The 71,013-nt window shown below is 47.4% G+C and overlaps 1 protein-coding gene across 1 annotated transcript; it reads left to right on the forward strand.

Moving 5' to 3' along the window:
- The first annotated feature begins 20,201 nt into the window (after positions 1-20,201).
- QSOX2 (quiescin sulfhydryl oxidase 2) lies at positions 20,202-51,083 on the forward strand. The gene is made up of 12 exons (XM_063316218.1): positions 20,202-20,509; positions 28,035-28,135; positions 30,163-30,211; positions 30,648-30,756; positions 32,015-32,105; positions 33,261-33,406; positions 34,876-35,016; positions 36,284-36,413; positions 41,807-41,929; positions 44,230-44,380; positions 47,840-48,028; positions 50,072-51,083. Exons 1-12 carry the CDS (start codon positions 20,242-20,244, stop codon positions 50,602-50,604), a joined length of 2,031 nt encoding a protein of 676 aa, XP_063172288.1. The 5' UTR covers positions 20,202-20,241; the 3' UTR covers positions 50,605-51,083.
- The last annotated feature ends 19,930 nt before the right edge of the window (positions 51,084-71,013 follow it).

Genomic DNA, 71,013 nt, shown 5'->3' on the forward strand with positions numbered 1-71,013 from the left:
GCTTAACAATCATTCGTTTAGTGACAGTTTGGACTTAATGATGGTGCTGAAAAAACTGACTTACATCCAATCCTCACACTCATGACTGTTGCAGTGCCCCCAAGGTCATGTGATCACAATTTGGGCACTTGGCAGTCAGTTCGCATTTATGACCATTGCAGCATCCTGTGGTCATGTGATCAGCATTTTTGACCTTCCCGGCTGGCTTCTGGCCGGCAAAATCAATGGGAAACTGCATGATTCACTTAATGACCATGTGATTCGGTTAACGCCTGCAGTGATTCACTTAATGACCACTGCAAAAAAGGTCGTAAATCAGGCCAGATTTGCTTAATGGCCACTTTGTTTAGCAACCAAAATTCCAGTCCCAATTGTGGTTGTTAAGCAAGGACTACCTGTACTGCAAAGGATACCTGTATACCTGTGGTCGTTAAGCAAGGACTACCTGTACTACTTCAGCAAAGGATCATTACCTTGTCGTGGTGCTGGAGCTTGAGCACCTCAATGATGCCATGAGCTAAACTGTGAAGGGCCACCCAAGATGGGAAGGTCATGACAGAGAGGTCAGACTAAATGCGATCCCTGGGAAAGGTAATGGCAACCCACCCCAGTATTCTTGCCGTGAAAACTAAATGGATCAGTACAACCAGAGATATGTCGGTATACCATCGGAAGATGAGACCCCCAGGTCGGAAGATGGTCAAAATGCTACTGGGGAGGAACAGAGGAGGAGTTCAACTAGCCCCAGGCGTGATGACGCAGCTAGCTCAAAGCCGAAAGGACGGCTAGCGGCCGACGGTGCTGGTGGTGAACGGCGAATCCGATGTTCTAAGGATCAACACACCGTTGGAACCTGGAATGTAAGATCTATGAGCCAGGGCAAATTGGATGTGGTTATTGGTGAGATGTCAAGATTAAAGATAGACATTCTGGGAGTCAGTGAACTGAAATGGACTGGAATGGGCCACTTCACATCAAATGACCACCAGATCTACTACTGCGGACAAGAGGACCACAGAAGAAATGGAGTAGCCTTCATAATTAATAGTAAAGTGGCTAAAGCAGTGCTCGGATACAATCCAAAAAACGATAGAATGATCTCAATTCGAATTCAGGGCAAGCCATCTAACATCACAGTGATCCAAATATACGCCCCAACCACAAATGCTGAAGAAGCTGAAGTAGAGCAGTTCTATGAGGATCTGCAGCACCTACTGGACAACACGCCCAAAAGAGATGTTATTTTCATCACGGGAGACTGGAATGCTAAGGTGGACAGTCAGATGACACCTGGAATTACAGGTAAGCATGGCCTGGGAGAACAAAATGAAGCAGGACATAGGCTGATAGAATTTTGCCAAGACAATTCACTCTGCATAACAAACACTCTCTTCCAACAACCTAAGAGACGGCTTTATACATGGACTTCCCCAGATGGACAACACCGAAATCAGATTGACTACATCCTTTGCAGCCAAAGGTGGCGGACATCTGTACAGTCGGTAAAAACAAGACCTGGAGCTGACTGTAGTTCCGATCACGAACTTCTTACTGCACAATTTAGGATCAGACTAAAGAGATTAGGGAAGACCCACAGATCAGCTAGATATGAGCTCACTAATCTTCCTAAGGAATATGCAGTGGAGGTGAAGAATAGATTTAAGGGACTGGACTTAGTAGATAGGGTCCCGGAAGAACTATGGACAGAAGTTGGCAGCATTGTTCAGGAGGCGGCAACAAAATACACCCCAAAGAAAGAGAAAACCAAGAAGGCAAAATGGCTGTCTGCTGAGACACTAGAAGTAGCCCAAGAAAGAAGGAAAGCAAAAGGCAACAGCGATAGGGGGAGATATGCCCAATTAAATGCAACATTCCAGAGGTTAGCCAGAAGAGATAAGGAATTATTTTTAAACAAGCAATGCACGGAAGTGGAAGAAGACAATAGAATAGGAAGGACAAGAGACCTCTTCCAGAAAATTAGAACCATCGGAGGTAAATTCCAGGCCAAAATGGGTATGATCAAAAACAAAGATGGCAAGGACCTAACAGAAGAAGAAGAGATCAAGAAAAGGTGGCAAGAATATACGGAAGACCTGTATAGGAAGGATAACAATATCGGGGATAGCTTTGACGGTGTGGTCAGTGAGCTAGAGCCAGACATCCTGAAGAGTGAGGTTGAGTGGGCCTTAAGAAGCATTGTTAATAACAAGGCAGCAGGAGACGACGGCATCCCAGCTGAACCGTTCAAAATCTTGCAAGATGATGCTGTCAAGGTAATGCATGCTATATGCCAGCAAATTTGGAAAACACAAGAATGGCCATCAGACTGGAAAAAATCAGCTTATATCCCCATACCAAAAAAGGGAAACACTAAAGAATGTTCAAACTATCGAACAGTGGCACTCATTTCACATGCCAGTAAGGTAATGCTCAAGATCCTGCAAGGTAGACTTCAGCAATTCATGGAGTGGGAATTGCCAGATGTACAAGCTGGGTTTAGAAAAGGCAGAGGAACTAGGGACCAAATTGCCAATATCCGCTGGATAATGGAAAAAGCCAGGGAGTTTCAGAAAAACATCTATTTCTGTTTTATTGACTATCCTAAAGCCTTTGACTGTGTGGACCATAACAAATTGTGGCAAGTTCTTAGTGGTATGGGGATACCAAGTCATCTTGTATGCCTCCTGCAGAATCTGTATAACGACCAAGTAGCAACAGTAAGAACAGACCACGGAACAACAGACTGGTTTAAGATTGGGAAAGGAGTACGGCAGGGCTGTATACTCTCACCCTACCTATTCAACTTGTATGCAGAACACATCATGCGACAAGCTGGCCTTGAGGAATCCAAGGCTGGAGTTAAAATCTCTGGAAGAAACATTAACAATCTCAGATATGCAGATGATACCACTTTGATGGCTGAAAATAAAGAGGAACTGAGGAGCCTTATGATGAAGGTGAAAGAAGAAAGTGCAAAAGCTGGTTTGCAGCTAAACCTCAAAAAAACCAAGATTATGGCAACCAGCTTGATTGATAACTGGCAAATAGAGGGAGAAAATGTAGAAGCAGTGAAAGACTTTGTATTCCTAGGTGCAAAGATTACTGCAGATGCTGACTGCAGTCAGGAAATCAGAAGACGCTTAATCCTTGGAAGAAGAGCAATGACAAATCTCGATAAAATAGTTAAGAGCAGAGACATCACACTGACAACAAAGGCCCGCATAGTTAAAGCAATGGTGTTCCCTGTAGTAACATATGGCTGCGAGAGCTGGACCATAAGGAAGGCTGAGCGAAGGAAGATCGATGCTTTTGAACTGTGGTGTTGGAGGAAAATTCTGAGAGTGCCTTGGACTGCAAGAAGATCCAACCAGTCCATCCTCCAGGAAATAAAGCCAGACTGCTCACTTGAGGGAATGATATTAAAGGCAAAACTGAAATACTTTGGCCACATAATGAGAAGACAGGACAGCCTGGAGAAGATGCTGATGCTAGGGAGAGTGGAGGGCAAAAGGAAGAGGGGCCGACCAAGGGCAAGATGGATGGATGATATTCTAGAGGTGACGGACTCGTCCCTGGGGGAGCTGGGGGTGTTGACGACCGACAGGAAGCTCTGGCGTGGGCTGGTCCATGAAGTCACGAAGAGTCGGAAGCGACTAAACGAATAAACAACAACAACAGCAACAGTAAGAACAGACCACGGAACAACGGACTGGTTTAAGATTGGGAAAGGAGTACGGCAGGGCTGTATACTCTCACCCTACCTATTCAACTTGTATGCAGAACACATCATGCGACATGCTGGGCTTGAGGAATCCAAGGCTGGAGTTAAAATCGCTGGAAGAAACATTAACAATCTCAGATATGCAGATGATACCACTTTGATGGCTGAAAGCGAGGAGGAACTGAGGAGCCTTATGATGAAGGTGAAAGAAGAAAGTGCAAAAGCTGGCTTGCACCTAAACCTCAAAAAAACCAAGATTATGGCAACCAGCTTGATTGATAACTGGCAAATAGAGGGAGAAAATGTAGAAGCAGTGAAAGACTTTGTATTTCTAGGTGCAAAGATTACTGCAGATGCTGACTGCAGTCAGGAAATCAGAAGACGCTTAATCCTTGGGAGAAGAGCAATGACCAATCTTGATAAAATAGTTAAGAGCAGAGACATCACACTGGCAACAAAGGTCCGCATAGTTAAAGCAATGGTGTTCCCCGTAGTAACATATGGCTGCGAGAGCTGGACCATAAGGAAGGCTGAGAGAAGGAAGATCGATGCTTTTGAACTGTGGTGTTGGAGGAAAATTCTGAGAGTGCCTCGAACTGCAAGAAGATCCAACCAGTCCATCCTCCAGGAAATAAAGCCAGACTGCTCACTTGAGGGAACGATATTAAAGGCAAAACTGAAATACTTTGGCCACATAATGAGAAGACAGGACACCCTGGAGAAGATGCTGATGCTAGGGAGAGTGGAGGGCAAAAGGAAGAGGGGCCGACCAAGGGCAAGGTGGATGGATGACATTCTAGAGGTGACGGACTCGTCCCTGGGGGAGCTGGGGGTGTTGACGACCGACAGGAAGCTCTGGCGTGGGCTGGTCCATGAAGTCACGAAGAGTCGGAAGCGACTGAACAAATAAACAACAACACACCTGTACTGCATGCTTCTCAGTTATCAGTGATGAGATTCACATCTGACTTGATCGTAGGAAAACTAACCTGTTAGAAATAAAATCAGAAAGTTTTGTCCTATTTTACACAGGAATATATTGGTTCTAAATGGGAAATGGTACAGTTGCTGAAATTCTTGAAACTCTTTCTGTTGCCAGTTTCATATCAATCAATCTTGTTAAAGAGAACTCTGAAATTTGCGCTGAGGAAGAATTTTTGGCAGCCGCAAAGGGCCTGAACTGCTGGCTTTCAGCAAGCCAAGCCCTTTCCATCTTGATGCTCTCAGGATACACTGGATTATAACTCTCATCACCCTCCAGTCAATATGACTAATGCTGGCAGGAGGGAATGGGATTTGTAGTCAAACCCTTCCAAAAGCATGGCATTCAGGAAGGCTGCCTTCAACCCGGATGAGTAAACAACTGCAATTTCAGGATAGGAGCAGGAGATAAGAGTTGAGTTGAGTTGAGTTGAGTTGAGTTGAGTTGAGTTGAGTTGAGTTGAGTTCAGTTCAGTTCAGTTCAGTTGAACTCAACTCAACTCAACTCAACTCAACTCATTACAGTTGAGACCAGTATAAGAGAGAAGAATGAACATCTGGACTTTTCGATTGAATACCAAGGAATCCAATCTGATTTCCCAATTCAGCAGGAAGAGGTGGCCTCATGGTCTCTGTTCTCATGCTCCTTTGTAGGCAGAAATCAGACACCTGCAGAACATTGGCCGAGCTGCCCATCAGGAACGGAAACTCCTTCTCCAACAGCAAAAGGACCTCTTAGAGGTGCAGAAGACAACCACGCAGCTCTGGCTACAGCTGGCTGGGAAGCTGCCACACCAGGTTTGTGATGTCTACGCAAAAGGAGCTGTAGTTGCTTTCCTCTCCAGCTGCCTAATTCTGCGAAGGATCCTAAGATAGGAGCTCCAGAACACTTGGGACATGAGATGGAGTGGGATATCAAGCAGCACGTGCTATTTGTGGGTTTTTAATTGGATTCCGTGCTTCCAATATCAACCTACAATAACTCTTCCATTATTTATTTATTTATTTATTTATTTATATTTTGAATTTGTCACTGCCCATCTCACTCGAAGAGCTTTAATTTGGTCTTGAATTTGAAGCCTGGGATCCCTGTTCCTTGCAGATAAGTCCCTCCTTGTCCAAGTTCCCTCCATCAAAGAATCAACAATGTCTGTAGCATGTTGGAGCAGGGCCTTTTTGATGATAGCCCCAAGGTGAGAGATGGGACATTGATCCTGTACAGCATTTCTCAACCTAGACAATTTTAAGATGTGTGGACTTCAACTCCCAGAATTCCCCGACCAGCCATGCTGGCTGGGGAATTCTGGGAATTGAAGTCCATATATCTTAAAATTGCTTAGGTTGAGAAACACTGATCCTGTAACTCACATTTACCTTCTGGAAAGCAATGCCCATCTCTTCTGTTTGCAAAGGTTTTATTTAAAATTTGGGTATGAGGGGCCTTTTAAAATTCTCCACCAGCTTTGTAAGCAAAGAAGCTGAGTGGATGATTTCTCCCAAGATTTTCAAAGGAGAAATTCTCTGTTTTGCAAAGGCAGGACTGTCTCTTAGCAGTGATCAGGAGATAACAGCTGGGGGAACAAAAACTGGATGGAGTTCCCTCCTGGTAACATTTAAGATGGAGAAGCTAAGGATTCCTTGGGCACCTTGTTGCAAATGGCTGCATTTGCACACGTAAAACTTGGTTAGTTTTATCTTTGGCTGTTGTTTGTGCAAATAGCTAGTTTAGGATTCCATGAACTGCACAAATCCACAAAATGAGTTACTAATTCAATAACCCAATTAAACAGTCAGTGGGAAAACCCTGCCCTTTTCCCAGGAGGATGTCTCTGAAACCCCCTGAAAGAATTTCCAAAGCCAGATCTGTTGTCATCCAAAGATGAAAGAGGCTCGGAAAAACGTCCCCCTCCCCATTTTATTTTACATCGTTCTGATGACGATGGTTTCCATTCCATCTCCTGGAAGGCACAAAGCTTACATGAAGTTGAGATTCACCCTAAAGAAGTTTTAAGCAGATTTCTCTCCTTGCCAGGTTGCTGGGACTCCGAACCCTCAGGGACCTGCCATGATGCCCGAGAAAGAAAAGGTTGAAACATCTTTCAAACCTGCTCCTCTTATTGCAACCTGTTCCTGGGGATTTGAAGGCAGAAGCGGCCCTGGAGGGGACAAGAAGTGAGGAACCATTCCTTAATTTCATAAAAGTTTAATTAACAATGAAATTACCCTCCATTTTTACAGGAGATGGGTGTGCAACTGACAATTTTTTTTAAAAAAACGGTGTTATTTTTATCTTTTCTTCCTTTTTTTCTCTTCAGCTTTGTATGGTTTGGGGCATTCAGAGGTGGGGGGCAAGGGCTGCTGGGGACTGAACATCTACCAGGGAATTGCAAATGCTCGAATGCCGCTGAAATTCCCCATCTTTCCCAGCAGAGCTGAGAAATGAGGTCTGAGTGCAGGCAGAAGGTTAGGGTTTTGCAGGAAAAGGATTCTGCACAGCAGAACAGATAGTTGGGGTTTTAGGCGGCGGGATTTAGGCTTCCATGGCAGTGCATGACCCCCACGCCCAACCGTCCCCAATTTCCAAGGAAAGAGGTTCCGAAGAAATGCCTTGGGCTTCCAACGTTTTGCAAGAAACGGTGTGCGTGACTCAGAATGAGAATCGACGGGTTGCAGTGGGGAATCTCGGATCCAGTGCAGCTGCAGCCTGGTGCAGGGATCTACCGTAGAGCATCTCTGACAGATGGAAATCCAGTCTCCCTCTAAATCAGTGTTTCTCAAACCTGGCAACTTTAAGATGAGTGGACTTCAACTCCCAGAATTCCTTAATTATTGATTATTGAATGGACATCCTGTTCTCATAAACTATTTCACACTTTTGGCTGTGATAAAAAACTCATTGGTGCATTGGAATTTCCCTGACAAGTTATTTGTGTATCCTCATCCACTCATAGACTTGGGAGGGGTCCCAGAGGTCATCTAGGCCAAGCCCTGCTCAGTGCAAGAACGCCCCCTAATGCTCCTAACGCTATTTTCCTCCGAAATTCCTTTCCTTCCTATTAGAACAGTTTTAAGGGCTTATTGCAGTTTTTGTGCATAAAATGTGTTGCAAACTTGCAATTTCCATCTGTTCTGTAGTGCTCATTAATTACTGTACAGAAACAAAGGGGGGATAGTTTTCTATGGGCAGTAGGAAATTGACTAGAAGGGATTGAAATTGACTACAAAAATTAATTTTGGTTTATGAAATCCCTCTTTCTCTTTCTCTCTCTCTTTCTCTCCCTTTCTCTCTCTCTTTCTCTCTCTGTTTCCCTTTCTCTCTCTCTTTCTTTGGTTTCCCTTCCCCTTCCCCTTCCTTCTTCTTTAAAAAAAACAACAAATTGCGTTGTTCTACATAATTGAAAGACAGAAAACAAATTAATAAACATCAAATGCACAGGAATGAAAAAACAGTGCTTTAATCCTGTGCACATCTCCAGACAGAAAACTAGACCCCTCCAAAAAGAAAAATAATAATGATAGAACTAGAAGATCTCCTAAATCACCTGCTTTTAAGAGCCATTCACACCCCTGAATGTAGTATAAAGATATTGAACAAAAGGCTGTATTGCTGATGACGGCATTAGAGAATTTGAGGGTACCTTGGAGGTCATCTAGTCCAACCCCTTGCCCAGGGCAGATTTTGCTACATTTCTGACCAGTGACCACCCGGTCTCACTTAGAAGACTCCCCAGAAAAGAAGAGCTCACCACTCCTTTGCCACTGAGTAGCAATTGTGTTTCTGTGTTGTGTTATCTCAGTATGGCAATGAAAGGTGGGCTAGGGTAGACCCTGCCCAGAAGTGGGACATTACTTTTCAGTTTGATTTATTCAAACGGTTTCCATGGCTGCTCTTCTCCTCGGTCTGTGCCCCTGGAATGGCCCTGGTTTTGAAAGCCCACCTTCCCGGAGGTCTTTGAATGAATGTGGGTACTTTGTGACACCCACCTGTTCTCTTTCACAATTGTGCCACGGATTTGCCTTCTGGCATTGTCACTTCCCATTGAGAAGTGCGGCGGATAAGTGGGAGGCGGTGTGTTTGGTTTAATGGAGAGCCTTGCAAATAAATCTTTGCATGAAACATCTATAATTCATGTTGCTATTGATTACAGGTCACCGGTACCTTTAAAATGGATTGCTGGCTTCAATTCCACTCCCTTTGATGGAGGGGCTGGCAGGCAGTGGTGGATAGAGAGATACCATCCATCTAGTTCTGGACTAGATCTAGTCGGGCGCTGGGGAGCCTTTTAGCCCAACTCCTGGTGAAGATCCGTACCAGGAGTCACCCTGTGGGTTCCATTGTCCCTGAATGATTCAGGGCTGTTTCTCTCGCTTGGTTTGGCGATGCAGCGCCCCACCAGCGGGCGCCACAGCAAGAAATCTGGGGAAGCATTAATAAGGGATGTGTCTTCATCACGGGCAGGCTGCGATAAGGGCCAATGAAGACACATCCCTTATTAATGCTTCCCCAGATTTCTTGCTGTGGTGCCCGCTGGTGGGAGCCCCACTGCCAAACCACCACCACACAGCTCACTTTTCTGGTTGCTCAGCCTTCTTCCTTGTATCCAGATCCAGCGTTAATCCTAGGAGGAGATTTCTTCTCTCCATTTCTCCTCCCAAATAATTCCCCACCCCGATGCATTTATTCCTGTTTCATGATCCTGAAGGGCCAAAAAGGGGTTGGACTAGATGACCTCTAATTAACCCTTCAACTTGATGATTCTATAATTCCAGGATGCCTGTTCTCTTAAAGGAACATTCCCTTAGGCTCTGCTTTTCCTAATATCTGGAACATGGTCTTCTCTTCCACTCAGCCTTTGGTTTAATCTTGTTAAGACTTAGCTTCAAGTAGGCTAAATTTTAGATTAGGCTAACGCGGGGTTGGGTTGCTGGTGGCTCAGCATATTGTGCGTGGAAGATGGTATAAATACGGGCATCATCATAAATCGTAACATGGCTTATTTGTTTGGGGGATCACGATTTATTAATGCAGTAATAAAGTTTTGTGAAGATGAGTTCAGGATTGAGTGACTTATGTGAAGCCAGCCTATGGGCCACCAAACCAAACCTGCATTCCTCCCATTTCGAATCCTGTTGCTTCACTTCCTCCTCTTGTAAGTTCTTTGCAACAAGGGCCTGTCCTTTGGTAAACCCAAACTGGCACTTTATCAGTCTATACCAGTGTTCCTCAGCCTTGGCAACTTTAAGGCGTGTGGACTTCAACGCCCAGAATTCTGGGAACTGAAGTCCACATGTCTTAAAGCTGCCAAGGCTGAGGAACACTGGTCTATACATTAAACGCTCACTTAACCCCGTTAATTCAGGTTGATCTCTTCACAGACATCTGGCTGAGCCCCAGGAAACCTTGCCACAAGAGAATCAGGTGGCAGAAGGATTTTCAGAGTGGAAGCCAGGAATGGGAGATCCACCTAATGTCTGGGAAGCTACAACCCAGGATCTCTATGATTCTGCTGGTGAAAGATCCCAGAATCCAGCCCTCAGTGATGGAAGGACAGCAGGTAACCACACAAAGATGGTCTGGATCTCCATGGTAGACACTGTAGGAAGAGAGCTGTGTTAATCTATGGTAGCCCAAAATCAGAATGATTCTGGTAAGCACCGTTTCTGCCTAACAAATTTGAGCTTTCAGGAGCTGCAGCTCACTTCCCCAGTGGTCAAAAAAGTCAAGATGGTGGCCATGGAAGTGTGATGAAAGCTCCTCCCATTGTTTATGGACATCAGACTTTTTTGACCATGTTCTGCAGACACCTCTGCTTTCCAAGAATTAAGATTGGGGGTTAAAGGTAAAAATGAAAACTGGTGCCCATTAGGCCCTTTCAGAGAAGACTGACCCAATGTAAATGTTCGTGTGAATTCTATTTCAAGAGGTGAAATTTCTTCCTTAAGCCTCTGGGCACAAGTAGACAGCTTTGGTTTGCTCCTTAAAATGCAACCCTCATAAAACTTTAAAGGAAGCGCCCCCAGTCCTGCTCCGTGGGGCTTCGGGCACTCAAAAACAAGTGATGGGGTAGTGGAGTTAGGAATAGAAGGTTACTGGTTGGTTGGAATTTTATGGATGGAATCCAGCTGACGTTTCTGGCCACCCACAAAACCTTTCCAAGCCATTATCAAACCAAGACCTCCTCCTCAACCTTCTCTCCATAAATAATGTCTTCCTGGAATGCTCCTCGAGGAAATAATAAATTAAACACGGGGCCGTTAGGTCCAATTTGCTCCGGCCGCTTCAATCACGCTTTAATATAGACAGACAGAGCTGCCGTTTTCTCATTTATTACTAGAATGCCCTGCCCAACATCTCATTGGTGTAAATCATGTGAGAACCAAGATCTGTCCCAGTTTATTATGGAATATGATTATGTGGCTTCTTCAGAAAAACATCATAACTTATTCCGATTGGGCTACTAAAAATGTGCTTTCTTCAGAGATATTTCCGACATAATTTAAGAGGCCGCTTTTTTTAAAAAAGAAATCTATCCATCTATCTGAGATATTTTGGTTTCTTAGTTTTATCCGCAGTTCATATTTCTTCTTCCTTCCCATTCCACTTATCGTAACTAAATCCAGATCTTCTATCTGGCACGTTTCTATAATTTATAGCCTTGTAGGTGCCTTGTCTGTAGGAAATTATAGATATTAAGTCAGGATTTACAATTCCTCAGAACTGTACTTATTCACAGCATTTCAGGGTAATGAAATGCCATTATACCATAAAATCGCACTTAGAAAATGTCCCAGTCAATTGTTGTGCTAGCTAATAAAACAACAGTAACTAATAATAGGTCGCAGGGCCACCGGGAAAACCTATACATGGATTGCTGTATGTAAAAATATTGTATTCTGGCAAATCACAAGAATTCCCAATTCTGTTCCCTAATGGGTTGCAACCCAGATAGAATCTCCGCATGAATTCTGGTTGAGGTCAGATTTGCTAGGTTTTCAAGGCTGAGCCCAACGCATTTACGGCTGCTGCTTTCTGCAGGGAAAGTAGATAATGAAAAAGCAGAAGATCTCTCTTGTCTCTTCCTTGGAAAGTCTTGCAAAGCAGAGGAGAATTTTGGAGAAAATCTCATGGGGGCATCCTTCCACTTTTTGGTGGCAAGATGGCTAAGGGACCTGTGGCAATGCCTTGCCTTCCAATCTGCAGCCTTCTCTCCAGCGGTCTGCCATTTCTCTGGCTCCTCCCTCTTCAAAAAATCCCCCCCATGGGCTTGTTTAGTAGTATCCTTGTCTTTTCCCACTCTTAAGAAATGGTGCAAACACTTCTGCTTCCCCTGGAGAAATCCATAAAATCACATGTGTGTGCGTGCACACACACACACACACACATGTATTTCTCTGTCCACAAACTGGAGGAAGAATTTTGAAATACCCAGTCCTAATTTCGTACCCAGTTCTAAACTGCTTTCCTTCATCTCCTCCTTGCACAGATGTTGTTCTTTCTCTGCTGTACCATCATTAAGAGTCAGCTGGGGAAAGAGGTAGAAATTGCAGAGCTTTTCTCCCAAAAAATGCTAAAATTAAATTAATTTTAAAATTAATTAAGACCTAAAATTAAATCTATAACCAAACTTCTGCTGTTTCTAGATCACCTGGCCAGCCAGGAAGAAAAAGAGCATGATAATGGAACTGGTTTGACCAAGAATTCCCAAGAAGGCCATCCCGGTTATCTGCTGAACAGAGGCCCAGAAGGTTTGGCTTCTACAGGATCTTCCCCAAAACTTCATGGTTTCTCTCCATATCCAGAGAAGTCACCATCTGGTCTTGAATTCTGTAAGGCCCATGCAATTCTAGTCAATCTGTCTGGAAGTTCTCTTTCCCCCTCAGATTTAGAAGATGATGACCTGCAAGACACGGATGTCAGCCTCCCTGAAGAATTTGTCTTCCAGGAACAACCACCTGATAACCTCAGTGTCTCTACTCATCCCAAAACTCCAGCGGTACCAAGGATAGTCATAAATAGAGCAAGCACGCTGTCATCCTCTGAGAAGAAACCTCATGTGCAAACTTCTGTTGGTGATCTTGAGTCAGAGGACTTATGTGTTCTCTATAGCCCAGAAAAGGTCTGGGAAGACACACCTGAAACGGGAAGGTTGGATGAATCTGGTTCTGTCATATTATCAGACAGTGGAAGGCTGCAAAGGGCCTGTTCTCCTTTGACAAAAAAGGATCAGGTTCACCCATCTACTTTTAGAAGCAGTGCAACTTCTTTGAACGTTCTTTCTGATGTGTTCCTTTGTGCAGAAAATGATGGGAACAAGATGACTTCTCAAAGTCCAGTTGATCCAGGGGTGGTTTTCTCATCCACCAATGTTCCTTCTCAGAGTCCTGAGGATCAAGGAGTGCAGGATCCTGTGCCTTCTTTTAATATAGCTGAAGAAGATGGTAAGGATGAAAATACATCTCGTTTTGGTAACAAGAATGCAACTGTGACACTGGCACCTGATGTTTCTCTGAACATTGGCATACCCCAAGATTCTGAGGTCCTGACACGTAGCCAGCAGCATTCATTTTGTCTTACATTTCCAAATTCTTCTGATCACCTGCTAGTTTCAGATGGCAAAACTGGTTATGCCAACTGTTCAGCGGGTGAACTTCTATCCAACAGGCCAGATGAAATCACTCTACAACTCAACAAAACATCCCTGGGCAACATGGTCATAACTAAGGAAAATCAAAATAGTTCTTCAACCAAGGACCAAAATGCAAATGAAGCTGGGATGGCAACGGTTCATTTAAGTTCTCCCCAAGGGGCCCTCCTGAAAAATGAAGGTGATGCCATGCATTTAAGCAACAAGTTTCTTTCTGAACTGGAGGATGATGTACTGTCTCCTGTTGATGAAGTGTTGACTTACGGAAGCAGTGATCTCCCATCTTCTATTGACAAGGATGCCTCTTCTTGGAGCACAGATCTTCCAGCTCCCCCTGAAAATCTAAGTGGAAAAGATGATGAGGCCAACTCTAGTACCCTTGATTTCCCTTCTCCACCCAATCCACTGGTGTCTTCTGAGGCTGAAGAACTATCTCCACCTTGCAACCTCACAGCAGGAAGTTTAGTGTCCTCTCCTCGTTCTTGAGCAGGTTGCCTTCCATTCTCAAGTTCCCTTTGGACCAAATAAGTCCATTTAGTGAGAACTTCACCAAAGACACATGAAGGGAGGGAGATACGCCACCTTCCATCGTTCAGGTGGATGTTGGGGTTTCACAGGCAAAGATAACTGCGTGAAGAATGCTGAACTTGGTCCTTTGACATCATTTGGTTTTGGGAAGTGTATATAATGAAACCATGCAAATTTGAAGGCCACTACCTTCTTAAAAAGAGATTTTGAGGACGTACCCCTCTTGTCCAACCGTATTTATGTATGCTCAGCGCTCTCCATTTTTGTGGGCAGCCCAAATGAAATGTCATTACTTTAAGAAGTGACTGTGTACAGTATGCTGGCTGGGGAATTTTGGGAGTTGAAGTCCACACATCTTAAAGTTGCCAAGGGTGAGAAACACTGGTGTACAGTTTATGCTTTTCTAGAGACAAAGGACACACATCAAATAAGAAAATATATTTGGGCAGGGGGAGGAGACTCGTGAGGAGGAAGGCTTCAAGAGAAGAAGGACAGAGCAGAATCCGAAAAGAAAATTTGGAGCATATAAGGTAAACAGTAGGTAGAGAATGACTTGTGGAGGGGTGTTCCAAGGTTTTTTAAAAATCAACATTTATTTTATGTACAAAAAAGCAAAGAGGAAAAAAAGAATAAGAAGTCTCACTTGATTATAATTCAATTTGGGACACTTTTTTTTGCAAAATGAGCAAAAATAAACAAACCACAAAAAACAATTTTGCTTTGGTTTATAAGAGGAGCTGGGTGGGGATTTCTGGTAGCTTTAATTGTTTGGCACAGCAAAAGAGAGTCATTGGCATTCCATGATTTAAAAAAAACACAGGTTTCATGGGGAGAAAAGTGCAGGTGTCATGTTCCCCGTTTCAGTGTTGCTGAACATCGTAACGGTTCGCATGCCAGAGTGTTGACGCGCGTTCCTGGCTGGGAGGGTGCTGCTGATAAACCTTGTATAGAAAGTTCTGTTTGCCTCAGCCGTGGAGGAATGTGTTTGGGTTATCTCTTTGATGTCAAGGTCTTTCTGCCCGTTGATCAGCAGAGCTCGTTAGGAGCACCTGGGAATGTGGGATGGTAATGAAGGGGGGGGCGTTGTTTGAAGCGGGGCTATTTAGTTTGACTTTGGGCGCGCTTTTCTCATTCTCAGCTTTCTTTCTGTTTGCACTCTATTCTAAATAAAATCAGAACCTAAACTTTGATTTGGAGTCTGAGCGTTTTATTTGGGTTCAGGCAATCATTACATAAAGCTGAGAATCATTTCACGGAAAAACCTCGCTAGTCTCCACCAAGAAATTTTCTTGCGAAAGAAGAAGTTAGCGATGGCAGAATCAAGGAAGGAGTCCACGGGCTTTGGCAACGCGACCAGACAGTTCCTGGAGTCGGCATTTCCGAGCAGGGACCCGAGCCCCCTCCCATCCCACCTCGCACCCCATTCCAGAGAGTCCAGCTCCAGCCCGGAGTTGGGGGACCCGATGGAAGGGGGGGTGACGGGACAGCCTGTAACGACTGGTACCCCTCCCCCAGAGATGATGTGGGATACCATGGGAGACCCCCGGCCAGGGACGTCTCACACCTCATGGAGGCTGCGGTGCCCCCCGACTCCCGAGAGGGAGTCCACCAAAATGTCGGCGAGCCAGCAACCTGAGGCATCAGGGCTGGAGGGCTCCGTCATGCCTGACAGGATCAGAGTCATTGAATCCAAGATCGAGTCTATGGAGTGTATGCTACGATCCATTTCGACCGCAATGGGGACCTGGTGAGGATTGTTCGTAGTCCAGGTGCCGCGATGGGACCCACCATCCCCCCTCCTCCATCGCCAGCACTGAGGGGGAGGGGCCGGCCACGGGACTCTTCCCCGGGTCTCCGTGGTCCCACTCCGGTGTCAGGGACCCCTGCTCGTCCACCGGTTGGGGCTGCACCAGCTGGCAGGGTCGCTAAGGACTTTCCCGTGAAGTTTGATGGCAACCCCACAAATTTGTCATTTTTCCTTACCAACGCGGCAAATCATATGCAGCAATATGGACACTGCTTCAGCTCGGAAGGGGCAAAAATCACGGCGGTTGCCACAAAGCTGAAAGGCAGAGCTGCTGACTGGTATGTACAGTTGTCTGAGGCGAAAGCCCCAGCGCTTGGTGCCTTCGACACGTTTTTAGCCGCCTTGAGACGGTACTTTGAGGATCCCCTGGCTAAGGCGAGGGCTAAGGAAGCTCTAAAGGAACTTGTGCAGGGGCAGCAGTTGGTTGCTGATTATGCCCTGGAATTCAAGGTATTGGCAGGTAAAGTTCCTGAATGGTCTGAAGCTACCCTGATAGACAGATTTAAGGACGGGCTCAATCGAGAGGTATTGAAATGGGCGCTGTGCAGGGACGATCCGGACTCGCTTCACGATTGGATCTGTCTCGCCGGTAAGGCTGAACATGCCCAGCGTACCTATATGCAAGTCACTAAAGGAGATTATTAATCCTGTCACTGTACGTTTGGATCTGCCTCATAATTTGAGGCGTTTGCACCCTGTTTTTCATTGCAGTTTGCTTAAGCCTGCCCAGGACTCCTCCCGTTGGCATCCCCGACCTCCCCCCCCCCCCCGTGCCTGTCATGATTGATGGACAGCAGCACTTCGAGGTTAAGGAGATTCTTGACTCTCGCAAGCTTTGAGGCACTCTGCAATGCTTGGTTCGCTGGAAGCATTTTCCCCATCCTGAGTGGGTCGCTGCTCGCGACGTGGTGGCTCCTGATTTAATTCGCAATTTTCATGTTGCCTATCCTTCCAAACCGACTATTTGATTTGGGGGGGGGGCGATATGTCATGTTCCCCGTTTCAGTGTTGCTGAACATCGTAACGGTTCGCATGCCAGAGTGTTGACGCGCGTTCCTGGCTGGGAGGGTGCTGCTGATAAACCTTGTATAGAAAGTTCTGTTTGCCTCAGCCGTGGAGGAATGTGTTTGGGTTATCTCTTTGATGTCAAGGTCTTTCTGCCCGTTGATCAGCAGAGCTCGTTAGGAGCACCTGGGAATGTGGGATGGTAATGAATGAAGGGGGGGGGGACGTTGTTTGAAGCGGGGCTGTTTAGTTTGACTTTAGGCGCGCTTTTTTCATTCTCAGCTTTCTTTCTGTTTGCACTCTGTTCTAAATAAAATCAGAACCTAAACTTTGATTTGGAGTCTGAGCGTTTTATTTGGGTTCAGGCAATCATTACAGCAGGCTTCATTCAGACCATACTTGGGATATAAAACATTATTCAGGCCTTTGGTGTTCTCCACCCCAAATAATTCTGGGAGTTGAAGTCCACCATCTTAAAGTTGCCAAGGTCGAGAAACACTGCCCTAAAATGTTGAGTCACCTGGAAGGCAGAGCTATCCCAAAGAGGATCAGGAGACAGAAAAAAAAGAATACAATTCCTTCTTTCCATACTCCTTTCCATGGGACACTTCCCAGTAAGAAATAAAAATGATTAAAAAATAAAAATGATTAAAATACAACGGTAAACTGCAACAAATTAAAAGCAGGAAGGCATCTTCATTAAAAAGGGAAGTAAAACTAAGATCTTCATCTCTAACATTCACAGAGGGGACATCTGGAGAAAGAGGGTTGATTTATTTATTTATGTATCGTATGGCACATTCACATCGCAGTTCAATAGAATAAAAACACAGGAGATAAAATACAAGGTATAAAATATAGAATATAAAATTATAGACGTATGTCTAGATTACAAATATAATTACTGTCTTAAATGGGTTGAAAGTGATACAGTTGTGTGGCTGACTTTCTCTGATCTTGAAATAACTAAATGGGTCAGCTCTGTTTCATGCTTGGATGGGGCACCACTAAGAAATCCTAACACTGTAAGCTAGAGGGGAATATTGGAAAAATATTCCAGAGGAAGCTGCTTCTGCTATGCTGCCCACAAATTGGCATAGACATGTCCATGTTGTCAACTAGAAGTCAACTGGACTTGATGGAGTCTTTTCCTTTTATGTGGATTTCAGAGGGAAGACTGTTCCAGAAAACAGGAATCATCTCAGAGAGAGCCATCAGATGACACTTGGTCAACCACAGCCCATGTCATTGCAGGGTCTCCTCTGAGGATCTTGGGGTCATCTAAGTCTGTAACCGGAATGTTAATCTCATCTCTGTTGGACACAAAGGGAATAGTGGTGAAGTTGGTGAAGGTGGTGGACTAGGGCTTGGGAGAACCTCAGTTATGGAAGCTCTCTGGGTGACACTCAGCCCAACCTCACAAGATTATCGTTGTGAGGACAAATAGAAGGAGGGTGTCCCACACTGCAACTGCTGCTTCCTTCTTCCACACTTACAACGCATCTATTAAACAAACTGCTCTATCCACATAACTTGCTATGCTCAGACCAATAAATTATATTGTACTTCAGCACGATGGGCCGATCCGCATGGCAAGCAAAGGCAACAGCTGGGTTCCCCCCATAAAATGACCCACAAACTACTTAGCTAGCTGAGCAACGCTGACCGTGTTAAAGCAAGTCAGTGCCATTGATATGACCCCTATCCGCACCTTTAAACATTTTCCCCTTTGGGGTTCAGGGTCTGCACAACTGGCACTGTAAGCCTCTTCACACTTCGGATGCCTCAAAATTCGATTTTTTGCCTTTTGTGTTCTCAAGCAGGCTTGTTCATGCCGACAAAGCAGGACCAAGAGAAAGAAAATCTGGATTAGGGGCATTCGTGGGGTGTAAGAAAAGTCAAGGCTGGGGCCATGATTGTGATATTGAAGCCCTTCCCTTTCTTACATGCATGGTGCATTGAAAGGGCTGGGCTTCATTTGCACAATCTCAGTCACCACCTTGGCTTTTTTGACTCTGGCCCCGGGTGCCCCTATTTGTATGGAGGGCAAGTGAGGGAGAACGGGGTTCAGATCGCACCCCTCCAGAGCTTCCAGGGGTCAGAGAAGGCTAGCTGCCTTTTACGTCCTGGTAAATTCAAATTTCAGGGTAGAAGTGCAGAAGGGAATTATAGCCGCTTAGAAAACATTAAGAGGACTGGGGATGTTGTGTGATAGAAACAAGGCCCTTTAGGACAGAGTGATCTGGCAGCTTGGCTGTGGAAAAGAAGGCCTTTGCTATAAAGCCAGCGTGCTGATGAGCAGTGAAACCGGCCCCCACAAAATACGGCAGACATATTAAACACCCAGGGCCACAAGCACCTGACGCACTTGACAGTGACAGCAGATATATGGCCCGGCTCTTTCAGTGGCAAGGCTCCAACGTCAAGATTATTCTTACTTCAAGGTCTCTCTCTTTTTTTTTTTTTGCTGTGGTTTTGATCAATATTAACCTCTTGGGTCAATAAATCTTAGTACAGGCCTCAAGAGAAGTCATTAGCTATCATAGAAAATGATTATTTCTCAGTTAAACTCTGCATTTAATTTTCCAGTAATCCATCTTTTTTCGGACTGTCCACACAGCAGGAGAACAGCCACAGCAAATGGCAGGAGGTAAATGGAGCCCCATTTTCCCACCCCTGTTTTGGGTTGGCTTAGATTCATTTACAGTAAATTCTGAGCAGGGAAAAAAGGAAGGGAGGAAGGGGGAAGGAGAAGGAAGATGAGAGAGGGAGAAGGGGAGGGGGAAGGGAGGGAGGAAGGAAGGAAGGGAGGAAGAAGGGAAGGAGGAAGGAAGGAGAGAAAGAAGGGAGGGGTGAAAGAAAGAAGGAAGGAAGGAGAGAAGGGAAGGAGGAAGGAAGGAGGGAGAAGGAAGGGAGGGAGGGAGGAAGGAGAGAAGAAAGGAAGGGGGAAGGGGAAGAAGGGAGGGAGGGAGGAGAGAGAGAGAGAAGGAAGGAAGGAAGGAGAGAAGGGAGGGAGGGAGGAAGGAGAGAAGGAAGGAAAGAAGGAACGAAGGAAGAGGGAAGGGGAAGAAGGGAGGGAGGAAGGAGAGTGAAAGAAGGAGGGAAGGGAGGGAGGGAGGGAGGGAAGATAAAAGGGAAGGGGAAGGGAAAGGGGAAAGGAAGGCTAGCAGGAAGCCAGGCTGGAAGGGAAGGGGATCAGGGGCACTGAAGTCCAAGCCCCCTAATTCCCAGCTCTCCAAGCCTGGCTGAGACTCACAGAGATTGAAGTCCAGCCCTACTGCGAGGCACAGTTCACGCAGCCTTCCGCTGGGCCGGGCTTCCCCTTCCGGCCCGGATCTTGAAAACCAACGAGGGCGCCCGGTTGACGGAGGCTCAAGCCGCCCGGACTGGAAGGCGCAGATGGCCGAGAAGCCCCGCCCTCTTTGCCACCTCCACTGCTGATTGCGCAGTGAGCAGGGGGCGGGGCAGAGGGCCCGCCCCCGTCTCCAGGGCTGGCGGCCCGTTGCTAGGGGAGGCCTGTAGGCCTGGGTGTCGCCCGGCCTTCCGGACCGGTCATGGCGGCGGCGGCGGCCTGCCGAGGACCTCTCGGGCTGCGGCGGGCGCTGCGCTGGCTCTTGGCGCTGCTGGCGGTGGCGGCGCCGCCGGCCGGGGCGCGGCTGTACCAGTCCGGCGTGGACCCGGTGTGGGTGTTGGAGGCCGGCACGGTGCGGGAGGCGCTGCGGGACGCGGCCTCGGCCTGGCTGGTGCAGTTCTACTCCTCGTCCTGCGGTCACTGCGTGGCCTTCGCGCCCACTTGGCGCGCCTTGGCGGGGGACGTCCACGGTGAGCCGGGGCTGGGGATGATGGGAGAGGAAGTCCAAGCCCCGCTTTGGGGAAGGGATTCCCTTTGCACAGCCTGCCTTCCACAACAGGGCGCCCTCATCCCCATCATCCCCAGCCTGGGGTTGAGGGGAGCTGAAGGCATCGCCCTTGAGGGCGCCCTGTTCGGGAAGCAGGTCTGAGAAATCAGATTTGTGGAAAAAGCTTAATTACGGCTTTGTGGAAAGGGTTTAACTGCAGAATGATACTGGAATGTGTGTATTTTTGCTCCCCATTTCTTGGACGGTTCACTGAGGCCTCCTTGATCCCTTTGATTTTCCTTCTAACTGGTTCTGGACCCCATGGAGAACTTACAACCATTTGCCCAATAAGGAACATCATTTGCAAGCTGAGAGAGTGTGCAAACTGTCCTTCCCACCCCCAGAACTGTATTTCCATGATCAGGACAGAATTCTCCAGTCTCTTCAGGCAACCTTCCTTGGTTGCCCTCCAGAATCGGTGGCCTTCAGCTCCCATTGTCTCCTGATTGGAGGAGTGGTGGGATTGGAAAGCCATGTCTTCTGGAGAACGGCATCTTCTTTGTAGATGTGGAGCAAGGCTAGATCTTATGTCTGTTGATGGGAAGGACCCTGCAGAGCGGTGGAGCAGACCCTTGAGATGCAAAAATCCCCCCTTCAAAGATCTCCTGATACAATTAAAGAGTTGAATAAAAGAGTTCTGGGTAGATCAGTGGGAGGACCCCTGTTGGCATGGGCAACCTTGAAGGATATGGCCTTTGTTGGTGTAAGATGTTCTTCTGCTTTCTTATCAGGGTGAGTCCCATGGTTGGGACCAGACTGAGATACTTGTAGACCTCTTAAGACAGCTGACCTACAGTTCCCAGGGTCCTTACCATTGGCCATGCTGGCTGAGGCTGCTGGGAGTTATAGTTCAACAAGTACTGGAGGCTCCCATGCTCTTCACCCTTTGATTATGTACCATCATGTTGGTGTTGACTCTTAGCAACCACATAGATTTTCTCTAGGATGATCTTACTGTATTTTGCATATTTTTGTTAAGTTGCAGGTTCAGTTCCTAACATCTTCCTGTCACTGAAAAACTAGCTTCCAGAGGAAGGTAGATACTGATTCTATATTACTGAATTATTACCCATTAAAGGAACTTTGAGAATATTTTGCCTCTTTTCAGGGCCGAATTGTATCATGAATAACTTCTGTCCAATGAGAAAAGAACAAGTTGTTTTGAGATAATATATCAGCAGCTAAGAAGGGCGGCGTATTTTCTAAACAGTCTAAAGCAATGTGTCAATACCAGTGTAGTTTCTTTTGTGTATTCAGCTGAGTGGGGACATTTGCATGCTCTTTGCAACAACACATTCTTTCCACATTCCCTTTCGTTTGTAGTGGCTTAAAGGGAGCAAACAGTGGAAGACTTTGAGAGGATATACCTTATTTGCCATGGGGAACTCCCAGATGTGCACAATGGAGAAATCTCTGAAGTCTCAAAATGTTGCTTGAAGAAGGTTTGGAACTGAGCAGCTAGTCCATCAGGCTTGGCAGGCATGTTTGCTAAAAGTTGCGCCTTGTGTAAAGCAAGAGCGTAGGAAGCTGCCTCTTGCAGTCAGGAAGCATGCTTTCCTAACACATTAGCCACAATCCTAACATGCTTGGTTGGCCTCAAGTTGGGGAAAGTAGATTTACCTGAGCCCATTTTCTGCATTTGCAAGACCCCGAGCCATCAGCCAACCCCAGGGGAACTAGTTATTTCATAGGCCTCTTCAGCTCAGGACTGAGCCAGCTGGGGAATTCTGGGAGTTGAAGTTCACCCAGCTTAAAGTTGCTGAGGTTGAGAAACTCTTCTAAGACTTCAGATGAATCTTTCCTAGTCCTGCCTGGAAGTGCAGAAATGGCAGCTGAAACATGTCCTCCAAGATCCACTTGCATCAAAAAGCTTGGGCCAAGGTAGCTGTGGAAGGAGTTAAACGCTGTGCATAATTCTTTGCTTACAGGCTGCTTAGGGCAATATGTTGCTGTACGTTACACCAACAGAGCCCATATCCTTCAAGGTTGCCCATGCCAACCAGGGGTCCTCCCGCTGATCTACCCAGAACCCTTTCATTTAAATTTTTAATTTTATCAGGAGATCTTTGAAGGGGGGATTTTTCACCTCAAGGATCTGCTCCACCGATTTGCAGGGTCCTCCCCATCAACGGCCATAAGATCTACCCTTGCTCAACGCCCACGAAGAAGAATCTGGAATCCCTCCAGATTCAGCTGCCTATTTAAAAGCCGGCTATAGAGATGTTGAAACATCCCAAGAGAATTAAATCTACCCATCTCAATAGGACTTCTGGCTAAATTCTGTTTTGCTGTGTTTGCATTATATGCTACCAGGCAAAACAGTGTGGGCAGGTGGGTGTGAGAAGAACAAGACAGACCTGGGCAGTTTTGCAACGTCTAGAGGATTTAACTGACTTCTTTATACACTGGGACGGCAGTGTTGGAAGGTAATTCTGTGTGTAAAAACACATGGGAACACATCCATAGTTGTTATAAAGCCCTCGTTTCAGTTTTACTTGGGGAATTAAAGTGCTGACTTTTTTCAGGACAGAAACAACTACTGAATTCCTGTGTTCTGAGTGGGAGTGTTCTTGACAGTAAATAAATTTCCAGGAAACTCCATTCCCTGTTGCGGTGGAATTCCCATCTGGTTTCAAACCGAACCACTTCCTGGTTCCCTTTCGAGCCCAATCATTTACAGATATACTTCAAAAGAAATCCAGCTGAGTTTGTTGAGGTTTCCGACTGAATTGGAATGGGATTTGCAGAAAAGAAAACAGAACAAACTGGTTAGTTTAACACTCAAATATCAGAGTGAAAGCGATCATGCAAGTGAAAACATATGTCCTGTTGCCTTAACAAATTCTCACTTGCTGCAGGCATAACATTGTTTGTTTTAGCCCCTTGCCTTGTACTGCTGTTGTTCTTTTGATACCTAAAACAAGGAGACAGTATTTTTGCCAAGCCACGTATAATAGCTATCCCAGCCAGGAATAATATACAGAGAAAAATAAAGCTGTTTCATTTTTGATCAATGGAATTTCTAAGCCAAAAGTCTTCTTGATAATTAAACTACTTCAATACTGTAGGAGATAAAATATGTTGTATATTTTAAAATAACATGATTATAGTGCCAGGTATGGTTATGGCCTTTGGAAATGTTAATGAACCAATTGAAAGTTTCTTACATTGTCACAGTTTCCTTTCTTACAGTCTCGCATCTTGGGACATAACCTTTAATGTACATGCTCCTGTGTACACCGAAGATCTTCCATAGCTTTAGAGATAAACATTTTAATTTTAAATCTTGTGCCCAGCGTACATTGTGCAGGTTTAATACCTACCCATTTCTCCCTTTCAGGGGGAAGACCTCCTGAAATCTTACAGTGCGTTACATTTACACTTAAAGCTTTTTTAATCCTACAATCCCAGATTTGGTATTGGATCCAGAGTAATTCAGTCCTGCCAATCCTATTGCAGCCAGTGGGATTTAGGTTAGTAAAAACTAGCTCTTCTCATGCACTTTGAGACCGAAGGTGAATTTCTCCACAACTCATATTCTCTTTGCACATATCGGCAAGTTTCCAGTTGCTCAGTCATATCCCTGGATCTTCCTCCTGGAATGTATTCCTTAATCCATTTAATAGTCTCCCAAATTTACCTCTTCTGTGAAGCTTTCGGGCTGTCCCCTGGTCATGCAACATTTTCCATCATGGCTGGCCAAGTATGTTGGACCACACTTCCCATGATCCCCACCCAACATGTTTCTGGAAGTCTCTGGTACAACGAAGTGTGAGGACAAAGCCTGGGATGTACAGCAGTCCTTGCTTAACAATCATTCGTTTAGTGACAGTTCAGACTTACGACAGTGCTGGGAAACCGACTTGTGACTGGTCCTTGCACTTACAACCGTCACAGCGTCTCCTGCGGTCACATGGTCACAATCTAGGCTCTTGACAACTGATTCGCAGTGGCAACTGTTGCAGCATCCCATGGCCACGTGATTGCCATTTTCAACCTTCCCAGCCAGCTTCTGGCAAGCAACATCAATAGGGGACCACCGGATTTGCTTAACAGCTGCCGCAAAGAAGGTGGTAAAATTGGGTTGGATTTGATTAATGATTGCTTTGTTTAGCAACCAAAATTCCAGTCCCAACTGTGGTCGTTAAGCAAAGATTACCTGTACTGAAGTGGCCATAATGGCTGGGGATTCTGCATATTCTAGTCCAGCACTTCCAGAGGGCCCTGAGTTGAAAGCTGAAGCAAGTTCCCCCCCCCCACGTTTTTTGTTTCCTTTCCCCTCTGAGGCTGCCTTTGTGAATAGCCCAAACTCGCCTCCCAGCTGGCGCACTTAACCAAGTGGTTGCCTTGAGGCTGGCTTGCATTGTGGAAAGAGAAAGCATTTGCATTTCCTTTGTAAAGCTCCCTTCCTTGCAGTTGGAGGGTCCAAGAGGGAGGAGGGGGAGAGCAGCAGTACTGAATCATGAATGAAGCAGATAACCCGAAGCCACACTTTTCAAGCCTGCATTTTCAGCAGCAAAGTAGCTTGTCCTCTATTGTGCGCTTGCCCATCTGTTCAGAGATGCTGATAGTGATCCTGGGGCCTGTTGCCTCCACAGCGTCCTGTCTGCAATAGCCATTTGCAGCCGGCTCATAAATGCTGCATCTTTTTCACAGGGAAACAAAGGGAGGGCGTTTTTTGTAGCCCAGCAAGGAACATCTGGCTTGGGGTTGATGATGCTTTCTAAGTTTCTCTTCCTGTTTTTTCCATGAAAGCAAGACTGCATTTCTTTTTAGGATGGATTTTATTTCCCAGTGTTTTCAAAGGAGAAGAAAATATTCTCATTTTTTCTCTCTTTTTCTTTTTCTCTCTCTGGCAGACTTTAGATTTGTGTCTGTTAAAGAGCAGGGACAGTCCTCTTACCCAAAACAGGCGATACCAAGCTTCTTTTAAAACTGAGACATTTGCTTCAAAAGAAAACAAACTTCCCTAATTTGGATGCATTAAAAATAGTTCTTAGCTGAGATGCCTGCAGCGTTGCCTTTAATTTCTATCTAGGCGTTTGAGGCCACCTTGGGTCCTTCTTGAGGTAGAATCTGCCTGTTTTACAAAGTCTAGCACAGCGTTTCTCAACCTCGGCAACTTTTAGGTGTGTGGGCTTCAACTCCCAGAATTCTGGGAGCTGAAGTCCACATACCTTAAAGTTGCCGAGATTGAGAAACGCTGATCTAGCAGAAGGAGAATACTTGGAGTGCTCACAAAAGAAGAGGCCAGGGAAGGCTGGGGCCACCAGGAATGACATTTCTTTCTCAGCAGCTGGTCCCTCATTCTGAGATAACGTGCCACCTGAAGAAATGCCCCCACTTTTACGTCTAGAGTCACTGGAAGATGTGGCATTTAGATAAACAAATACCTAAACAAACAAATAAATATTTATCTTAATAAACATTCCTGTTTTCTGATTGTTAAAATATTGGGCTTAAACAGATGAGCTCCCGGTTCAGTTTTCTTCTATAGGGTGGATTTGGGCCAGTCACTTTGAAGCTGATTGGATAGCCAGGACCGTGTCCACCGTTCTGAAATCCTTGATGGGACCAAAGAAGCTGGAGATTTCTCTCTGCCAAATTCCACACAAGCTGGGGAAATGTTCCTCGTTTTATGACAAGTAAAATATTGAGAAGTAGAAAATTCATCGCTCTGCCTTGACTACGCCACTGCTCCCAAGGTCATTTGACTTCTTCCTTTTTTGGCAGACGATTGAGTCATAATTAGTTGCTAAACAAACATTCAGTGTCTCAAAGTTCTCTACTGATCCATTTGGAGGCAAGAATAAATATGTCACAAACAGTTCCGGGTGTGTGTGGCTTCAGCGTTTCTTGAAAATATTTTTTTTTCCCCACCACCTTGTTTACCGTTTGCTTTGCCAGTCAGGTGTATTAACTGTACTGTGTAGGTTGCATGCAATTTGGGATTTCGTGAAGATCCATTCATCCACGCCTCTTGTCTGTAACTTCTTCAATAGGATGGATTAAGCTGATTCTGTAAAGCAGCATGAAACATTGCCCTAAATTGTCTGCTAATTATTGAAGGTTAAATATAGAGGCTCTTTCCCCAATTCATAAATGCATTTGCCAGATTTATATACTGCCTTTTGTTTGGGAGCTCCAGGGGGCCAAAATAGTTTTCCCCATAACAACAACCCTGTGGAGTGGGTTGAGCTGAGTGAGAGCGACTGGCCCAAAATATTTGTCTGTCGTTGGGAGGATTTGGATTTTAGTCTTATGCATGCAGGTTGCACAGTGGATTTGCTACAACATTGATATGTTGTAGTGATCTTAGCCAAGTGCCCTGATTGGGTGTAAAATGTAAATTAAAGTTCTGGGATTGATAGGCTTTGGTAGTTGGGTACATTATGGAACAGAGGTGGGAATGATGTAGATTGAGGGAACAGCTGGATTTTGTATTTTAAAAATGGGGAATTAGTTCTTATTTGACCTTTCCTTTTATCAGCCCTAAGGATGGTCCTCAGTGCAGCCAGAAAGCATCAAAGTAGCAAGCAGAGTCTAATGTGAATGTGTTTAACATCTTCCTCTATTTCATTTTAAGATTAACTAACTGTCTATTTCATGGCTTCAGTACCAGGCAGGGTTCCCCCACCACCTTTCCTCTCATTTGATAGTTTACTTCTGAGAATTCACATGCTTACTCACTACTTTATTATGTTTCTTGCAGGCTTAATAAAAATGCTGGCCAGGGAATGTATTTTGACATTTTTCTTGAGGACAAAGGACTTCCTTTGCTTTCTGTGTGTGTGTTTAGAGCTTCACCATTTAGAAAGAAAGAGAGAACCAGGACAAATCTTAGCAAGAGTCCTTTATTGCAGTCCCTGGCCACGGTGGTACATGTCTGAAGGGGAACAGCTAATAGTCTGCCATAGAATGATTGAATATTTTTTTTGCAGGTCCAGAGTTGGTTGGATGTTATATGCAGTATCATCTTAAAACTTGGCTGTAAGCCGCCTATCCTACATCTAGGCAGAATTAGTTTCTTCTTCCAAGCCAGAGAAAATTGCCTTCCATATAACAGCATTTGCAAAATAAAATACTATCTTCTTTGAACTGTGTTTAGCTGCAATGATCACTTCTCATCCCCTTGAGCTAAAGTTAGTAAAGACTGGCAAAAGGAATCGTCACTGCTTTGACTTCTTTCACTTGTGTAATGCCTAGACTGGATTGACTAGCATTAAAGTGTCTGGCAATGACCTTTGGAGTCCTTCGTAATCCTTCTCGACTTAGATCTTCAGGGCCGAGTCTAACACTTGTAGACTTAGATGTCTGGGAACCAAGCTTTAAATAGGGGAAAATGCTCAAGGAAACATAGGGGCGTTCCCAGATGCAGAGAACATTGGAATGGGGATGTACAAATCCTGTGCCACAGTGTAAGAATCTGACCTCTTGTTTTCTTTCAGAGTGGGAGCCTGCTATCAGAATTGGTGTGCTGGATTGTGGATATGAGAAAAACTATGAACGGTGTAAAGAGTACGGAATTCAGTATTACCCCACATTCAGGGTAATTACTTCCTGGCATCCTAGAAATTCTTGTTGTTTGACTTGGCTGCGTGTGGTTTGGAATATGTGGGTGACTATTTCCCTTGGGAATTGTAATCCAGAACTGGCGTGCTCATTTACCTCTCGTATCTGAGTTTCCTCTGCACCTCTCTGTTAACTTCTGTTGTTTTGGACAGAGCTACTAGGTGGAGTCCAGGTAGGCGTTGTGGCTCTTTGTTTCAGCTGGCAAAAACCCTTGGTCCTTGTGGTTTTATTTGTGCCGGTTGGCTCCTTTTACTGCAGGGACCTGCCACTTTTTCCATCCACATTTTGTGGATTTCCATCCACCTTAGCTTTTCCTAATACTGCAAGTTAACAGTTACATACAAAACCCAAAGCAAAAGAATAGCAATTGAACAAAGATCATAAATATGGATACTTCACAGGAACTAGAACCTAAAAAAAAGAGGGTATCATTACTGAATACATGAGGGTGAGAAGCTATAAGAAATAATTCCTCTTTGAATATAATATATTTATTGGTCAGCCAAAGAAAAATGTGTTACTTGGCACCCTCTTCCATATCAAGGTCTCAATTAGCTAAAAAGGAAGATAAAATATATCTGTGGAGATACTGGAAACAAAACTATGTTGTACATACTGAATAATACCATATGATAGATGCTGCGGTCAGTCTGGAATAAAAATTCTGGATTCAGGCACCAATTGTCACTTGCAGTTAGCCTGAAAAACTGTCAGTGAACAAGATAAAATGCTGCTAGTTTCTATTATGAAGCCAGTCATTCATAATCATTTGCTGAAAGTTCAGCAGGATATCCCAGACGGTGATACACTTGATAGATACCATTTCTAGTGAAGAATATATCTATCCTGGGCCAAATACAGCACATCTGATATTTTAAAATAGAATTAGATGGGCACGGGAAGCTATTTGAACATCATACGTTAGATTGGAAACCCATTGTACAGGCATACCTCGGAGATATTGCGGGTTCAGATCCAGACCGCTGCAATAAAGCAAATATCTCAATAAAGCGAGTCACACAAATTTTTTGGTTTCCCAGTGCAGATAAAAGTTATGTTTACACTATATCAGTGTTTCTCAGCCTCGGCAACTTGAAGACCCGTGGACTTCAATTCCCAGAAATTTCTGGGAGTTGAAGTCCACAGGTCTTCAAGTTGCCGAGGCTGAGAAACACTGCACTATACTGTAGTCTATTAAGTGTGCAATAGCATTATGTCTAAAAAAAAAAATGTACATACCTTAATTAAAAATACTTTATTGTTAAAAAAAATGCTAATCATCATCTGAGCCTTCAGCAAGTCATAATCTTTTTGCCAGTGGAAGGTCTTTTAAAAAAAACACAATATCTGCAAAGTGCAATAAAGCGAGGTATGCCTATATGTAAAAGAAAAAAAAAACAGCCTATGCTGAAACTGAAGTCGAAAAGAGGGCACTTATTTATTGAACCAACCAAAGGTTGAACTGAAAGGTGCTGCGTCTTCCAGGGCAACAGCTGTTGTTGAATGCTTCAGGAGAAGAGAGAAGGACAGGAAAGGCCATGGTCAATTTCTGGAGGCAACTTTGGACCACCATCATCGAGCCACAGAATGTCAGGGTTAGAACTTGGGACCCTGGAAATTGTGTCAGTGGAGCCCTTCCCAGCCCTGTGCAGTAGCTGAGCAAAGTTTTCTCCCTTTCTGTGTTCATTTGGATGGTTTCAGTATGGAAATGAATAAGAGGATTTTTATTTATTTTATTTATTACTCAAACTTAGCCACCGCCCATCTCCCCCAGAAGAGGGACTCTGGGTGGTTTACAATAAAATCCCGCAGTTATATGTGGATTTCATGAGAAATGATGCGTGCTACGTATCATGTAACTTGATGTCTAGTATTACAAGTCTCCAGAGTTTGTTTTTTAAACATGTTAATGATTAATTACAGTGAGACTGATCTGCCCTCCTAGGTTTTATTAATTTTGGCTGTTCTAAGCAAAAACTTTTCTTTCCTCCCCCTCCCTTCCAGTATTTCAAAGCTTTTACCAAGCAGTTTACGGTTGGAGAAGATCAGCACGGTAAGTTGACATATCACAAAATATGCTTTCTTCCTCATAGAACATCGGTCCCAGCCACATTAGAGACTCCCGTATCTTAATCCAAAAGAAAAATGTAGTTAAGGCCGTGAAGTACGTTCTACGCAGTAGCACCTATAATCAACCGAGTCAGTAATGAAAAGATGACTGAAATAAGGTTACGTGCTGCACCCTGGGCAGGAACTTCCTAAGCATGCTGACATCTCTGTCGTGAAATATTCTACATGGAGATGGTTTCTTAAAGAGTCAACTAGCTCTAAGTAATTCACAGACCTGGTCCTTTGCTGCTGTGAACTGCAAAGCCCCACTTGATCAGAGGATGTTTGCAGGAGGGATAAGTAGAGAGCATTGCCAGGGCCAAGAAAGGGTTTAGTTTCAGAATATGTGCAAACACTGCAGTCATTTTCTCTTTCCTTAGCAAGCTCAGCTCGGGATCTTCAGACTATCCGCCAGACAATTATTGATTTTCTGCAGAACCATTCCCGAGAAGCAAAACCGCCGGCTTGTCCCGCTTTGGAGCCAACTGCGTGAGTCTCTTGCATGCATCTAAGCACCATGTGGGAAGGGGACTAAAAAGGAGGTGTTCAGGGAAGACTTTCCCATAGTAAAACAAATAAAACTACCTAAACGTTTGGCACCCTCTCCAGATTGCAGTATGATTGCCAGAGCTGCCACAGGTAGACAGAGTAGAGCAGTGTTCCTTGAAGTGTGGTCCTAGGATCCCTGGCGGTCCCCCAAGACCCTCTCTGGGGTCTGTGAAATCAAAATTATTTGCCAGCCTTTGTTGAAAAAGAATACAATATTAAAATCCCATCAAATTTTAAGAGAATATAGTGGCAGCGAATGTGTCAGTTTTAATTTCTAATGAGTTAAATACAGTTTCAATAAATAACTTTTGTTTCATGCAAACAAAAGTTCTTTTGGGGAATCTCCATATTTTTTCACAAGTGGGAAGGGGTCCTGGGAGAAAAAAACGTTTAAGAAACACTGGAGTGGAGGAACTGGGGATCTGCGAAGCTTCCCTTGAAGGCCCACGAACGCGCTTTCATTTGGTTTGGGGTGTTAAGAAAAAATCCGGTGCTGACGTTGGTTGGTTGGCTTTACATTCTGCATAGGAGAAGAGGGCTCAACTTCAAGATGATGATGATGACCATAGTAGTAATAATAATGATTTATTTGATTTGTAAATCCATCTAATTGAAAGTGACTCAAGGCAGCATAGAATCAGTTTAAAAACATCATAAAAACCAAGGTGGGGCGACTACAATTACAGCAGCATGTCGTGGAATACACAGAAAGTCAACAGATTTCAAGATCTACATTATTGCTTGTTACAATTATTTACTTCCTGCTTTTCAAGATAATTCTCCCAAAGGCAGCTGTGTAAACAGTTATGAATAAACACTCAATAAATGTTATTTAGAAACATAGAAAGCTCTAGAGTAGTTCTGAAGGGCAGTTAATGGTTACAGGCTGTGGGAAATCCAACTTAGCAGTCTTCCAGAGTGGTCATTTTCTGCCTTTTGCCCTCTTTATTAGCATTCCCACAATCCACCAAGTACCATTTTTTTGTTTTTTAGCAGAAAAGTTTATTCTGTACTTTCTCACACAGGTTTTCTTAACTAAAACAACAAACTTTGTAAAAAGCCTTTTCATTCATTCATTCATTCATTCATTCAATTTATATTAAATTTAAATTTCTGTTGCTTGACAATATGTGAGTTGGAAACCCTTTGTCTCCTCACCTTTATATGTCCAGTGATTCTTTCCTTATTTTCTTAACAGGCCAGAAGAAGTGTTTTCCCTTTTCAATAAACACAGTCAGCATTATACTGCCATTATTTTTGAGAGCGGGAGCTCGTATATTGGGCGAGAGGTAATGTAGCCTTGGAAAGTCCTGAAGTAACTGTGGTTTAAGTCTATTTTTATGTACCCCTGATTGGAATGAACTCTCTGCAAGCATTCCAGCCTTTACTCTGTGAGCATGGAAGAAAAGCAAAATAACTTGTCTCCTGACCAACCTCACTCGGTCCTTCATCAGATTCTAAGGCAGTGTTTTTCAACCTTAGCAACTTTAAGATGTGTAGACTTCAACTCCCAGAATTCCCCAGCCAGCCATGCTGGCTGGGGAATTCTGGGAGTTGAAGTCCACACATCTTAAAGTTGCCAAAGTTGAGACACACTGCTCTAAGGACTGAGTGAGGTTGGTCTGAAGACAGTTATTTTTTATAAAGCTCATTTCTAGAGCTGCCCAACTCTAGAACACCGGTGTGGCTTACCAAATAGGAATGGAAGGAACATTGCAATATCAAGAAAGACAATAGTCACCCAGAGGAAATGATAAAAACCCTCAGCCAAATTTTCATTTAAGCCTTGGCTGCGAAATGCAAAACCGCAAGAGTAGTTGGGTTATGTCACGTTGCTGTTTTATTTCTAAAACGTTAAAAGTTCAACTGTTTCACATTTTCTGAATCCTTGCTTAAGACTCCCCAGTGCCAGCTTGCTGAGAGAAAAGAATGTATGCCCTATTTCAGACTTTATTTCCAAATGCGAAAAATAGAACATTCAGACTCATCTGGGCTTAATGAAATCAAAGACTTCTTTTCTGTTTCTAATCCTCTGTCTCGCATTAGAACATGTGAAGGCAGAAAATTCGGAGGATTGAAAAAGAGAAGTGAGTGGAAGCTGGAACTTTTTGTAGACTTTATGTCCTTGTAGTAAGATATATATATTTTTTCCCCTAAGAATTGTCTCCTGGTCAATGCATCTTTATCACATTGCCAAAAATTATATCAGCAGCTCAAGGCTGCAGGCCTAGGCAGTTACCTGCAAATAAATCCTATTTGAATGTCGTGGGATTGACTTCCAACTAAGCATGTGTGGGCTCTTAATTTTCCTTCTGGGCTCTGAGTACCAACCTTTGTGAAGCTGGGTATGGCCTGTTTACTCTCGCTGAGCAAATTTTCCTTCTGTTTGCAGCTATAACTAAACACACAGCAGCCCTGGTAACTCCATATGTTTTCCCACCCAGGTGATCTTGGACCTCAGCCAGTATGAAAACATTGCTGTCAAGCGGGTTCTAAATTCTGAGACAGCTTTTCTTGAAAAACTTGGTATTCCTTCAGTCCCTTCGCTGTACCTGGCTTATCCCAATGGATCCCATGGACTAATTAACATGTAAGTCTTGATGAATGTAAGCTTTTAGGCCCTGCATTTGGGAGACATTGGAGGAATTGTAGGACCTTCTTCTTGGGTAGTTCCAGATACAATATGCAAAGCTGCATCAGGTGCTCTGCTGGGAGGAATGATGTAGGAAAGCCATGAGAATGAAATGGGAGCTTGTTTGCTCCTCTGCTGGAGAAACGTCCCCCTAGGGGAGCCATATAGCTGCTGTGCAAAACTGTAAAATATCTGTCAGCTCACAATTTATGAAAGTCGGTTAGTTGCTTTAATATCTGTGTATCACTTTGTACTCATCCTGGAGAAGATCTGTTTGTGTGGCCACCAAGAGCTGACGATCACTTGATGGCACATCGTCAGTCAATCACCACTTGGTAGAGGAAGGTCAGCATCCTCTTTAGACTACAAAGCCATCATGGAGTCTCGCCCGATGGCCTAAGTACCCCTCTCCCATGAATTTCCCCAAATCTCCAGATGAGGGGAAGATTCCCCAAATCTTCCCCAAATGAGGATCACCTCATTTCACAAGATTTTGGCAACCAGACTTCTGCTATCACAAGTTTCAGCATTGGCAAGTGAGATTTTGGCTTTCAAATGGGATTTCAGCCATTGAAAAGTTTAAAAAAAAATCATTTGTGGGCTGCGGTGAGAGTTTGGGAGGGGGGGCGCTGTGAACATGGTGGAAGCTGTATTGCCTCTCCCTGGTATATGCAAGATGATCAGAATTCATAATACAGTAGAATTTGGGGCAACAAAAGAGAGTGTGCTTTAGTAACACTTGGGTAACACTGGTGGCTTGGAAATTGGGTAAGTTACTTGGGCAAGTTGCCATCTGCAGGGTGTGCCAAAGGAAACGGAGGCTTGATAACATGGAGCTCTTTAGCTACCTGTACGGCAGATGGCCAAACAAATATTCGAATGGGCCAGCTGTTTATCCAGAGGATGTCAGGGGACCGATTGTAAGTGAGGCGTCTCTTTCCTTGGCAAGTGTAGAAAAGGGAATCTCAGCAGAAATGGTTGTTGCGGATGCCGTGCTGCTCAGACAGGAGAAGCCCCCTTTGCAACGGTTCAAGACTCCCACCTCTGTGTGGAGCTGAGGACTGTCTTATATTGTTCCAATCTGGGAAGCAAAACGTCCAGAGGCTGCTTCCCCAAATTCTTAGGACAGGTATTGTGGCTGATTCAGGTAGATTTTTGAGTGGGAGTTAGGGAGCCAAGAGGCACAAGCGTTGCCTTTCTTGGCACTTTTTTCAATAGGCCCTGCAGTCCTGGCTGGGATAAACTGAAATTCTCTGGGCCCCTTTTAAACTCTTTCCTGGAAGCTGTTATTGCATTTATTGGGAACTGAAAGGAACATTTCAGGCAGGCAACCGGTAGCCCCTGACCTCTGTAGCGACACTGTTATTCCTCTCTGCCTGTTTAGCTTGAGGTTTTTTTTAACCTTTATACTGTCCTTCCATACACAGTTTGAAGCCTCTTCGGTCTTTCTTTTCTTCCCATTTAAAGTCACTCCCTGGGGTTAGAAGAAAACTTGCTTCTTCACTTCCACTTCTCCAGCAAAACAGAGAAGAAAACGTGGACTTCAAGGATTGGAAGGAGTTTGACCAGTAAGCAGTGCTGCAGTTCTCTTAATTAGCCTTTTTTTGTTCTGCAATTTTGGCTCCTCTCCTGCTTCCTGAATATGTGGTTTGAGAGTGAATGGTGATTTTAAGTTGTTTGGGCTGTCCTTGGGGGCACAGGGGCTCCAGAGCAGTTGCAAAACATTACCCACCTCATGGGCCTCTCCGGGCCTTTCACAATATTTCAAAGGCTGCACTTCAAAAGTGGGCAGGATTAGTTGGTGGGAGTGAGGAGTTTTAAAGGAGAAATCGTTGCCTTAAACTTCTGCAAGGCTTAAAAGATGAGATGTTTTGACCCCACCAAGTTTAAATGCTGCAAAAGGAGCGCAAGAGATCCTAGAATGGTGCATTTGGAAACAACCCTGAAGAAATGGTTCATCTAGAAAAAATCATCTAGTCCAACACTCTGCGTTGTGCAGGAAGGGAGATTGTGGTGATGGTGATGATGGTTACGTTTTTATCCTGCCTCTTTTTTTCATTTGGTCAGCTCAAGGTGGCGAAGATACTTAATACTCCTATTTTCCCTGCAGCAACCACCCTGTGAGGTGGGTTGAGCTAAGAGAGAGTGACTGGCCCAAAGAAATTGAGGATACGCTCAGGAAGCTGAATGTGAGATAGAGACTGCAATGGTGCATCCTGGGAGTGGCCAGTGTTGGCTTGCTGGAATCTTAAAAACAACAGCAACAACACTCCTAACCGACAGCATTGAAAGTTCCTCTTTTAGGAGACAAGTCATATTTATAATTACTTTAAACCTGTTTCTGTTCTTTAGGATACCCTCCTTAAACCCCATGATTCCAGGAGGCCTTTGGGTTCCTTTTAATTTGCAGTTGTGTCAAGTGTTGTGGATGCTGAGTATGCTACAAAGCAGTGTTTCTCAACCTCAGCAACTTTAAGGACTTTAACTCCCAGAATTCCCCAGCCAGCATGGCTGGCTGAGGAATTCTGGGAGTTGAAGTCCACACATCTTAAAGTTGCCATGGTTGAGAAACACTGCTCTAAAGGATGATACCTCAGCTTTGTACCATCTGCATATGTGCAAAATAACAATAATAATACTTGTCTATGCACACATGGGCCCCTGCACAGATGTAAATCTAGCCCATCCTGGCTACTAACAGTGGCCTGATAATAGGAGTTGCTAAGGATAAATCTCATGTTAAAAACTCCAGCTGTTTAGTATTCTTACCTTCCTCACTTGTGCAGACCAGATAAACCTGCCACCTTCAAAGGTATCGGTGTCTCTCTTTTTCAGGTCCAAATTATATATGGCCGACCTTGAATCCGGGCTGCATTACTTGTTTAGGGTAGAACTGGCCACTCACAAAACACTAGAAGGAGCTGAGCTGAGGACCTTGAAAGATGTCGTTATACTCCTGGCCAAGGTAAACATTTTCAGTCTTTTAATCGTGTCTGCAAACGTTCAGTAAATCATGTGTAGCAGGGAACGCTGCTTAAGCTCCAGGAAGTGCCTAGTAAACCAACATTTGATGCATTTATGGGGAGAGAGAGGAAGGATTCCTACCTGCAGGCCCAACAGCCCATTCTAAAAGGCCAAATTAGAACCAGGACTTTCACTGTGCCTTTCTTAGCATATTTTTACAGGCCTTTGAAAACTAGTCTATGACACGGAGATTTGTGGCTGAATACTAGTTTGTTTTATATAAAGCACTATAGAGGATACAACTTTCTGGAAAATCTTTGTATATTCCTGCTAAACCTCTGTTGTTGAAGAGACTGATGTAGAATGGATAAGCTCTGTGTTAACAGCAGCCATTATGTGGAGAGGCAGTTTGGTGTAGTGGTTGAAGGTGCTGCGCTAGAAACTGGGCGACTGTGAGTTCTAGTCCTGCCTTAGGCATAGAAGTCAGCTGGATGACTTTGGGCCAGTCATTCTCTCTTGGCCCTAGAAAGGAGGCAAGGGCAAACCACTTCCAAAATCTTGCCAAGAAAATATGTCTAGGCAGTGCTCAGGAGTCAAGGCTGTCTTGAAAGCACAAAGTATATGTGTGGCCGGTTACTGCAAAAAACCTGTTCCAGTTTCCCTTTCTGCACAGTTCTGCAGAAGATAGCACACAAAGGAATCCACAATGGGCAATATTTATGGTGTTTCACAACAACAGATTCTGGATCAGTGTTTCTCAGCCTTGGCAACTTTAAGATGCGTGGACTTCAACTCCCAGAATTCCCCAGCCAGTATGCTGGGTTCTGGATGTTAATAGTCTTTGATCTGCTGGACCTTTTCCCTGGTGTTAGTATGACTTTCTTATGCATGTGATGTTTTGGCATTAGAGCTGTGATCATAAAATAAAAATGACTGTGCAGTTGTCATCTTCAAGGTGAACAACAGTTGCGTAGAATAAGCTCTGGGTTGGCAGAGAAAGTATATGAACGGCATGCGTGCTTCTACTAGGACCAACCAAGAATGGCCAGAACTGGGAAATAGAGCATCTGGAGCTTAGCCAGCTGGAGAGACTTCAGTTCCCTTTTCTATTGTGAGAATTTTCACGAGGGTGATATTTGGGGCTAGAGTCTGGAACCAAGGACCATGTTGGCCTTGGAAAGGTGTGCTGGGGGTTGCCAAGGGCAGATCCTTAATAATAAATTAAAATTAAATGCCGTGTCAAAAAGAATTGATTTTTCTGCTTCCCTCCCTCCTTAATTACAAAGTGTATTTTACATGTGCTTTGAATCATACTTGAAGAATCAAGAGGCCCTAATTATTTGCCTGTAGATTTCTAGTTTTCAATACTTAAAACACATCTTTGGGAAGTTGCGTGCTGACGTGACAAGAAAGGGAGGAGGTGAATTTTTAAAGAAGTTTAAATGCAGTTGTGTTTCCCATTGAATTTCACAGATCCTGGGGCTGTACCAACAAATCCCTCCTTTGATGCCAGCCAGGGTTTGGATATGAATTACCTTAATTTTAAAAAATGGGAAGCTGGCCGTTCTCCAAGTTGGATTGTTATAAGGGAATGCTTCTAGGCCCATAAGCCCTCCCAGAAAAGCTTAGAGCAGCTGCACCTTGGGGCTTTGGTGGAAATGTGTCCACCTGCCCAGAAAAAGAGAGCCAGTTTGGTCTAGTGGTCAAGGTGTTGGCCTAGAAACCAGGAGGCGGTGAGTTCTGGTCCCGTCTTAGGCATGAAAAACCGGCTGGGTGACTTTGGGCCAGTCCCTCCCTCTCAGCCCAACTCTTCCCACAGCAACAATCCTGTGAGGTGAGTAGGAAAAGGAAGGAGAACTGGTTTGTTTGGCACCTTGAGTTGTATATGGGGGAAAAAAAGGCAGGATAAAACTCTAAAAAAAAATAAAAGGATGTTATCAAAGCATTGTTGTAAATCGGTGCTTTATAACGGTGAGAGATTGTGGAGAGGCTGGGACATCAATGGAGGCACGTTAGACATGAGCAACCAAGAGATGGGAAAGGAATTTGTTAGTAGCTGATCTCACACGTGATAGCGCAATCCAAGCTTTTTGCAGGAAATGTTCAAAGGCCCTCCACCTTAGTGAACTGACTCATAAACTAGAGTTGGAAATTACAGTTTTTAGGATGCTGTACAGGTAGTCTTCAGTTAATGACCACAATAGGGACTGGAAAATTCGTTGTTAAGTGGTGTGGTTGTTAAGTGAAGCATCATGTGACCATACCCGATTTTATGATATTTTTTGTGGCAGTCGTTAAGCAAATCACTATGGTTGTTAAGTGAATCACACCATTCCCCATTCATTTGCTTGTCAGGAGCTGGCTGGGAAGGTTGCAAATGGCGATTATGTGACTCCAGATGCTGCAGCCATTGTACATACATGCCAGTTGCCAAGTGCCTAAATTTTGATCATGTGACCGTGGAGGCGCTGTGACGGTCATAAGTGTGAGGACTGGTTGTAACCACCATTTGTTCAGCACCTTTGTAACTTTGAACGGCCACTAAATGAATGGTCGCAGGTCATGCCATCCCCAGCAGCTCACCTGGGAGAGGGTCCCCACATGTAGAGAAGCCCACCAGCTCCAGAGCTGGGGATTAATCAGGGCATGTGACGTCTTAACCGAATGCTGGGAGCATCTTCAGTGGATTCCAGGGTTTCTCAGCAACTCTAAGATGTGTGGACTTCAACTCCCAGCATTCCCCAGCTAGCATGGGTGGCTGGGAAATTCTGGGAGTTGAGGTCCACGCATCTTAGAGTTGCCAAGGTTGAGAAACACTGGTGTATCCAGTGGCTCCTTCACTCTTGGCCTTCTTTGAAAGTGACCATTTGATCGGTGCTGATGGTTGGTTGGGCAGCCATTTGTAGCTAGGTGATGTTGGCCTGCAGGTGTTGTTTTTTAGATCGCTGTTTTATGTTTTACTCTTAACCTCCCAGAGTCAATTGATTAGGGCAGTATAAAAATGGGGTGTGTGTGTGTGTGTGAGAGAGAGAGAGAGAGAGAGAAACCCTGGCTCTTTGTCAATCAGAATGTATTCTTAGGCCTTGGATCCCTTCCTAGTATTCATGACAACGCTGCAGCTGCCTCCCTTTGGCATGAAACTCACACAAATCTTAGTTTATAAGGGAGAAGGGAAATGAGCATTTTTATATGGGGCTGACCTGGTGTATAACCTGTGTGGGAGAATGAGCGAGCTTCTGGCATGTAATATTTGCCCTACAAAGGGAGAAGCTGTAGCATTTAAAAAGATATATGTGAAACAAGAAGCATTGAGATGCTGAAACTCCTGCAGTTAAGAATGGGCCTCCCCTTTTCCCCTTAAGCGTTCTGATTGCCCGCTTTATGGTTCCTAACAAGGCAGCCTAATGTCAGTTTCGGCATGGTGAGAAATAATCAGTCGGAGCTGACTTAACGGCACCACACATACGCAACACACTCAAATATCTGTCGTTTGGTAGAAATGATCTAGAAAGATTATGATCCTCATGACTGCAAAGTCCAGTTTAAGAAGTTGGCAATTTAAGAAGGTGGTGTTAAATTCCTGGTCGTATGAGCCCCGAGAGAGGTTTTGACAGGCTGATAAAATGTACTTGCATAGCTCTCGCTCAATCAGTGTCTGGGATTATCTGTATTTTTTTTCCTCCCCCACCCCTATAATCCTTTGTGAATGTGTCTGCTTGGGGAAGGGGAGACACCTGAATTTTACCAGAACTAAACCAACACCACGTTTGCCTTTTGCTAAAGTAAAGAAGGCAGAACTTTCCTTTCAGGCAAACCCTACCGAGTGTGAATTGCAACCCTAAATTGTGTTCTGCTTACACTGGCCTTTCCCAGCTTCTAGAAGTGTTGGTTTACAGTTCCACCATCCTCAACCACAGTGTCAGTTGCCATGGAGCCTGGGATTTATGGGGCTGCAGTTCAGGGTGTCTGGAGAGAGGGTGGTTTTAAAATATTTTCCCGTCTGGACTGATGTCTGGTGATGGGGCGTCGTCTTTGGTCCTGGTTTTCTAAGGAAGAGCATTTAGACCATTTCCATCTGAAATCTTCCTTACCTTGTTCCTCTTTGGGAGGTGTAGGGATGGGTGGGGTGGAGCAGTGATGACGTGATCCATACTTCTCTGAGTAATATTTTGGATCTAGCAGAGAGATGTTTTGTCTCCCCACACAAGTATTGATTCTGCTCTTAATGACTTTTTTGGCCACTGACGATCTTCCTGAAAGTAGATGCCACTCAGCCACTTTTTCATTGCTTTGCTTGTTCCTTGGTTCAGATTCAGTTTTTTTTCCCACTCAGATAGATAGAATGTGTTTAAAAACAGAGTGCCTTTTTTGCGTTCCTGGTGTATTTGTTGCTTTTCCCTTGCCAATAGCAGCTTACAGCTTGTTGTTAGATTTTGGATGGCAAAATCAATATTTCTAGGGGCATGTTTTAACTGCCGAATCAGAGAAACCTCAAATAAGAGAATGTGAATGGGGTTCTGAGCGCAAATGTTCAGTAGCTATTGCGGGTACAAAAGGCAGCTGCTAAGTGTTTGTTAAAACATGCATTGATTTTCAGAACAGTCCTCAGAACAGTGTTTCTCAAGGGTGGCACTGGGTCTCTCTGTATTCAGAAAAGGAGCGAAAACCACTTTTAAAATAGTTCGAACATAGGGGTGTTGTTTTTTTAAAGCATTGTAATTTTAATTGTTTAATTGCACTATTTTTAGTTCATTCTTCTGTGTCTGTCTGTATCTCTGCATTGGAAAGCCCCTGGATCATCCTGCTTGGGTGGAAATATAAGATATAGATCAGATAAGTCAATAATGATAAATAGGTAGATTGGTGTTTTGGCAACATATGGGGATAGAGATATTTCAGAGGGGATTTTTTTTGGTTGAGAAGAGAATGCTATGATAAAGCTGAATTAGATCAAGATAGCAAGAGAACGTTGCTGTCTTGCAGTGAGAAATTCAGTCCCAGAAGGTTGGGGGGCCTTTCCCAAACAGGGCCCATCATCCCCAGCCAACTCTCATTAGTTATCAAGGGTCTTACAGCCAGCACACCCCGAAGAGCAGATCATCTCCTACTGTCTGCTAAGTTGCCCCAACAGCTCCACTTGGTGTATTTGTTGTCCTGTGCAGCCAGTCCGTTTCTAACAGAGTGGGTGAAATTCAGTTATCCCGGCTGACTTTAGTTGCAGCTTTCACCACCTGACTGTTCACGAAACTTGGTTGTGCTGCTGTTTAGTTGTCTCCCCCCCGCCCGCACCCTGTGGAGTCTTCAGGAAGAGGAAGAAAGTCTCAGATGCAGCGACTAGGAAACCCTTCTCAGAATAGTCCTTGAAGGGTGTCACTAACTTGGTCTTCTGCTCAGCTCTTTCCTGGCCGTCAACCTGTGATGAAGTCGCTGGAGACCTTACAAGCGTGGCTGCTGAGCCTCCCGTTGGACCTAATCCCCTATGATGCCATCTTGGACCTACTCAACAACAAAATGCGGGTAAGCCAAGTTTTTGGCTGATGACGTAGCTTTAGGAAGAGGAGGCGGGGGGAGGGGGAAATAATGGGGAGCAGAAGAGGAGGAGGAGGAGATGGAAGGGAAGAAGGAGAAGGGAGGAGGGGGAGGAGAAGAAGAGGACGAGGAGGAGGAGGAGGAGAGGAGGAGGAGATGGAAGAGAAGAAGGAGGAGGGAGGAGGGGGAGGAGAAGAAGAGATGGAAGAGGAGAAGGGAGGAGGGGGAGAAGAGGAGGAGAGGGAAGGGAAGAAGGAGAAGGGAGGAGGGGGAGGAGAAGAGGAGGAGATGGAAGAGGAGAAGGGAGGAGGGGGAGAAGAGGAAGAGAGGGAAGGGAAGAAGGAGGAGGGGGAGGAGGAGAAGAGGAGGAGATGGAAGGGAAGAAGGAGAAGGGAGGAGGGGGAGAAGAGGAGGAGGAGATGGAAGAGAAGAATGTCTGCTGAGCATACCTTCTACAGCGTCTCCTGCCGTGCCATGTCTGGCCCCTGTTGCCAGCGGGGACAGAAATGGAGTTCTTGCCTAGCTCTTCTGCAGCTCTTGTTTGAGCCTTCCTGTGGGATTTTTAAGTCTCAGTCCAAAATTTGAGCATGATGGTGCAGGGAAGAGGCAAGCTGGAGGGAAGGAAGCGTCCGTTTCCTCACAGAGAAAAGATTGAACAAAGAGATGCCAAATAGACTGTAAGGTTGAAAACAGTGATTGTCATGAGTAAGGATGGCGAGCAGGGGGCTCCCATCCAGACTGTTAAGCGCATGCGTAGCACTGAGGAATTAGGTAGCCATTCAAAGAGACACAGATCGGGACCGCCTTAACCCTTGGGGGTTATATGGCTGGGTTTTTCCCACGCTTCTTCAGTTTTTAGGATTCCTGTTATGTACAAGCAATAAACATTAGAGACCAGTTCCTTGTCTCAGCGTGTTTCCTGGCAGTTAGGACAGTGATGCACAGAGTTAACTGAGTTCACATACCCTCCATCATGGTCCAGATATAATGCTGAGGCATCCCGTGGTTTCCAGCGGGGTCCACGAAAGGGAAAGTATGTTGGGCTTTGAATGAGAAACAGGCACATTGTGGCTCCAAAATTCAGCCTAACCGTTCCAGGCACACTGCAGTTCAGCCCTTCCAAATCCTGGGGCCCCTTGGTTGAGACAGTTTCCAGGGGGCCTTTAGAGTAAAAAGGGTGAGTCATTGCCCCTCCACTGCTCTCCCTAACACCTCTCCTTCCCTACTTCCTTTGCCCTTGAGTTCAAGAATAGCCCATCCAGCTGGCCAGCCCCTCTCCCAAGCAGGGAAAGAGGTGGGCAAGTGATACAAGCACTTTAATTCAAGAGCCAAGGAGGCTAAGCTAAGCCAGGGTAAGAGGAAGGAAGTGCTGGAAGATCAGGTGGGCTGATGGATTTGCCATGCTTGAATTCAAGGGGGTAGCAGCCTGCCCGCCCCTCCCTTCAATTTCATTTCCTCTGTATTTCCTCCTCTTCCTCCTCCTCCTCCTCCTCTTCTCTTCTATATCTTCTATTTCCTTCCTTTCCTTCTACAGGTAGTCTTTGCTTAGCAACCACAATTGGGACCAGGCAACTCAGTCATTAAGCAAAGCAGTCGCTAAGTGAAACTCCAACTGTGCTTGTGATCTTACTTCAGCTTTCCTTTGCTTTACAGACCTGCACAGGTCATAAATGCAAGGACTGGCCACAAAGTTACTTTCATAGTAACTGCAAACGGTTGCTAAATGAAGTGGTCACTAAGCGAGGACTACCTGTATACCCTCCGTCTCCACTGCCCCTGAATTCAAGCGCAGCATATCCAATTCACCCACCTACCCCTTCCCTGATCTTTTTGGCGTCTTTCTTTCCCTGCCTCGCCTGTGCATTGACACTCCTGGTCCTGAATTTTTCCCACTCTCTCTGCCCCGAAACACGGCCTGGAGCATGTGTGCTCTGGATCCATGTCCGGACCACATGCATGTTTCAGGCCTGTGGCTGGTCCAAACACATGATTCAGGTGGGCACAGACCTCCCCCAGATTGGATGCTCTGTGCGCAGAACGGCCCAAGCACGGAACGATTGGTGCATCCTTAGCGGTGGGTTTGTTTGGGGATTAGCGTGAAACGTGAACTGAGCCGCTCAGCTTTTTTAAAAGTCCTGGCCTAGATGAATTTGTCAAGATGTTCTAGGCCAAGGTTTTAAAAAAAATTCGCCATAGGCCTCAGCCGTGCTACAGTAGGTTTCTGCGAAAACAGCCTTTCTGTTGGCGCATGGAAGTGTGAGTTCATGCACGTCTCTTGCGCTTTCCAGATCTCGGGCCTGTTTCTGCCCAGCCGCCTCCAGTGGGTCGGGTGTCAGGGCAGCCAGCTGGGACTGAGAGGTTATACGTGTTCCTTCTGGGAGCTCTTCCACACGCTAACCGTTCAAGCGGCCACTCAGCCAAGAGCTTTGCTCAACACAGGTAAGAAGAAGAGGTTTGATGCTTCTGCGAGGCAAGAGTGGCTGGCGGGAGGGGAATTTGCACGGCACCCCAGCGGCTTTATCCCTGGCGAGCCCACAACTCGGCCTTTGCCAGGGAGCGTCATAGCACCTTGCAGACAACTCTGTTCAGGCCAGTGCAGCGGAACAGACTGGTATTCCAAGGAATCCCCCAACCCCAGCATTGTCTTGCAGATGATCGAAGGAAAATACTCCCCACGCCCTTTGTGCTTCACGCAACATTTACTGTGGTTCATTATAGCAAAACCAGATTGCTGCCGAGTTTGTCCTCAGTGGAGGGACGCGGTGGCGCTGCGGGTTAAACCGCTGAGCTTGCTGATCAGAAGGTCGGCGGTTCAAATCTGTGTGACGGGGTGAGCTCCCGTTGCTAGTCCCAGCTCCTGCCAACCTAGCAGTTCGAAAACATGCAAATGTGAGTGGATTAATAGGTACCGCTTCGGCGGGCAGGTAACGGCGTTCCGTGTAGTCATGCCGGCCACATGACCGCGGAGGAAGTGTCTACGGACAAACGCCGGCTCTTCGGCTTTGAAACGGAGATGAGCACCGCCCCCTAGAGTCAGACACGACTGGACTTCATGTCAAGGGAAACCTTTACCTTTACCTTGTCCTCAGCAGGGAGTTTCAACCTTGTGTGCCTTCCTAATGTTCCACATGGTTTAAGACCTATAAACACCTCTTTATCAAATTCAATTTTTCATTTTTAAGAGCTCACTTTGAAGGTCCGCTGGCTGATAGCCAATTTCTGGGATCGTGGCATACGCTTAACCTGGTTAAGCAATGGCCTAGCATCTGCCTTCACATAGCGTGTTAACTCTGATTAGATTTAATATGGAAAAGCTGCTTTAGTGTGTTATGTGAAAGCAGTCTATTGGTAGTTCATGCTTTGATATGAGTTAATTCAGTAACTGGATTCAGCATGTTTTATGAATTCCAGGATGTGTAGCGCAGAAGGGCACAAGATCTGCACAATATTTGGTGCAATTTAAGAGCATTGCTTCTCCACTTCCTCCCCCCTCCCCCTTTTAAAAATGAATGTGATTTCTCCCTACCTCTTTGTTTCATATATACCTTTAAAAAGTTCAGTTCCTTTATATTTTGCGAATCAAGTGGATTCTCCTTCAGAAAATCTGTGAATACTACCTTAGAACTCCACAGGCTGCACAGAGTGTGCAAAATTCCAGACTCTGGGCACTGGAACACTTTCCTGCTTGGCAGGCTTGCTTTCTGTTCTGTGACCACAACCAACATCTGTATAAAAAGGAAAGTGTGTGTGTGTGTCTGGCTGTCAGACTGAAGTGGGTCTACGTTAAGATCTCTGCTGAGCAGAACTCAGTGCCGAAACTTCTCCAGCTGCTGAGCTACGGCTGGAACCCAGTTCAAACTGGGTCAAATTCTTGCCCAGTTTTTCTCCTCTGGAAGCAGGTTGAAAGTTTCAAGCCCTTTTTTAAAGCTCAGGGTGGTGCCTGTGTGTTCATGTAAACCAGTCTGTTTTTGATAAGATCATTTCTTAAAACAGGAGAATTGGGTCAGGCTGAAGCAGCAGGATTATGTCTTCGAAGGGTTTTTTCTCCTTATTGCTTGCTTTAATTCCCATCTCCTAAAGAGCCCCTAATCCTTCCAGCCACAGGTGGAGTTTTACGGTTCTTGCCCATTTTAAAGATTAGAGTGATCCTGAATTGCAGCAGTTTTGCAGGGAAAGAGAAAGGAAGGATTAGATCAAGAGACATGACATCTGTTTACAGAAGGTACAGTCCTGGGCTAATAAAAGAAACAGACATGAAATAACCTCTTGATGGTGTCTTTCCTTATAATTATCGAGAATTCAGAGGAAGGGTTCTGGCCAGAAATTTTGGAGCATTCTGACCCAAATGCTCTGTTTCCCAAAGTGGGTTTGCCCCATTTGCCTTAAGATTTAATTAATTTACTGTAAAACAATCCCAGGGTAAAATTTTACATTAGAGCTTTCATGTCAAATGGAGGTCTGGGTGTGCAAGGAAACCAGCTTCCACTTTTTGAAGTTTTCTGCTACATTTCGCCCAATGGACAATCCACTGGACTTGTTTGAGGGGGAGAGAACCGTGTTAGCTAAGATTCAGGCAAATGAGTGAAGCCAGGGGCTTCCTGGTGCCCCTAAAATAGTAACATAATTTGTCTGACGTCCCTCCCCCCCCCCCCAAATAATGTTGATGGCAGCAGAAGCAGCTGAGCAAGGGCGCTCTTTTGTACCAGCAGCTAAACAAGGTGTCAGCTTAGCGCCAAGGTCACTATCTGGCTTTAAGGAGGCGCCCCTACTTGGAACTGTGTCCCTCTTCCTGTTGACTGTGCAGCAGACGAGGATCACCCCCTTCCCTCCTTCTGAGCCAAGGCAGAACTCCCTGTCCACCCACATTTCAACCCTTCTGGCCACCCAGAAACACCTGGCCCCCCTCAGGTTTGCTTGCAACTCACAGGAGATTATGAGCTGCAGTTCAGGAACTCTGGGTTAGATGGTTAAGCTGCCCAGAGTCATTGATTGAATTGACTTCAATCCCAGTTGAAGAAAATAAATAAATCAAAATAAATAAATAAGTGAATGAGAGCTCCGGGTTTCCTTGGTGCATCCCTCTTAGGATTTTGAGCTGGAAGCATTCCATTTCTAGATATGCATCTGGAGAACTTGCTATCAAATCTTCCTTGACCTGTCAGTTAATTAATCATGCTGATTTTCAAGAATAAGATCTGCGCACCTCGTATGATCTTTAGGGTTTTCTGAACTGCAAAGGTTAGCTAGGCATAGGCTATTTGAGGCTGGGCTGTACGTTTCAATTAGAGTAGCCACGCTTGAGAAAACAAGCAACTTTTCAGGAAAAATAAGACTCCTTTGTATCACAAAGGGCCTTTGAAATTCTGCCAGCGCAGGGAGTCCAAGGAATGGAAACTGGCGTAGCTTCCTTGAGAGGTGAGTGCTAAAAAGTAACCAGATTTCAGAGTTCCACAGAGGCAAGCAGTGTATCATGTGAACAAGCAAGTGGGTCGAAAGCGAAATTTGAGCAAGAAATCAGTTCCACCCTTGCTTAGAGTTACATCCCTTGTCTCCTCCAGCCCTGGGCAGAGAAAGGAAGAGTATAGAATCATATTTACTTGTTTATTTATTTATGGCTGCCCAACTCACCAGTTGCAACGCTGGGCAGCTACCGTCCGAAAACCAAGCAAGCAAAAAGTGACAAACATGAAGGGGAAAAAAAACCCACGCAGGGCTAAATGCAGTTAATCTAATGCCTGATGAAAGTTCTTGAAAGGAGGAAGGAAAAGCGGGAGGCAAGGTCTTTGAATTGGCGTCACCAGAGGTGAACCTGGAAATTCACAGGTGCACATCCTGGGTCCTGTCCCTGAATGACCCACAGACTCTTTGGCGATGGCACATGTTGGTTGCTCCTTGCAGGCTTCGAAGATAATCCACGGGCGGTTCTCCAGATCATGCAAAGATACGTCCAGGATTTCTTTGGGTGCCGAGCCTGCGCGCAGCACTTCGCGGAGATGGCCAGACCGTCTTTGGATTCCGTGAAGACCTGGGATGAAGCCGTGCTGTGGCTCTGGGAGAAGCACAATGTCGTGAACGCTCGGCTGGCAGGTTGTATTCAGGGACAACTCGGCGCTTTTATTCCTTTCTCCTGTGTTGGTAATTTTGGGTGGGGGGGCGCCTTCCAGTCAGTCTTGACGCCTGGCAACTGCCTGGACAACCCGCTGCAGTTTTCTTGGCAGGGTTTTTCAGAAGTGGTTTGCCATTGCCTGCTTCCCAGGGCTGAGAGAGAATGACTGGCCCGAGGTCACCCAGCCGGCTTCATGCCTAAGGTGGGACTGGAACTCGTGGCCTCCCAGTTCCTGGCCTGGCGCCTTAACCTCTACACCAAACTGGCTTTCTGTGTTGGTGGTAGCTATGTTCAGTTTTAAACTTTCGGTTGCTCTCTGCAAGGTATGGGCAATCTGTGGACCAAGGGCCAGTTGTGGTCCTTTTGTGACCTGCAGAGCACTTCCAGGGTGGATGGAGTCAGTATTTCCACAGAATTCTCATCCCCTTTTTTGTTTCTGTTTGTTGGGGATTTGAAGGGCAAGCCTTAGGTATGCAGAGGCCTTCGGCTCCCATTTCACCCTTCAAAAAATCCTGCAGCCCCATCCCCAGATTGGGCTGATTTTTCCCTTAGGGGAGTATTCTCCAAATTATTTACTTAGGTGTGATTGTCTTGCCAAGAAGTACTTTTTCTAGTCCATCATCCTCTTGAATTACAGGCCCAAAATACAAGTTTCTGTTGGCTGATCAGTCCTCCTTTATTTAGCCCAGGACTGACTGACTAACTGCTTCTGGCAATCCACAGAACTCATAATAATCGTCCCCAGATCCATCATTCAGAGGTGTCTATCTTCTTTTCTCTCACAACTGAAAACTCCCTTGCTTTATTTTTCCAGTCTCCTCAAAACCAGGCTGAGAAAGTTGGACATGCTTGCTTGGTGAGACAATTATGTCACTGCCATGTCCCTTCAGCCCTTGTGGGGGTGCCGTGGCAAACGTGACCCTTGTTCCAAAGGAGTTCTCCACATTTTATTTATACAGAGACACACACACACACTCAATCCTCGTTATCTGTGGGAGTTACGTTCTTGAAGCAGTAATTGCAGTAATTGAAGCATTGCTCCTAGTGAGAACATGTGAACCATTATCAAAGCAACGTGGAGACTTGTTAACACAACCAACATGAGCAAGAACACAGTTGCCTTTGAGGTGGCTCACGTCCGCGCTGCGCAGTCAGGCTCTCAGACTTCTTTCCCTACTGTGCGTGGCCATGTATAGCCGTGTTGAGACCACGTTTGATGACAAATGGGTCACACTTTTATAGAAGCATATAAGCGAATCCGCAGAAGCAGAATGCAGGGATAGCAAGGATTGGGTGTGCAGTACACACACACACACACACACACACACACACATAAACACAGACATATAAATACATAAGGCAGACCTCACTACCGATTGCCTCCTTTAGCAACCATTTGAAGTTACGACAGGGCTTTAAAAAGTTACTTTACCAGTCCTTGCATTTACGACCTGCACAGCCTCCCTGCAGTCATGTGATTGGCATTCAGGCACTTTGCAACCAGCAGGCATTTATGACCGTTGCAGTGTCCTGTGGTCACATGATCACCATTTGTGTGCTTTGCAACTGGCTTCCAACAAGCAGAGTCAGTGGAGAAGGCAGCATAAAATTAGAAGTTGTGGTCAAGTGATGTTTCACTTAATGACCGCAGTGCTTAGTGACAGTTGCTGGTCCCAATTGTGGTCGCTAAGCGAGGACTACATGTACTTAACACACACACACACACAAAATAAAGGAAGGGGGAAGGGTCAGGAGGGGAGGGGGGAAGGAAGCAAGCCTTGGAGTATAAGGTAAGAACTAAAAAAAAAGCAGTTTGGATCACTATTGTGCTTCCTGAGAATTTACCAGAAGTGTTTAGGATGGAATTGCCTTAATTTATCTGACTCTTTTCGATCTTTGCCCCAGATTTCTGGGTAAATAAAGAGGCCGGTGATAAACGATCACAAATCAGTGTTGCTTAAAGCCAGTTGATTAATGAGGGCTCCCAAAATAACGTTTCTCGTCTCTCCCTCCTCTTTCGCTAGGCGACCTGAGCGAAGATCCCAAATTCCCCAAAGTGCAGTGGCCCACCCCGGCTATTTGCCCTGCGTGCCACAAGGGGGCCAGAAGTGCACCTGCCTGGAACCAGGCGCAGGTGCTCCAATTCCTGAAGCAGCATTACAGCAGCCACAACATAGCAGACACCTACGTCGAGGAAGCCGGCATCGATGAGCGAGAAGGCCAAGGTGGGAGAGCGGCAGTTAAGAAGGAACCTCCGAGGGAGGGGGACAAGGGCCAAGATCCAGAAAAGTCCTTGGATTCAAAGCCCAAAGGCTCGGACAACTCGATAGCCAAGCAGGACCCCATGAGAGATCCGGGACCAAGGGCAGCCGGGTCAGTTGTCGACCAGGAGAGGAAGCAGGCAGTGTCATTCTTGGGAATCGGTTTCTCCAACATCGACATGAGCCTGTGCATAGTTCTTTATGTAGCATCATCTTTATTTTTAATGATCATGTTCTTTTTTTTCCGGGTGAGATCCAGGCGCTGGAAAGTGAGGTATTACCGTCCCTATGTCTAGCAGATAAATCGGAAGTCAACTTCCTGTCCGTAAACGGCTCGCTTGCGCTCACCTGCAGCTTTAATAGCAGGGAATCAGGGAATGTTTTTTACGGCGCAACATTTTTCATTTTGAAAAGGTGCTGTTCCTCCTCATTCTCATTTACTGGCGTTCTGCTTCCCCACTGTTGGACACTTTGAATTTGGAACAGTTGCCTGGAAGAATGGAAAGGCTTTGCGTGTGTGTGTGTACACAGAGGTGTTTGTCTGAAGAAACATTAAAACGTTTCTGGTGATCTTGTTCTTTTGGTGAGCTGGCGTGCCTTGGCTTATGAAACGTTTCAAGAAAGTCTGGTGCTGTGAGGGTGTTAAACTGGTGCTGGTGTAAAAGCTACCAGATTGGGGTGCAGAAATTTAGATGACCACTAGATGGAGACAAAGAGATGAGAAAGAGGCAAGTTCTGGACTGCCATCTAGTGGTCCTGCAGCATTTTTGTGCTGTCTTGGAAATATATATATCCACTGACTTTTTTTCAGTGGAATTCTGGAAGTATAATGAGATATCAGGCTAATAGCCAACAAACAGGAGTCAGGTCCTGTAGATGCAGTATTGACACATTGTATATTTATTTATTTAAATAATTTCTACCCCACCTGTATTATTTTTGTGTGACCTCCAGCTCTTGAACCCAGCTCCCATAACATCCAGCTGTATTTAGCAAAACTGTACGGCCTGAGAATTAGGGGGGTCAATGTCTCATACGTCTGGAAGGCTGATTGTTGTTGTTAGCATGAGGCTATTCTTGCTGGGGGTTGGTAAGTACAGAATGTGTCCCCCTTAAGTGTAATCCAAAGACGAGGGGAATCTCAGCATGATGCCTACAACACAGAGTTGAAACACCCTCATTTGCATAAATGAGAGCAGAGGAATTTAGTGGCTTGAGTCGAGGGGGGCTAAAATTTGTGAAAGGACTGAAGGTGGTTTGTAAAGAGGAAGCCATGCATAGCCGAGAGCCACATATGGAGATGCTAATACGGGTGGGGAAAGCCATAGGTAGCCAAGGTAGTTGAGGTTGGAAAGTTGATTTATTTTGTGTGATGCAGGTGAAGTGGGGAGCCCCTCATTCTCTAGAAGTGGTGGGAGTAACACTGAAGGCAGCTTTGATGTCCTGGGCGACATTTTGAGGCCTACAAGGTTCTTAATGTCTAGGGAGATGGTGCGGAAAAATGTTGATCGCTAATTAAAAAAGAAGCACAGCCTTTGGTGAACAAGCCAATGGAGGCGAGGGCTGGTGGGGGGAGAAAATGGCACATGCTAAATCGGTCTTGTGGAACTCCTGAAAGAATGTTGCTGCCGAGAGAGTTCAGGAGTTCCTCCAAACCAGGTAAAGATACTTGTGTTCTCCAAACAAACTCAGTTTCTATGGAAACAGTTGCTTTTCTTCATATCGATCCAACTGCTCCACGATAGGGACTATGCGGTGCTTCTCAGCTGAAGTGTATCACCCGTCCGCAACTTCTTGAATCAAGAACTTTTGCTGGGACTTTTGGGGACTCCCCACATAGTCCAAAGCACCCTTTTTGCTTGAATCCAAAGTGCTGCATCCCGCCTGCCTTTCTTTCCTCCGCCCCATCTCCAAATCTCTTGGTTCTTTGCTCTTGGGTGACATCTGGTGCCTTCCCTGGAGATTTCCTTGTTCCCTAATGTTTAATGTTTTCAGGCAATGAAAGAGGTCTGAATCTGCATGCTGGCTGTTTGCAGACATAACCTTCATGTCTGCAAATTGAGATTCTGAGAACAAGGAGCAATGATCACAACATCTTGCTGGTACCACAGTGCAGCTGAACAAGTCTCCAAGCTTAGCCTGAAGTTGCAGTGGATTCTCTCCTGCCACATCTCAGCTAATTTCCACATGAGTCCTCAGTCAACGCAAGCTGACCTTTTCTCCCTGCACGTGTCAGCCACCCCCTTGCCTTGGAAAGGGCAGGCCCCGTCTTTTGGTGACTGGATCTGTTTCAAATGCTGCCTGCAAGGACCTTTGGTGTTCCCTTGCAATGAAAAGGGCTTAGCACTTTCACAGCTGGCGGCCAGGCTCCCTATCTCAGGAGTGGCTGGTGGGGGTGTGCAGCCCTCTCGCACACTGACCATTTTTCTCAGGCACAACAGTAACCGCCAGCTGGATAAAGTGAAGCCCTTTGATATCAATTAGCAAAGTTTGGGCCGTGCCATACCCATACTGTGGCCTGTTTGGCTTGGACTAAGCATGTTAGCTGAACCCAGCTGGTTGTGGCATGTTTAGGAAACCATGGTTAAGCAAACCCAGGGCTTAGTGAAGTGTAACCCAGTTGTAACCCAGTGTAACCCAGTAAACCCAGTTCAGTCTGAGCTGCCTTGCAGTGATGGCATTTACAGATCTGGTGAATCCCCTTTGGAGGAGTGATTGACCAGCATGCCAGTGCCCAGGAATTAAAAAAGCCTAACCATTTTCTGTGGCAAGCCTGGGTGTTAGAGGGACATCATGGGCATCATGGTGTTGTTAAAAAATGGCATCATTGTGGCTTCTATTGGATGCCTAGGATGGCAGATTCACAGTCTGGTGCAAATGATGTGAATTAATACATTTTGCACAATAATGTGTGTAGTGTCATCCTGGCACCTGTAGGCAATGTCTCCGGTGGTCTCAGCCACCCCCCCTGTGCCCATATGGCTGAAAGGAGACATTGATCCAAAGGTAGTAGCAGATCGGCTTTGGATTACACCTAAATCCGGCCAGGTTGGCTGAGAGCCTCGCCGGCTGTATTTCCAGATGTGTCCCTCTTATTTTCTTTCACCTTCTGGCCTGATGAAGAGTTTGGGGGACTTGGGAAATGTGTACATTTGATCTGGGGTTTTTAATCGGCTCCATTTCTGGACTATTGTGGCAATGCCAGCCCCAGAGTAAAATGACATCAGTTGTCTTTAGGTACCATCGGATGCAGAAAACAAAAACTGGTGGTTGATGTTGATGAAAGGAGAGAAAGAAGCCTGATCTCCCCTGCCCAGGGATTTTTTAAAAAAGGATTGTACAAACTCAGCATCATTTGCTGCTTTAGGGTAGGGATGACCCATGCTAATCGTGGATCCGGGGGAAGAGGTTGGCTTACTCTCTCGAGCAGCAGCTTTGCCGTTCCCGGGCTACAGATTTGGCCGACTTTCCTCTGAGTAGCCTTGCCGAAATAGCATGGCTCTTGCTGAGTAAACACACCCAGGTTAGCATGGGTCATCACTACCCTAAGTGCAGGAAAGTAAACAAATGCTCCCCATAATTTTAAAATGTCTCTAAAAGACCACAGAAGCTTGCCCTTAGTTACAGACCGGCTAGAAGGGTACCAGAGTTTAGTGCCCTGTTCCTCCCCCCCCTTCCCCTGCCTGGCATAGGATGCCTCTCTCTTCTCTTCCTCTCCTAAGCTTTGAAGAAGCAGGACAGAAGGAGCATTGACACTTCCTTACCTGAGGCACAAATGAGCAGTCTCAAATTATCCTACTTCGGAGGCATTACGCAAAGACCCAGCTCCCTGGAGAAGGCTCTGATGCTGGGGAAGGTGGAAGGAAAGAGGAGAAGTGGAGGACCAGCAGAAGGTGGAGGGACACCGTCACAGTGGCTATGCAAGAACCGTTGGAAGAACTGAAGGACCAGGCTGGGAATGATCGTCCTGGAGAAAATGTATCTATGTGGTCACTAAGAGTCAATACCAACCTGATCGCGCATAATCAGGTGATCAGTGCAAAGACTCAGTTTCCTTTGAGGAGTCCATAATGCTGGGAAAGGTGGAAGGACAGAGAAGTAGAGACGCCCAGCAGCAAGGTGGATAAGCTCAGTTACAGTGAAGATGGGGGCACCGTTGGGAGACCTGAAGGACCAGCTTAGGGACAGGTCGTCGTGGTGAAAATCTGCCTAAGAGGTTGCTGAGAGCCAGCGCTGGCTCCATGGCACTTGATCCGGAGCCTTCAGGATTGCCTCCCAGCTGATCTGGAGGGTCAGTCTGGTGGGGTGGCCAAGATCTCAGAGTTAGGGAGCAATGGGGGGGAGGGAGCAAGAGGTTCACCTTGTAAACATAATGACTCGATCGATCTGGCAGTTGGATCCACTTCTGGACATGTTCACTGGACGGATGAAAAGAAGGACATTTATCCCGTGTGTGAGGGGGGGGGGGGAATGGATGGGATTGTTCATGGTAGTTTTGCTGTTGAAAGAATTTGGCTGCTTCCACGCTATACACTTAATTTGGGTTAACCAACCCCGAGGCGGTTTTCACATAAATCTGCCCCCAAACCCTCTCCCTCTCCCGTCTTCTTGCACTCCTCACAACGCAACGAATCCCAAAGGCCTCCAGGGAGTGTTTGCCTCCCCATCCGTTGGCGTTTCTCCCCTGGAAAGGCCAAACGGCTCTTCCCGCGACCTCCCCCCCCCCCCCGATTTTCAGTCGTTTAACGCTGAGGTTCAAGGCGGCCTCGCCGATTCCCGCCCAGTTTTGCACAACAACCCGGTGAGGTGGGCCGCCGGCTACCCTGGCCCAAAGTCCCCCGACCAAGTGGGGGCTTCGTCGTGGCTCACCCCAACCCCAGTTTCTGTGCTTTGCTCCCTCGTGGAGGGAAGTTCCAAGCAACGGCTTCGCGTTTCCCCGACCCAGTTGGCGTGGCTGGAGGCGCTGTCTCCGATTCACCCCGGGGCGCCAGACTACAGCTCCCATAACTCCCAGCCCCTCTTAGCGCTGCTCTGCTACCGCTATGCAACCCTCGGAGCTGAGCCTCTGGGGGGTTCCCCTGCCTGCAGCCACCCAGCACCCCGCTTCCGGATGGGGAGGGGAACGGGCTAAAGACTGGCCCGGGGGCGGGGGCAAGGGGAAGAAGCCCCCAGGAGGGGGATCGCAGGAGTCTTCGGTCAGCCGCCCTCCGGCTTGCTCCGACCGGAAGGAGCTGGCCGGCGGGGGCTCCGCAAGGCCGGGCATGGGGAGCCAGACCAACGGCAGGGCCCCAAATGAGGGAAAGCCTCATCCTGCGGCTTCCAGGGCGGGGGGAGCTCTTGCGAAGTTGCCCCCATTGAAGAACCAGGAAGAAAGCTAAAAGTGGGGGGGAGGGTAGGTCCTCCGGTGGGTCGAGTCTCCATCCCCTGAACTGAGGCTGAGACCCCACGGCTTGTGGCCCCCTGCGTTCCAAGTGGGAGGCTGTCGGGCTTGCTCCGGATCGGTTGGTTGGTTCACTTGATCCCTCATATCGGCGCAAGCACAGAAGAGGTTGGGAATCTGAGGGCCTGCGGATTTTTTAAATATTACATTCACCTCCGAATTCCTTCTTCCTTTCCTCCCTTCCCCTTCCTTCCTTCCTTCCTTCCTTCCTTCCTTCCTTCCTTCCTTCCTTCCTTCCTCTCCCTCCACTCTTTTCTTTCCGTCTTTGTCCTCCCTCCCTCCTTCCCTCCCTCCTTTTTTTCTCCTTTCTTTTCTTTTGAGATTTTAAAAAATAATTGCCAAGAAAGCATTCTGAATCCCACCCAGCTCCTGCATCTTTTCTGCGGATTTCCTTGTCCTTCCCGAAACGTTTCGCCTTTAATATTTGATCCCGAGACTTGCTTCGGCCTGAAAGGCAATTGGAGTTTTGCGGCGCCGAGTTCAAATGTTGCCCGGAGTAATGAAGCGGCGTAGCACGGAGAAGAGTCGGAGGGCGATAGTTGCGTCTCTCCCGGAGCACTTTGCCTCGTTTAGGTAAAACCCGATTCGTGTGTGTGTGTGTTGTTAGGGTTCAGAACGCCTAGGTACAACCTTGCGGTTCTGCTTTGGCACAAAGGGAAATACGCACTCGTATCACACACACACACACACACACGAGAGCCTCCCGCCAGGAGCTAAAGCTGCGCGCGCTGGGCCAACCAGATTGCCCAGAAAGGCAGTCGCGTTCGGAGGAAAGATCTTGCGGTGCCTTCAAGGCGGCGTTCAGGGGACTAAAGTGTTCCTGGGTCTTGCCCTGGTGGATCCCTTTCCCTGTTCAACATCTCCTTTGCAGCCACCATTTCAAGAAGGGGGCGGCCGGGGGGGGGGCTTTCTTAAGGAGGTCGAGGGGTGGAGAGAGATCTGAAACCGGAGGGGCATCTACTCACCCGCTCTAGTAAGCCAGGGCCACTTCAGCCTCTTTGATGAACTCTCCTCTGTCGAGGGAGGGGAAGGAAATAAAAATACGTGGCGGCCCCTGTCAAGCGCAAGAACTAATCGTGTATGATGTGTGTGTGAGTGTGTATGTGGCTGGATTCACCTAACGGGGTTAATCCGTGAAATGCCGGCTGCGTCTACCTAAACTTGGGTGAAGTTAAATTGGCGACTTTCTTGTTGGCTTCCGGGGTGGTACGAACCCAGCCTCTTTGCTCAGCTGATGGTGCACTGTCCTGTGCCAAGCCACAAGAGGGGGGCTTTCGGATCAGGCGCACCGTATGAACGAACCCTGTGGGTAGAGCCGGGGAGAGAGCCAGCGGGCGCAACTGAATAACGGGGCGTCTCTTCAGCACCGCGGAGAGCTCCCCGCGATTCGCGTTGCCCTCTTCAGCCTTTGTTCTGCCTACAGAGCCGGGCGGGGGACCAGGAGGAGGAGGAGGAGCGCCCGGGGAGCGGGGGCTGGCGGGGGGGATCCGCGCGGTTCAAGTGACGCCGGCCAGTTGGCAGGGGGAAATCCCTCGCCGCCTCACCGCCCCCCCCGCCACTCCCCCTCCAAACCCTCGCCAGCCGCCCGACCCGCTCTTCTGCATTCCGATTGGAGTCGCCCGACGCTGCCAGCCACCGTCCTCCGGCGCCTGGCCAAGGTCTCTCTTCCCCCGACCCGGGGCGGAGGTCTCCTCCCGGGCCGGCGGCTCAGCGCCATGCTGCTGGAGCGCGCCCGAGGGGAGAAAGCGGCCCCCGCCGAGCCCTGCGCCTTCAGCCGGAACCCAGGTAAGTCAGCCCCGACGGGCACCGCCGCCCTCTGGCCTCGCCCTCCGCGTCGCCTTCAGCTGGAGAGACACGCAGAGGTCGGCGGTGATGGGAGAGGCTTCTGCGGGACTCACTCGGAGGACCTAAGTCCCCGGCCGGCCGCGGGGCAGGTCACCCTCAGGGGAAAGTCACCTGCTCCTACGCTCCCGCCGCCTCAGGCCAAAAGAGAAGGAATTCCTGAACCGCTCCGGAGGGAGGGTCTTTCCTTGAGTGCAGAAAGACGACCAAGTTGTTTTTGCTGTTCTTGCAAGCGCTCTTTAATCGGAGGATTATTGTCATTTGCCCAGCGGTTATTCTACTTCGTTTGCGCTGACGGTTATCGGAGGGTCATTCTTATTCTCGCCTGTTATCGACCTTTTCATCTCCTTCTCCAGCGGGGTGCTGAAGACTTTTGGGGCTGGAAAGCGGGCCCCGGTTGGGACTGCGGGGTTTTCCTCTCGTCTTTTACCATCTGATCGCTTTTATTAATTCTTAGGGTCTTCCTTCCCTCCTTCCTTCCTTCCTTTCTTTCTTTCTTTCTTTCTTTCTTTCTTTCTTTCTTTCTTTCTTTCCTGGGTATGAGCATCCTGAGAAAAAGAAACAGCCCTCCCGGATTCAGTTTTTTATATATATATTTATATGTGTGTGTGTGTATTCATATTATATATATATATATATATATATATATATATATATGAATACATTCACACATATATATATTCATATATACTCATATTCATATTCGTATATATATCTGAAACTGAACCCCGGGAGCTGTTTCTTTTTCCCAGGACACTCGTACCCAAGAAAGAAAAAGAAAGAGAGAGAGAAAGAAAGAAAAACACTAAGATTAATAGGTAATCTTGAAATCTTCCTCTTCAATTTCCTCAATTCCCCAATACCCCTCAGTAATAGATGTTCATTCTTTGCCTTTGGATGGGTCACCTTTAACCAGCGGAAAGACCCAACACAGGAGGGGAGGAGGCACAGTTATTTCGGGGAGGAGAGGGGAGGGAAGGGAAGGGAAGGGAAGGGAGAAGTGAAACGGCCAGGCCTCCGTTGGGGAGGGAAGAGACTCCCCCCACGCCACCCGAAGTCGTTAGGACGCGCCTGGCTTGGCGGGGCTGAACAGCTGCCAGGCGCGTCTTCTTGCAGCCCAGCGACCTCCCAGGGTGGCGGCTCTTCAGTCCGCGGAAAGCGCCCCACCCACCGCCTCAGGTCTCGCTGTCACCCGGTCCTGCTCTGCTGGAGCCACTCAGGCCAACCGCGATCCAGGCGCCCAAGTGCGCCTGGAGACCAACTCGGGGCTCAGAACTTCCGTCCCCGTTTGGGGGATCTTTTCAGACCCGGCCGGGCTGCCTCTGGTCCTCCGCGGCTCAAGAGAGGGACCGGCGGGCTGGAAAGAGGGAGGAGGCGAACCCCAGACCCCGCTCCCAGGACATCTGTTGCCCGGCGTTTGGCTGGGGAAGCCACCGCGGAACAGCCTCTCTCCTGCTTGGCGCGTCCTCTTCGGGAGGGTTCCTTGGCTCCACCAGCTTCCTCTGGTCGCTCTCTTGAGCGTCCGAGCGGGCTTTTTAGAAAAGGAAATAAATGGGGTTGTCCTTAGAAAGCCCGCTTGTTGGGACTTGCTGGGGAGTTTCGATAAGCGTCTGGATGTCCTGAAGCCACTGGAGTCTCTGGCAAAGCGGGGAGGGGGGGACTGGGGGGTCAGCCTCTCTTCGGCAGCCTGGCCTCACTGATGGCCCTGACCTTTCTGGCTCGCCATGGCGACCCAGCGGTTTCCAGGAGCTGCTGGCGTCCAAGTAATCCGATCGCGGCGGCTCGCTTACCTACCGAAGCCAGGGAACGTTTACCATCTGGGGCGCTCAGGCCGAGCTCTGCGAAAAACGAACGTCGGAATGGGCGGCGGGAGCGGGGGGGGGGCGGGGTTCGTTTTCTGAAAATGGGCAGCGGCGCGTCCAGGACCCCGCATTCCTGCGACCCTGGAAAAAGAAAGGAAAAAGAAAGGAAAAAGAAAGGAAAAAAGAGATGGCTGATTTAAAAACGGTAAGCAGGGCCGAACGTGGTTAATCCTCGGACGGGAGATTACCAGAAAATCCCAGGGAATGCTAAACCACTTCCCAAGACGTTTAAAATCCACATTCCCTGATACAGGAAGCCTCCGCTCGCCCCATCGCTGCCACCTCTTCTTGGCTGGGAGGCGCACTAAATGTCGCGCTGGACCCCCTCGCCTTTCACACACGAGGAGGATGGCTAATTTATGAGACGCGAACCCCGGCTTGGCCTGGGATTTGATTTCGAAACGGTCCGAAGCTTTTGATTCTCTTGGAAAATAATTTCTTCCACTTCACACCAGAATAGACTCTCCAAAGGCCTTTTGATCGGCTTCGAAACCCCAAACAGTTTATGGGTTAGAAAGCCTTGGTGACTGTCTTCCCTTTTGCGCTGGGGGAAGAAGGGAGGGAGGGAGGGAGGGAGGGACAAAGGGAAGGGGAAGGGAAGGAGGGAGGGAGGGATGGAAGGGAAAGAGAGACGGAGGAAGGGAGGAAAGAAAGGAAGAAGGAAGGAAGGAAGGAAGGAAGGAAGGAAGGAAGGAAGGAAGGAAGGAAGGAAGGAAGGAGGAAGGGAAGGGAAGGGAAGGGAAGGGAAGGGAAGGGAAGGGAAGGGAAGGGGGTATGGAAGGGAAAGAGAGAGGGAGGAAGGGAGGAAAGAAAGGAAGGAAGGAAGGAAGGAAGGAAGGAAGGAAGGAAGGAAGGAAGGAAGGAAGGAAGGAAGGAAGGAAGGAAAGAAGGAAGGAAGGAACGAAGGAAGGCAGGCAGGCAGGCAGGCAGGCAGGGAAGAAGGGAAGGGAAGGGAAGGGAAGGGAAGGAGGGATGGAAGGGAAAGAGAGAGGGAGGAAGGGAGGAAAGAAAGAAAGAAAGAAAGAAAAGGAGGAAAGTAAAGGAGGAAAGAAAGGGAGGAAAGAAAAGGAGAAAAGAAAGGATAAGTAGTAAATGAGACATCGCACTTTGAACAGATCAATTCTGAGAGAAACTTAGCGGGACTCCAACTTCCTTTCACTGGACGGAAGAAAAAGGGTGGTAAATCGTCCCTGCAGGTTCGCAGCATGGCAGGACCCAAACTTGGGGGAAAATAAGAATATATTTTAGTTTAGAAAGAACGGTTCTTCCTTGGCCTTTTGCGGAATATTTGCCGATATTGCTCTTGGGATCCAAAAAGGCCCAATCCGGCCCTTGTTCCTCAAATGGGACCTCCACAATCGGATTCCGCGTGGCTGGGGGGGTGGGGGGATAGTTGATTTCTCCCCCACATTTCCCCTCCAGAAAATGGGAATCATTTCAGAAGGAAAAGGTTCCAAACAGGCAGAGATCATTCATATTAAGTCGGTCAAGGCATTCAGGAACATTTTAGTTGATTAAGTCACTTTCCGTTTCCCTATTAGTAAATTAAATCAGAATAAATTTGCATATCTCCAGAACCTCAGAAGAGCCTTCTTGAGACAAATTTAACCAGGCAAAGGTCATCAAAGTCCTCCTTTTGGCTTCTTATCACCCGCGAAGAAACTCTGAAGTTGAGTCTTTGAATCCCAAAGAGCAGAAATTTGCTTCGGTTTTGCCTTCCGAGACCCTGAGCATGGCAAGGGAGGGGGCCACCTTTGAGCTTGGCTCCCTCTGTCTGAACGGATCCCCAAAATTTCCCTCAAAATTCATTGGCTCCCATTCAGAAGTCACACAAAACACACCAGTGATCTCTCATCGGTGACCCCTGAATTATTTCAGCAAAGTCTTACATATGAATAAAGGGAGGGAACGTGGATCAAAGTCAAACTACATTTCTTTAAGATCTGCTCATGCTTTGGTGGACTCATCTTCCCAGCCTCCTCTTTGATACCTCTTCTTTTCTGTCTGATGAAGCAGAGTTATAATCTGGAATTGGGCTGCCGATTTTTCAAATGCTAGAAAATTCGCCGTTCCCTTCCCTTCCCTTCCCTTCCCTTCCCTTCCCTTCCCTCCCCTCTCCCCCTTCTCTCCTTTCGCTTTTCCCTCCCAGCTTCCGGAAGAGGCCACTGCTCCGTCCTCTCTCGACCTAGCCCCCTCTCGGTTGGGGCCGCAGCAGCGACACACCCCTTGTTTTCCCCAGACACCCGTCCCGCCGTTGCCTTTTCGAGTGCGGAATGAAGAAGCACCCCGGGAGGGAAGAGGCCGCCCCTGCGACGGCCGCGACCCGGCATTGCCCCTCTCCAGATAGCGGCAGCGTTGCTGCCGAAGGGGGAGCAGACAGGGGCTCCCCTTCTGACCCAGCCTTGACACCAGCGCCGGCCCAAGGGCAGGAAGGCCGTCCTAAGCAGCCCTCCAACTCCTTGCGTCCTGCGCAGCAAAGACAAGTCTGCGGTTGCCGCCTGGGCCCAGATGTTCCAGCGGCCCCGACCTCCCCAGAGGAAACCGCAGCCGGCAGGAAATTCCGCGGAGCGTCGCGTGCAGTCCGGCTCGAGCAACCGCTCCTCGCCGGTAGAAAGTGAGCGTGTCAGGGAGCTGCCGAAGGGGCCTGGGCCAGTGGCTCCCGATTTCCCAAATGCAGAGGGTGTGGGAGGAGCGGTCGACCCCTTTGGCCGGGCCTTATTGCGGAGGCAAGGCCACCTGGGATCGCGGGTGGCTGGCCACGCTTCGGTTCCTGCGGGAAAGGGGACGAAAACAGCGAAGGTAAAAAGTTCCGGAGCGGGAAACTGTGATTTTTTTTTTAATATGCGGGTGGGCCGGCCGCAGTCCATCCCCCAACCCTCCCAACTCGGATTCAGGATCTCTTGCCAGAGGGAATCCGTGCCGGCGGGCTGCAAATCTCCCCTCCGCCGCTTCGTAATTATCTTAAGATCTTGGCTACTCAGGGAGGGCGCTACTATCCGGCCTCTGAATAATCGTCGTTCTGTGTATATTCATTTCTTCGTCTACTTTCTTTGCTCTTTTCTCACCAGCAGCCTCCCGCCATCCGGGGCTGCCGGCTGCGCAGGCTGAGAATGATAGGGCTTGTCGAGCTGGGCACCCCAAGAGGTGAGCGCCACCCTTCACGTTCTCTCGCCAGCAGAATTGCTCCGCTACCCTTTTCTAGCCTGGTCTACACTGGTGGGTTTCCTGGTGATCTCCCCTCCGAGTGATGGCCCTGTTTTGCCTTCACAACCTTAGTCAAGAGGGGGTAAGGACACCCTTCCCGGAGACCTTCTCCTTCTGGACTCTTTCCTCCCAGAATTCCAGGCGGGGCAAGCAGCTTCCTAGTGATCCAGAGTGGGGTGCCCTCCCTTACCTTGGATGTGCTCAAGCAGAAGCCAGACAGCTGTCTGTCGGGGATGCTTGAATGTGGATTCCTGCCAGGAACAGGGGTTGGGTGGGCTGGATGGCCTCGGTGGTTCCTTCCATGCTGCGGTTCTCTCATTCTCTCTCATGCCTCATTTTATCCTCCCACCAATCCTGGGAGGTAACTACGAGCGATGGGACTATTTATTTTCCCCTTTCCCCCCATCTCCCACCCACCTCCGGTCCCAGGGTGGTTTTTACATTCGATCGGCCTCGGCTGCTGCCTCTTGCGGGCTGAGAGGAAGGGGCGACCTCCACTATGACCATCGGCGGAGAGGCTGTCCCGTTTCTAGGTCCGGATTAACCAACGGAGAGATGTTGTTGCTTGGACTAAAAAGGACTCGCTCTTCTTCCTGGCCCACGTGGCAAGGAGTCCCGCTGGAAGCAGCCTGGGTCGGCCTCCATTCCTGCTGCCCCCCGCGACGCCTAATGTCCTCCCCTCCGCGGAGGGGGGCGAATGACTCCTCCCCCGCCTCCCCCCTTGCGGTGGACCCGACTGGCTCCCCCGCCCCGCCGCTGGCGGCCGGCTGCTGTCCGTGGTGCTGACGGAGAGCCGCTGGCCAGGAGCCGGGGAGACGCTCGCTCTGTCTTTAAAGGGGAGGCATCTGCGGAGCTTTTCTCCGCCCCCCCCCGCGCCCCCCTATCTTCAGTGCCCGGCTGGTCGAGTTTCCCAAGAGCGGGAGACGAGCAAGATGGACGCGGGGAAGGAGGTGCGGCGGCGGCGGGGGGGCGCTGGCCGGGAGCCCCCCAGCAGCACCGAGACGCTCTTGGCGCTCTTGGCGCGGAACCAGGAAGGCCGCACAGGTAAACGGGGAGGGGGGAGGGCGAAGAGGGGAAGGGAAGGGCCCCGGCGCCGAGGGGGCAAGAAAGCCCAATTATTTTGAGCCATCCCGGCCGGATTTTTTGGACCTGATCCCCCATCCTGAGACACTGGAGGCCCGGCGCCCTCCGCCAAGCTCGGAGAAAAAATCCTGCTGGGGGCGGCAGCAGCAAAGGAGGGCGAAGTGTTCCCCGCGTCCACCCGCCCAACTCAGGTCAGGTGGAACCCCAAATGAGCAGGGGGTCTGCAGCCTGGAGCTGGGGGAATAAAATAGAAATTGGGGCAGGGTGGAGTCCCCTCTCTCAGCCCCTTGTCCTGCCCGCGGGAGGAGCAGCCCTGGGGCCATGAAGATCCCCCCCACCCGCCGCCGCTCTAGCGTCCTTCCTGTTATTTGTGGGGAGGGGGGGAGGGATTGGGAAAAGGATGGTTCCGAGCGGCAGAGAAGACAACGGTAGAACAACTCCCCAAATCGGGATGCAGCGGGATCAATAACGTCTGCCGCGGACAGGGATGCGCTCTGGGGCGGCCTCGAGGAACCGGGGCGCCGCGGCGGAGGGTTCCCCCAGCGCGGAAGACAGGCAGCAGCCGAGTAACTTTTTCCTGGGGTGGGGGGGTGAGGAACCGAGGCCCTCGAAACTGGGCACCCATTTTCTGTTTAGAAGCCCCGCCGAGTCCTCTTCTCTTAGGGAGAACTGACCGCCGCTGCTGAGATCCAGAGGAATCCTCAGAAAGAACGAGCGATCCTTCCCTCCCACCCCCGACACGGAAGGGAAGAACCGGGCTGCCTGAGCGGCATCCTGGTCCTGGCCGAATCCTCCTGGCGCAGGGGTTTGAGGAGGGTCGAGGAAGGCCTTGCCTTCCCTCACCCCCGCCCGAAGGCATCTGCGCCCGCTTCTCATCCCCTCTGACTAGAGGATTCCTCACCGCTGAAGCGCAGCCCCTGACTGGACCCTCTGCGCCCCGCCAGGCGCCCTTGGCAAGCCCCGACTTTCCTCCGCTCATTTTCGTTTTTCTTTTCCTTTCTTCCTTCTTCTAACCAACCATCCATCCCTCCATCCACCTTGTCTTGTCTTTCTTTTGCCTCATTTTGATTTTTTTCTTATGTCTCATTTCAACTTTTTTCCTTTCGTAATCAATCAATTAATCAATCAATCTTGTGTTTCCTCTTTCCTTCTCTTCCTTCTTTTCATCCTTCCTCACCCTTGGGTGGGGAAGAGGAAGAAAAAGATCAGAAAATAATAATAATAATAATAATAATAATAATAATAATAATAATAATAATAATAATAATGCTTATTGGAAAAAATCCGTTATTATACCAATCCCGATTGGAGCCTTTGGAGCAATATCCAAGGACTCCCTAGATACTTGGAAATTTTGAATTTATCAGATCTGAACACCCTATTTTTACAAAAAAAATACACTGCTTGGAACTGCTTATATCCTCAGAGGCTACCTTTATAATTCTTAGGTCCTTGGTTAGGATTCGAATTAAGTTTTCACCAGTCTTTGACTGTGAATCTAATTGTAGATATAATGATGATGATGATGATGATAATTTATTCCTCCCCCTTTTTGTTTTTCTTCTTACCTTGGAAATAATAATGGAGCTTCCCTGCTCCATAACTGACGTTATTAGGAACTCCGGATGTGGAGAATTCTGAAGTAAGATCCAACAGAGGAATTTTAAATTTCATTGCAGAGGAAGGAAAATTGGTTGACCATTTCCTACAAATCTAAGAGGGGCACAAAATGAAAACCAGCCGCTGAAACATCCTCCCCTCAATTCTGCTGCCTTCTCAGTGTGAGTCATAGCAACTCAAATGGTTTAATTTTTAAAATGTGAAAATAGGTGGCTTAATAGTCCTAATGTAACTCTTCAGAAGACGAACGAGAGAGAGCTCCCCCCAAAAAAGAGAAATAACGAAAAGTAGGGGATTAACTCCAGAGAGAGAGAAAATAACTCACTTTGTTGACCTTTCCAGGGGGGGAAAAAAACCCCATCACTGTGATATTATTTATTATTATTGATTTGTTATCGATCTGTTCGTTTGTAAGACGCGGGAGGGATAAGTTGCCTGTTTCAGCTTGGCCAATAACCGCCCTCCAGATTCGTGCCCTACAAATCCCATTCTGGTTGTGGACGATGGGCTTCGCTGTCCAGCGTGTCAGGAGGGTGCCGGCCCACCCCACCCCCCCTTTGCCCCGTCCCCTGGCGCTCGCAGGAGCAGAACCGCCGAGCGACCCAACAGGGCCTCAGGCCGGTGGGAGCGAAGCAGACCCTGCCCGGCTTTCTTCCGCGTAAAGGCGCGTAAAGCGCTTGGAGTGTAAAGCGCTCGGAGGCCCAGAGGGGCCGAGGCTGCCAGAGCCCCCTCCTTAATTCCGAAACCTGCTCCTAATTCAGACCGACGTTCTCAGCACGGCTGCAGACGCTCTTTACTCACTATATATTTTATTTATTTATTTATTATTCAAATTTATATCACCGCCCATCTCCCCCAAAGGGGGACTCGAGTATAGTTATTCTCATGTCTCTTATGATACTAATATAAATAATACCGTGTAATCATTGGACCCCAAATGAGCGTCCTTACGTTGTGTTCCAGATACGCCTTTTATAGCTATGCTAGGCTGGGCTATAATTAATACCTTATAGTATCTTACAATTAATATGACACTATGATCCCAAACTGATGTGATTATCCCTGGTGGTAGAGGCGCTTTTGATTATACAGTATATTTATTCGCCTATGCAAGAGCTCGGGCTGCGCTGGGCTAGACTGAATCTCCTAAATTGAATGCATATAATTGTGTTCCAGCCGGCGCCTCCCTCCCTGCTCGCAAATTCTCCTTTCTGCTTTTTTCAGCCCCCTTCCCAGCCCGAGCCTCCGGCTGGGCACCACGTCGTTCGAGCTCCCCAGCGGCTCTCCGGTTCCCCCCTTCCTCCGATCCAGCGGGGCCCGTTCCCAAGTGCAGGCTGCGTCTGGCGTCGGGGCGGAAACCGCTTTTCTCCAGGGCTGCGAAGAGCTGAGCAGCCGCGGTTGCAAGCCGGGGCGGCCCGAGCACTCTCTTTCTCGACTTCATGGGGGGGGTGGTGGCGGCGGCGGCTCGACTGAGGCGTTGGAGACCCCCTTTTGAAGGCTTCTTTCAAACCCTCCTCCTCCTCGCCGCGACGGGGGACGCGGAGCCCCGAGGAATGGCTTGGAAGAGGGCGAAAGTTTTCGGATGTGAGGTTTGTTTTTCGCCCCGGCTTCAAAGCGATCCCGGGCGCGAAAAGCTGAGCCCTCCTCCTCTTTTGACACCTATCTTGTCCGATTCCTTTTCCTGTTTTGTGGAGGGAACGACTGTTGAGGAGAGGGGTCTGGTCTCGGCGGAGAAGGCTTAACTGGACTCCTTTCTTTGCCTTTCTGCTCACCCCCCCCCCGTTTCCTTCCCTTTCCCTTTCCCTTTTTTCTTTCCCCTTTTTCCTTCTGCGCAGATTTTTCACCTTCCCCCAGACTCCGAAAGGAGACCCCACCGGCTTAAGTGCTCTTGAACCGCGCATCCATCTCTTCCCCCCACTCCACCCCGCCCGGGGGTCATTGCCCCGATTCGGAGGAACTGATGCTTTGGGGAAAGTCGCTCCGACTTTCGCCGCCGTTCCCACTGGAAAGCGGCGCTTTCGGGCGGAGGGTCCAGGCTGACCGAATTGACCCTTGGAGTCGAGAGGAGACCCGCCCCAGGAATGAGCGAGGCCAGTCTCCTCTTCACGGAGGGGATCCGGGCGCCTTGTTTGCACCCTGCTGTATCTGTTCCCCCCTTTCAAGCCCCCTTCCCCATCATCCTCATCCTCATCATCTCTAATGCCGTCTTTGGCCTTACAGAAGCTCCCAGGATGAAGAGACAGTTCAAGTTAAACCAAATAAATCAATGAAAACGGAGGGCGTCGCGCCGCCCGACTTCGTGCCGGGCTCGGCGTCACGCAGTTTCCCCGGAAGCGGGTCGGAAGGCGCAGAGCTGATGGCGCTTGGCCGTCGGTTTTTCCTTCCGTCGGGGGCTCTCCCGTCCGTTGCCCACCCGGAGGAGCTTGAGACGCGGCTGCTCGGAGGGCTGGGCACCGGCGGAGACTCTCACTCGCCGGCCGGGCTCCCCAGCGCTCCGCGGGTCTGCGGGGAACGGTCTGGCTGCGACCCAAGGCGGGGAGGCAGAAGGGGCTGAGCGGACGGGGCGAAAGAACGGAGGAGGGCGGAGCGGGAGCGCCAGCGGGGCTAGGCCGACCGGAGGCTTCTAGGGCCGCGGCGCCAGATCGGGTGGTGCGCCCGGATCACCGAGGGCGCAGATGGTTTTCTTGGATCCTCTTCCTTTGCGCTGGATCTTCCCTTCCCCGTTCTGCCCCTTCCTTCCGGACCCTTCTTCGGAGGGCGGTCCCTCCGTTGGAGAGCGCGGTGGCCCGTTTCTCCTTGGGCGCCCTGGTCCGGTCGGATGCCCGCCTGTCTCTGCAAGACCCCAGAAGCAGAGCGGGGCGAGGGAGGTCCGGGGCCACAGCCCCGACCTCTCGTTCAACCGATTAAGCGTTAGCTCCCCTCGCCTCCGAAGGACTAATCAGCGAGGGCTTCAGGTTGATTAATTTGCCTCGGGACAGGCTTCAAGTTGATTAATCTACGGGGGTTCAAAGTTTAGCTCGAGGATTCGGCGCGGAGCTGAACGGCTTCCTTTCCAAGTTTGTTTTCAAAAGGAACATTTTAGCTAATCTGACCCCATTCACAAAAATAAAAGTAAGGAATCATTGCTGGCATATCATCATCATCATCATCATCATCATCATCATCATCATCATCATCATCATCATCATCATCATTTCTGCTTGTGAATTCAAACTAATTTCAGATATTCCTTGAAATAATAAATATCACTATTAAAAGGGAGAGATTTATGAAACTGATGTCCTGCTGTAATATTTACCCGGCAAGAAATCATGATAATAATGATTACTGGTCCCTCCGAAAGGCTTCGGAAACAGCAAATGAATAAAGAGAAGTTGGGGACATCCGTAAATGGATTAACAAGAAAGTAGCATATATGTGGGAGATGGTTGCTCTCAGGTTGCTTCAGGATGATATGATAATACAGTAATAATAATAACAACAATCAAGAGGTGCTTGGCGCCGACAGAAAACCCGGGTTTATTTGTCCTCGGGAAGCACCAGCAATTATTTGTTTGCTTTTCGTTTTGGCTTGACCTGTTTGTGTGCTTTTTGTTTGTTTGTTTGTTTATTCGTTCATTCGCTGAGACTTAACTTTCTTGGATTCCCCCACTTTTTTTTTTAAATTTTGCAACGTTTATTTGAAAACGTTTTATTTATTATTATTGTATATACATTTAATAATAAATTAATAATAATATATATTATTATTAATTTTTCTGAACAAACGGGCCTAAAGATGGTCAGAGACCGGCCCAAAGTTGAGCGCTTGCAAGATCCGCGCCGATTTCGAGGGGAGGGGCAGTACGTGCAGGGGCCTCGAAGGCCTGGGGCTTCCGGGCGCAGGACTCTGAACTCTGAACTCTGAACTCTGAACTCTTGCTCTTCTTAGCAATAGAAGAAGAAATAAAAGTAGAGAAGTGTCGTATTTCCGCACACCTTCTTGTCCTCACGGGCGCTCCCCACCCCAGCTGTGGTATAGATGCGTTTATTTAGAATTATTCCGATTTTAGCAACTTCAGTCTCACGTATCCCTCGAACCTAACGCCAGGTTAAAATTGAGCTTTGCAATATCTGGTCTCCAACAAGAAGAAAAGTGGATCAAAGATCCGGAACAATTCGGATTGTAGCTTCAGAAGAAACAGGAATCATCTATATGTATCTGTCGTTTACCTATCTGTCTCCCTTCCTCGGGTGTATATAACCTGTTTATATTTTTATTTTATTATTATTTTAGTATATATAGGAGAGGCAAAAAGTGGGCTATGAAACAGAAAAATAACGTAATGTAAAAGTAATAAATAGCAAAGATAAACAGTGCAATTTCTGAGATCAAATTCCGCAGCTAGGATCGATGAAACTAGACCAAACTGACCCCGGGCAAGGGGTGGCAGGGAATGATGGGAGCTGGACGAGCCTAGGCTGGACCTGAACTCCTCGGTGCTGCTAAGATCCTGGGCGGGGGTTCCCAGTCTTGGCGACGCCCACCAAATTCGGCTGCTGCAAATATCACTGTCCTTGCCTGGAGGGAAATTTCTTCCTGTGTTTAGTTAACCTCCCTTCGGGTTGAAGCAAATCCCGGATTGGGCGCAAGTGTCGGGTCTTTAAACCGGGATGATCACGCGATCCCGCTAGATTCAAAGGGACTTCTCCGTGGAGGCCGGGAGCAAATTCTACTGAGGCCAGAGTCAAAGCGTTATATTTTTGCATGGCCTGCATAGGATCGCGCGCCACCCCAGCTGTCTGCTGTATTCGGGCCTTTACCTCCCTACGAAGTCCCTGACTCCCCTCTTCAATCCTTTTTAACTCTGTTATTTTGCTGACCATAAACTTGCCTTGATATCAGATTCACACAGTCATTTTTGGCGGTTCTTCCCCCACCCCCATTACTGAATTAACCCAGTTTTCTGGAATTTCAACCGTATATTAAACCATAAGCCAGTCAAAAGGGCCAGAATGGCACAACAGGCTAATTCCCTCAAAGTAATCAAGGTTAACACTCCCCTTTTTGGGGGAGATGGGCGGTGATATAAATTTGATCAATCAATCAATCAATATAACACTAACCACGTTTCTGCGGGTCTTCAGATGATCTGGCTGAGCATGTCGTGTAACACAGCCAAAGTCGCGCGTTCAGTCTGGGCTCAGGACAATGACATTGTAGCTTGTGGCTCTTTGCTGTGTGTGAATCAGACCACTAAGGCTTGTAAGCAAACCAAGTTTAAACAAACCATGGTTTGTATGGTGGCTGTTGGTTAAATCCAGCCCTTGGATCATCTTTACAGTGGGTTAGTTCCATTGGATGAGATCCCGTTAAGACCCGCCGTACTTTCCTCACAAAGGAAAGCCATTTATCTGATGTCCCTATTTAGGAACTAGGAGAAAAAAATGTTTCTTGGCCGCATGCAAAGCTTGGGGGCTTTCCCAAGGCCGCGTCCGTCCCTCTGGATGATTCCTGCAGAAGATCTCATCCAGATTCACCTGCTTCCTTGGCAGCTGTTTCCAGACCCTTTCCTCAAAGTAACCCCCCCCCCCGGAATGTTTGCAAACACCTGGGCGGAAGTGCCACGGAGTAAATATGAAGGGGTGGGCATGAAAACATCTGCAGGGGCTGC

Source organism: Candoia aspera, chromosome 16 (assembly GCF_035149785.1).
Source record: "Candoia aspera isolate rCanAsp1 chromosome 16, rCanAsp1.hap2, whole genome shotgun sequence".
Taxonomy (NCBI): Eukaryota; Metazoa; Chordata; class Lepidosauria; order Squamata; family Boidae; genus Candoia; species Candoia aspera.

What these genes read in the sequence shown, in the direction of transcription:
- QSOX2 (XM_063316218.1), top strand. Translation starts at nt 20,242, where the DNA reads ATGGCGGCGGCGGCGGCCTGCCGAGGACCTCTCGGGCTGCGGCGGGCG. An exon ending in TACTCAACAACAAAATGCGG is followed by an intron (nt 41,930 to 44,229) that starts GTAAGCCAAGTT and finishes TGCGCTTTCCAG; the next exon opens with ATCTCGGGCCTGTTTCTGCC. An exon ending in AAGAGCTTTGCTCAACACAG is followed by an intron (nt 44,381 to 47,839) that starts GTAAGAAGAAGA and finishes TGCTCCTTGCAG; the next exon opens with GCTTCGAAGATAATCCACGG.